This window comes from Ursus arctos, unplaced genomic scaffold (genome assembly GCF_023065955.2).
Source record: "Ursus arctos isolate Adak ecotype North America unplaced genomic scaffold, UrsArc2.0 scaffold_1, whole genome shotgun sequence".
NCBI classification, from domain to species: domain Eukaryota; kingdom Metazoa; phylum Chordata; class Mammalia; order Carnivora; family Ursidae; genus Ursus; species Ursus arctos.
This window is the reverse complement of record NW_026622763.1, coordinates 28,586,139-28,658,227: the sequence shown is the minus strand read 5'-3', so window position 1 is coordinate 28,658,227 and position 72,089 is coordinate 28,586,139. Positions and strand designations below refer to the sequence as shown.

The 72,089-nt window shown below is 36.5% G+C and overlaps 1 long non-coding RNA gene across 4 annotated transcripts; it reads right to left on the bottom strand.

The window, feature by feature from the left end:
* Window positions 1–35,417: 35,417 nt before the first annotated feature.
* On the bottom strand, window positions 35,418–51,847 carry LOC113263384 (uncharacterized). 4 transcript variants are annotated; one of them, XR_008961124.1, is made up of 6 exons: window positions 51,139–51,800; window positions 49,620–49,723; window positions 44,628–44,714; window positions 42,720–42,849; window positions 42,184–42,311; window positions 35,418–40,181 (listed from the first exon to the last, which is right to left on the bottom strand). It is a non-coding gene; the product is annotated as an uncharacterized LOC113263384 (long non-coding RNA). The 4 variants fall into 4 exon arrangements; XR_008961123.1 differs by lacking the exon at window positions 42,184–42,311 and having other exon boundaries at window positions 51,139–51,368; window positions 51,621–51,800; XR_003319156.4 differs by lacking the exon at window positions 42,184–42,311 and having other exon boundaries at window positions 51,139–51,847.
* Window positions 51,848–72,089: the final 20,242 nt, after the last annotated feature.

Genomic DNA, 72,089 nt, shown 5'->3' with positions numbered 1-72,089 from the left:
CATAGAAGAACACAGTAAAGGAGCCCGCGAAGGTGAAATGTGGAAGTGAGGGCAAGTGACAAAGCAAGTGGCGGCAGTTTCCATCCCGTGGCTCCTGCATTTGCTGTGGATCGGGGAGCTAAGTTTGTCTGCTGAAAGTGAGATTAGGCTTCTTGGTCAAAGGATTGAGAAAAGGGGAGTAGGCTTAAAACATTTGTAGAAAATAAGAGAGGGTAGGTACAGAAATACTGGATTTCTGAGCAGAATGCAAGACTAGCTGAGGTGAGAAATTATGGGGTTATAGCTGTGATCAGAAACATGAGGGTAGGCAGGGTATAGGCAGACATATGAGTTGGTCCATGGTAAACATTTTGTCCAGAGCAGTGAGAAAAAGATCAACAATTCTTGCAGATGAGACTATTAGCAAGGATGAGATTAATGGGATATGCCCCTTGAAGCTAGGTGTGTAAGCAAGAGATTTGATTTTATTAGTTGCCATGTAACAAACCATCCCCAAAATTAGTGGCATTAAGACAACAACAATCATTTATTTTGTTGAAAAATCAGCAGTTTGGAAGATTTCCTCACCTTTTCATAGGTCATTATCTGGGGGGCTCAACTAGAGGTAAAGAATCCACTTGCGAGATGCTTTACATACAAGTTATTGCTGGGGAGTTAGTGCTGGCTGTTATCCGGAGCTTAGTGGCCTCATTACTCTCTGAGTGGACCTCTTCAAGAAATTGCTTTGGCTTCCTCACAAAATGTCAGCTGGGTTCTAAGAGCAACTATTCCAAAAGAAAAGAAGTGGAAGCTAATGGTCTCTTGAGGCTTGGGCCTAGAAACCTGCATAATAGCACGTTTCCCTCATTTTCTTGGTCACTTTTCAAGAGTTCACTCAGGCTTGCAGGAAGTCAGCTGAGTCTCGCTGGATTGTCTAGATTTCTAGGGGGTGTCTGTTGACATCCAATGCTGATATTCAATGACACTCATTTGTACACTCAAGTGTGTGTGTGTGTGTGCGTGTGTGCATATGCACGCTTGCACTCTTGTGCTGGGCTGGCTGAGAGGTCTAGGGTGGTGGAAGTTTCTGCTCTCTGAAATGTTGGCAACATCCTGTCCAGTGCAGGTCCTGCTGAGTACACTTATCCACAAATCATGAGCACCTCCTTGCCAGCTACCCTGGGCAGAGATATCTGGAAAATGTGTGGTATAGCAAAGCACACTTCAAGAGCAAAGATATAAGCCATGATTCTGACAATTATTGCAGCTGAAAAGCACAATGAATGAGTTAATCTTTTATTGAAAACTGAACTTGGGCAATTTTAGGCTCCTATCTTCTTTTTTTTTAAATTGAAGCATAGTTGAAATTTAATGTTATATTAGTTTCTGGTCTACATCATAGTGATTCAACAATTTTATACAGTATACAATGCTCACCACAAAATTCCCTATGCTATACTTTTCATCTCCATGATTATTTATAACTGGAAGTTTATGCCTCCTAATCCCCTTCACCTCTTTCACCCATCCCCCCACCTCCCTTCCCCCTGGCAACCACCTATTTGTTCTCTGTATTTATGAGTCTGTTTCTGGTTTTTTTATGTGTTCATTCATTTGTTTTGTTTTTGTGGTGTACACACACACACAAATACACACATGCAAAGGAAGATTATTCAGCCATTAAAAAGAATGAGATCTTGCCACTTGCAGCAACATGGATGGAGCTAAAAGGTATTATGCTAAGTGAAATAAGTCAGACAGTGAGAGACAAAGCCAAATACCCATATGATTTCACTTACCCGGGGAATTCAGACTCCCATCTTTAACTCACAGAGGAACACTTGTTAATTAATTCTATGTTCCAGGTAAGTTTCTGCCCTCCTCAGGGTTCTAAAGTGTCCCAAACTGAAAGCTCATATTCCCTTTACCTCTCCTCTCTTTGTCCTCTGTTCTCTCACTTGTTCTCACCAACAGATGTCAGATTATTTCTATTATTGGAAAGTTGATAATTTCTAGGAAGGGAGTTCTTCCTTAACCCAGCAGTTCAAGAAGAGGTAAGAGTACCCTTCAGGTCATGAAAAGATTTTTGAGTGGTACACAAGCATAGATGGTTTTGAGGATTCAACTTCTAGTTATTCAAATTCCGTATAAAGTTTCTTCCAGGAAATTAATTTGCCTAAGAATGATCCTCCCTTGAAAATAGTCCTTTTAGCCATTTTACAGAAGAAATACACATCTCCCATCCCATGCTAACTCTTAAACTGATTCATTGCCCTGAGGTATAAAATCTAATGCTAGTCAAAGGGAAAATAAAAACATTGGGTTTGCAATGGCTTCCTTTATAGATTAATCAAAGCTTTCTTGTCTTATACATATTTCTATTAAAAATGAAGAGTGGCATTAAAAACAGGTTGTTTGGTCAGTGTTGGAATGTCTCATAAACTGCCCAAGTAATATAAGTTACTGACACTGATTATTTTAAATGTAACTGGAATGTTTTCCAAAACAATTAAATTTTTCCAGATAACATTGAATAAAGCCAAAGATATAAAATTTTATGTGATTTCTTTCAGATTTAGTCTACTTTATTCAATAAGGTATTTAAAACCTGTCTTATCAATATATAGAATTTTTATCCCATTTATAGTCAAACCTCATCATATTTCATTTTCTCAAAGTGTACAATATTTTAGCTTTCTATTATCAAAAATTAATCTTATGTAAACCTATCACAAAAACTTTTACATGTCAACTTACAAATACGCAAAGAGGAGCACATAAATTTCAAATTTATTTTATAAGTGACCTAACTACAAAAGTTGGAAGATAGCAGTTTTTATGTGGCATAAATTTATTTCTTGGAGGCTTAGACCCAAGGCTCCTGGGAGAGTCCCAAAGCTTCTTTGTTTTCCATCTAAATGAGTGTGTTCTGTTGAGTAAAGGCACACATTGAGGGTGGTCTTATTCTGTTCTGGGTTTATTCTTGGTGTGTTTCTCTTAGCAGTGGAAAGCAGATTTCTACTACTCCTTGGTGCAGAGTTATCTAGAAGGCATAGTTTTGCAAGGTCCTGTTCTAAGCCATTGAAGTTTACTCTAGGGAAGAAATTGTGGGAGCATTAATGTTCCTTTTGCTCCTATTGACAATGAAGGGAGGACGGGTGCAGGCCAACAGACAGCACACTGGCTCAACCTGACCATTCTGAACCCCCCTAAATGCCCACATACTGAGGGAGAGAGGCAATTAACCGTTGGAGCTGTACCCTCAATTCTGTTAATATTTCTACATTCCAAGAGGCAGAGTTCATGATATCGTACAATCAGTCTTTCAGAGAAGACTTTGACTCACTAATTCTTTGTCACAAATAGGAAACATTCATTTGCACTAGCTTTCTGGTCCAGATCATGTAGAAGGAATTTCTAAATACTACTTTTTTTTTTATATACCAAGACCTATTCAATTAGGGTATGCTTTAATGCAAAATTAATTATAAATAGACAAGGGCTAGACTGAAGCTAAACTTTTTAGAAAATTGTGTAAGGGCAATGCAGTAGATAGATTGCATTAGAATCCTTTTAAGAACATTTTCCCATATGGATTTTAACATGCATACAGTGGTAATAAGAAATGGTTTGTTTCTATTTGTTTTTTAAAGACCCTGGAGAACCTCCTTTTATAAACACTTAGATTTTATCTTATGCACTGAATATAATTGTCTGATATGCATTCTTGTGGCCCTAGTTCCTAATAAGAATAAAATAAAATGAATTAAATATTTTTAAATATTCTAAAATTAAGAATTTTTATAACTTCCTCCTACTTAAATATAAAATAAAATTGAAATATTAATGAGTGAGGACACATGCAACCAATAATATTTAATAGCTTGCCTATTGCTTTTATGAGAGGCAGAATCACATAATGATTAAAGGCAAGGCCTTGGAAATATTACTTTTTAGGTGCAAATTCTGGTCCTACTGCTTATCAGCTGAAAAGTACATAAAAATAGCAATACATTTTAGAAAACATATTGATATATACTACAAGATATACCTACTTTTTCTTCATATTCAGATGGTCTTTCTTTCCTTTGAGCACACAAATGTCTCTCGTGTGGTTGACTTTGTGCTGTTCTAGTAATGGCCACATCTTACCTGGAAACATTTTTCTCCTCCCCTCACGCCCTATTGCTTTCTTCCTCTAATTTCAGGATGGATTTTTCTCCTACTGATGCCATAATCCTTTCAGACATTCATCTTGGTTTCCACAATTTCATCACAGATGCAGGTATACATCTGAGCCTCAAAAATTGAAAATGTCTTTATTATTTTCCTAGGAGACTTTGCAACAAGCCAATATCAATAGATTAAGGGAAAAGAAGAGCTGAACGGTAGAAGAGCAGGAGGAGTAGTTTCTAGGCTCACAACCATAATCCTAGTACATATACAGAGAAGTAACTGGTCAAATAGTCCAAGGAGAAAACAGAAGTTGTTTCTATATTATGCGATTATTAGAGATCAGGCATTTTATATTTTCCAAGCTTTCTAAAATGGTCAGACATTTTCCCAGCAACTTACTTTTCCTTAATAAGCTATTAAATAATTACTACTTCCATTCTATCCTCTAACTTTTGGCTGCTTCCTGGGTCCCTCTTCTCCCTTTTATTCCTCTTAGTCATTTCTGATAAGAAGTGAGCAGGTCAACACTGCATCTGAGATGACTCTCTCTCTCTCTCTCTCTCTATATATATATATACACACACACACACACAGACACACACACACACACACACATCTTAGCAGGACATTCCAAGGCTACACATTTAGAGTCTGATAAAACTTCATTTTGGTGAAAACCTTTTTCCCAAATGACTGATAAAACTTCAGTTTTTTCTGAGGCCACAATATTGGAATTTTAATAGAAGAAAAGTTTGTATTTAACTGGTTTTGAACTGAGCGACATGATGAGAAGAAAGAGTTAATAAGAACAAAACCCCAAAGATAATATTATAAAGGCTTTCCACAGTTATCAGACAAATGGAGAACAAGAGAAAAAGAGGACAAGCATGGAGAAAAATGCTCCCTTTCCCAAAAGCTCTTTTTGAAAATTACTTGGAGACTTAGAGACTCTGTTGACTTTAATTAAGTGCTTATTAGATTGACAAACTTTTTAAAAAAGTGATCCTGCTTGCCATGTGGGTTTTCATATGCTCTCCTGGCTTTCCCTCTAAATTACTTTAGAACCCTTTCAGAATAACTTGTTTATGCAAGGGAAATTACTCATAACCCTTTAAAGAATTCAGATAGATTTTTACATCCTGTGGTTACTGCTTTATTATTTTTACACAGTTTTATAATTTTCACTGAAATCTCTTAACTCCTCCATGCAAAGTCAAAGTCTTCCTAAATAGGACTTAATTCCTGTGGTACCAGTAGGGAAATAACTTATAATCTTTGCAATCTCCAGAGTCAGATGTCAACTCAGACATAATTGAATAGGTAAAGTCCTGGAGGCTGGGGCTATACCCAAATAAACAACTGAACAATTCTTCCAACCATTCATTTCAACAGGAGCAAAGTAAGTTCAATTGGTTATTTGTTACTGTGTAGACACATTACTACTAGCTTCTGATTGAATGTTTTACTTTTGAAATAATTTCTATAGATTTGTCTTGGCCTCAGTTTACCAAAGTGCTAGAAAACCTAACATTAAAGAAACCTTGGAAGGATCACCTCTAGAATACAATTCCTGGTCAGTTATAAATATGACTACTTGTAGACAATATTACTCTAAAAATGCTAGCATCCATTAACTATCATAGTGATTGTTTACTTGTTCTACTTTTCTTGTTTTATACTTCTTTTCCCTCATTATACTATTAAAATATGGCATAATCGTTAATATTAAGAGTATTACCTAAAAGCATAGGATTTAGAAACCAGTAAGTGTATTGGCAATTATCTACTTTGCACCCAATTGCTTTTAGATCTTTTGACTATTATCAACATCAATGTATTACTGAAGTGTTTCAACAGACTGAAAGTGATTACCGACTTCATATTGCTTGTTGTAGTTACCACTAGTGGCATAATGGTTTTGCCTGGATTATAATTGTTATAATTGATTTTATTATTGATAATTTATTGTTAAGTTCAGAACTATGAGACTCCAATAAAGGTAGGAAGTGTTAGATTGAAATTAAAAAATGAGGAGAATAAATATCGACTAATTCTTAAAACATGCTCAAAATGTTCTATGCTATAGCCTACTTATATTAATTAATCTGAATGAAATTCCTCTAGCTTACGTGAAACTATGTTTAACACTTCAGCAAAACAATGCTAATAAAGCTAGAATGAGATACCATTTCACACCAGCTAGAATGGCTAAAATATAAAACACTGACAAAAACAAAGGTTGGCAAGGAACAAATCAAGCTTTCGTATATTATTGATAGGAGTGTAAAACAGTACAACTACTTAGAAAAACTGAATGTAGTTTCTCATAGATATGTGTGCATCTGTTCTATGAGCCAGCAGTTCCACTCATAGGTATTTACTAAGAGAAATGAAAGCCTATATCCTCAAATATATTGGTAAAAGATTGGTTTATAGCAGCTTTATTCATCATAGCTCCAAACTGAAAATGACAGAAATGTCTATCAAGGAAATAGATAAACAAATTGAGGTCAATTCACATAATTAGACACTATCCGGCAATAAAAAAATATGGATGCCCAAGATGAATAACATGGTTGGATTTCAAAGATATTATGTCAAGTGAAGAGACAAAGACAAGAGTACATCCTATATGACTTCATTTATATGAAGTTCAAGAGTAAGTACAGCTAATTTATGGTGCTAGAAACCAGAATCTTTGTTGCTTAGCGACCTGAGAATGAATTGGAAGGGGCATGAGGAAACACTCTGGGATGTCGGAAATGTTCTTGATCTTGATTGGGGTGGGGGACTATATGTGTATTTGCATTTATCCACTAACCCATTGAATTGTAGTGTTAGGTACGTTAACTAATTTTATTAACTCATCGAATTGTATGCTTACAATCTGTAAAATTATTCAAATTACATGTTAACCTTGATTTTTTTAAATATTAAAAAGAAAATAATTATTATATCCACTTTGGCTTTTTGCTTATTAGAAATAAAGATTCTCAATATCCACTGTGGATATATTCTTTTTTTATTAATACATTTAAAATATGTATAAATAGGTAATTTAAAAGAAGAAATATGTAAGAATTCTAAACATAAGATCATGGGAGCTTTTTTTGTTTTAAATGTTGTTATAACACAGAGTGAAATTCCAGTCTGTATTTTTCTCTACTACTCACTCTTAACACCGAACAAGACATAATATGTCATTTTAATACAGTTTTCAGCAATCATGCATCTTGTTATAGGATTAACTTAAAATTAATTTAATTGTATATGGCATGTATTAATTTGTTAAGTGATTTAAAATGCCTTTATAAAAAAATAAAATGTCTTTATATATTATAAATACAATTAAGACTGGTCTTTAAGTTATATTTAAAATACTTCTCCAGTCATAATCCAAAATATGCATAAATGCAAAATTGGTTATTCTATCCTATCCTGAATTGAACACATGATGTAAAAACTTTAACTCTTTGGATGTGTGATGCGACGAGACTGAAAAATTGGGTAACTGTGATTTAGTAGATGGAATTAATTCCTTTTTTGATTTTGTTCATTATCTCTGCTCAATCTGGTGCCTTGGATTTCCATTCCCTAAAAGGACCCTTGGTGATTTAGTGAATAATATTTGTAATATTCTATAGCTATGGCCAGAAAACTCAACATCAGCTGCCTAACTTTTTGGCCTCCCAATTTCTCATCAATGATACTGAATTTCATCGTCCTGAACTCATGTCTGTGAGGCAGAACTTCAGCCACAGGTCAGATTAGATATTCATGGTGAAGAATGGCTTTGTGTGTTGCCCCTCCCCAATAATATTTTCACCTTGACAGAGGCTGTCATTGCGTTGGCCCCTGGCACTAACATTTTGGAAATGTTTTTGGAGAGATTTTCCTTGTTGGAAATTCTCAAAACATAACACATAGATTGCAGTCTTCTATCTACTTCACAACGTAAGTAATACCACCTAAAGATTGCTTTAGCCAAACATATTCAGCCATGAGATTGTTTCTGTGATTCTCCAATGTCGCTTGTAGTTGGCACCACCTAGATAATCTCTCAAAGACCAGCAATCACCCACCCATGTTCCTGCTTGCTTGGTTTATCATTGTCAATTCAATTAGGGCATCTCAGCTGCCAATCGATTGGGTCCTTAATGCTTAAGTCCTTAAGCTTCCGCTGAGCCTGCACTTGGGTGCAATTAGGTATTCTCATGCAATACTGTAAGTGTATTAGAAACTAAAAAAAAATAAAATATGTACACAAAATGTGAAATTATCAAATATTGTGCTTTTCTATAGTGAACTCAAATTAGTTGAAGGCAGTTCATATTTAGTTCGTGTTTAGTGTTTGCTTACATTTGCTACCAAATAGTTGATTATTCCTGGGTGACCAGTTTACAGTTCAATGTCTTGAGTCAGCCATTAGAATTCCCCAAATAACCAGATCAACCATTTTGTGGCCCATTATGTTCAACATGTAGCCACAGTCTGAAGAAAATGCCAAGTGTGTGTTTCCTTGCTTTAGGTACACACTGACAAAAAGTTTAGATGAGATTTCCATACTGACAGCTACCACTGTAGGGAACGGGGTAGAAGGTGGGTAATAGCTTATACTAACATGCCTGGTAGACAAAAAAGGGCCCGTTTTCCATAATTCGCTCAAACTCCAAACAGCAACTTAATTTTCTTTCAGTTTTCAGTTTGAGATGCACGGCAGGGATCTCCTCCCCAAGCAAAAGGCAATATGAGGTGAGAAGAAGAGCATGCTGCCAGCACAGGTATAGGCCTGCATAATGGAGCTGTGGCACTCCGAAAGAGGCTTTTCATTTTAACAACTGTGATAGTGAGGAAGGAAGCATAATGAAGACGGTATAATTGAAGTGGGAGAAGGAAACATTAAACATGTAGCAGAAAGAAGACTTTGGGACTTATCTAATTTGGACTTCCTTGTTTGATCAAGCATTAAAATTGTTTGAGTGGTCAAGACACTCCGAGAGGTTAGCACCTGAACCATGGCAAACCCCTGGCTGGATTCTGCAGTTTGTTAGCTTTTTTTTTTTTTTTTTTTAAATTATGTGAAGCCAAATTGTTCTGTTCTGTACTGTTCTGTGTTTTCTCATTTTCATATGCATGTTGACTCTGGAATACAGACACCTGTAATGAAGATTTAAGTTATACATGGTCTGATAATGCCGAACATATCTCTTTTCTGATGCATGTGTCTCTTTTCTACCAAAAGATTCCATATCCTGCACAGAAAAAGAGAAGAATAAAAAACATTTGAAGATATAAAACAGAACACAAGGAAATTGAGGACATGAGAAAGGGTGAAAGAGAAAAGAAAATATACCAAGGTCTAAAGAAAGCAAGACAAACAGATGGTTCCAAAGGAGATTAAATTCAAAGAGATTAGAGAATCTTACTATCAGATTTACAAATGATACATGATGTTAAAATCCTGTACAGTTATATTTCATTGGTGAGGTCAAATAATTTCTCATTTGGACAAAAGTCACGTGGTCATGAATACTCTTATGATCAAAACTTGTAAAACAGAATTACATTTTAAGGATATCTGTTAAATCCTTAGTAAAGAGAAATGCACATAAAAATATGTTTGATATTTTTCTATCAAACAGTTTAGCTAATTTTTTAGATTCCTAACCAATAGGTTTTCTGAACCTGCCAAACCTTCCACGAGTCTTAGGAAAAACAACCAACACAATCAAATGCACTGTGGACTTTACCCATGTTAGAGAACTCCTGAGGCATGTTTAATAGGAATAAACAAAAAATCTCTAAAGGAAAATCATATTTGTGTTCTTACCTACAGGAAGCTCATGAAGAACCCATTGAGGATAAGAAAGTCACTGTTTATTTTAGTTAGATTTTTCTGTCTTTGACTCTATTGATCAATATCACCCCTGAATACGTTATTATGGGATTGAGGCTTTGCTTGATTCAATAAACCCCAAGTTTCTTAACCCCTCCCATTTTTTTAAAGAAAGGTGAGCAAAATACTTTTAAAAGAAGACTTTATCTTTTTTTAATGCCTTGAGAGATTCTTCAGCCATCACTTTAAAGGTATGTGGATGTTTTTGAAATGGATCTTATTCTGGTCTAGCCATAGGCTAGAAAGAACTTAAAATCATTTGTTTAGTTCTAAAAATCAATGTAGAAAAAAAATATGGCACTCATGTAGGTAAGCAAATAAACAAATATTATTTTATGCTGCAAGACATATTTAGAAACTAATATTTTAAGTAAAAAACAGAGCACCTGTATAATAACTGAAACCCTGCCTACCTGCAAATTTGCTATTATCCCTCTCTGCAGGCATTTGTCTATTTGTTAATTCATTCATCTTTCACACCTCTATTGTACCAGGGCCTGTGTTGAGTACCAGAAATATGTGCTCTTCATGAGATCAAGGCCTAACATTTCTGATACTTTATAATTCAACAGGTCTCATGAGACATAACACCTGAGGATTGAGGATGAGATGATTTTACTTAAAACTCGAAGTCATGAACATGTAATTTTTATTTTAAATTATAGAATTAATTAATCAAACTGTTAATTATACTGTTAAGCATATTTTTATTGTATTCTAGTCCTGGGAATTTGGTGAGCCACGTAGGTAATATAGAATAATAGGAATATTTAGTTGGAACATCTTTTTCTAAATTATTATGGACTATAACTGACTAACATTTTTTTCTATTTGTTGAGTATTTCCTATGTATCAAACAATATATCTTGTATACCTTTGTACAACATTTCCCATTAGCATCTTTAGGCTGGTAGATAGATCATGCTTGCTATTCTGAACATTCATAATATTATCATTTGTTATAATTTGTTTATTGCATTGATATCATTGATTGACTGTGAAGAATACCTATCCATAAAATAAGGCTGTTCTGTCATCCAAGTTGATGGAAATGACAGCACAGCACAGCAGACGTTGCACTTATCATGTAAGCTTTCTTTGAGTTCACAAAAAATAGTCAGAATTGGTTCATACATATGGAAGCCCTGATCAGAATCCTCCCCTTCAACACACCCCATCCATGCAAACTCTCTCAATGGATGTCTAACAGGTGCGGCTTATGTTCAAACTCTCAATAATTTCTAAGTAGTTGGAATGCTTCATGGATTTTTATTGCAAACAAATTTTTGCGCTGTAGCTGACACCAAAGACTGGTATAATTAAGTCAATTAGTTTTCTGTAAACAAATCACATGATGAAAATGACTCAGGTCTTACACAGTTAATGAGAAAAATAAAAGATGATCTAATACAAAAGTGACACAGGCCTTTTTTTTCTGGACTCAGTAAGAAGCATTGCAAAGAGCTCTGTCCCCAAGTCTTAGAATACTTATCCAGAAGCTAACTAGAGAATGCTCTTCAGTTTTCCTCTCAGAGTACTTCTTGTGTGTGTCTCTCTCTCTCTTTTTGTTGTTGTGTTGCTTTGTTTATTTCATAACTAAGATCGTAATTCCTCCAAGTGACTTTTGATTTTTTTGGCCCTCCTTTTCTGTCCTCTTGCCATGTTGCCAAATTTTTATTCATGAGATGTTCTGTCGCCCTTGTGCCCCACCCCGCCCACTCCCAGTCCCATGACATCGGCTGTGTCACATTACCTCTACCTGAAATACGGCACTAGCCTCTTGTGAGCCATTCCTGACCTCCCTTTTCCCATATTCAATGCATTGTAAGCACTGCCATTTGGTCAGTATTACAGAAGCCTACCTACTTGTGTGCATTTAACTTCCCTTCAGGTTTAAGCCTTATTTTGGCAATGAAGACCTTTATGCTTAATCTGCTTCTATCTTTCTAATCTAAAATTTTACACAGACTATTCATTTTTTCATTCAACAGTTATTGAACATATCTCATGCAAGGAGCTGATGAAGGCATGGTGGCTACAGCATCAAACACCTTCATGGGCAACTTACTCCAATAGAGAGAGTTGGTGCTGTGGTGCTCTGTCAAGATATCCCAGTCAGAGCAGACACCTCCCCCCACCACCTTAGCCAACTGACTCTTCCTACTTGTGCCCCTGGCTGGCAGTCGTGCTCTATGACAGGGAGCTCCCTTGAGCAAGGCCGCATTCCCTTTTAGGAAGATGCTTGAAGCCAGTGGCCATCAGATGTGGAAATGCAAAGGCCTGGCCCCCTAGCCTCAATTTGAGACAACCCCAAAGGGCCTCAAGCTCCAGAACTCCTTGTGGGGTGGACTGAGGATTCAGTTGCAACCATACTATAGGTATTTCCCTTTGTCCAGTCCCGCCTTCCTCACTTCTGGACAGGTCTATTTCCAAGGAACATTCACTTTCTTTTTTTTTTTTTTTAAGATTTTATTTATTTATTTGACAGAGATAGAGACAGCCAGAGAGAGAGGGAACACAAGCAGGGGGAGTGGGAGAGGAAGAAGCAGGCTCATAGCAGAGGAGCCCGATGTGGGGCTCGATCCCATAACACCGGGATCACGCCCTGAGCTGAAGGCAGACACCCAACCGCTGTGCCACCCAGGCGCCCCGGAACATTCACTTTCTAAACAGCCTCCACTTCAGACTACATTTCTAGGGAACCTTATCTAAGATATGAAGTGAAACCCCTAATAATCAAGCAAATAGCATAGATTATGTAAAATAATGAGGTGGCTTATAGAACTAGTTGCCAAATATTCCGATACCATGCCCCTCCCTTCAGCGCATGAGAATTATATTTCATCCCCTCGCTGATATCAGTTTCAACTGTTTTTCTTGCTTTGAACACTATGAAATGTATTTGAAAAAGAGATGCGTCACTTCCAGGAAAAAGCTTTAAGAGTCAGCTTATGGTTCACCAATTTTTTCGTTTTCCTCTGCCCAAACAACGAGCAGTCTTCCATATAGATGTTATTTATTATCCTGGGTCAAAGGAGGAAGACTGCAAACAGTGGAGCCCCAGGTGACCTGTATGGACTTGCAGCATGTTGTTGTAAGAGCCTGATGTTCGAGGGTCTCTAGTTCCCACAGCAGGGTCTAGTCTCACCTGTTTGAAATGGCTCATGGTAGGTACTCTCTAGCAAAGTAAGGCAGGCAGGAGGAGTGAGGGAGAAAGGAGTGAGGCCAGAGCCGCTGATGTAAATAGGGTTATCAGGGATGTCCTCACTGATAAGGTGAAATTTGGGCAGAGTCCTAAACCAGATAAGAGTGCAAGCCCTTCAACAGATGACTGGATTAAGAAGCTGTGATCCATATATACAATGGAATATTACTCAGCTATCAGAAAGAACGAGTTCTCAACATTTGCTGCAACGTGGACAGCACTGGAGGAGATAATGCTAAGTGAAATAAGTCAAGCAGAGAAAGACAATTATCATATGATTTCTCTCATCTATGGAACATAAGAACTAGGAAGATCAGTAGGGGAAGAAAGGGATAAAGAAAGGGGGGATAATCAGAAGGGGGAATGAAGCATGAGAGACTATGGACTCTGAGAAACAAACTGAGGGCCTCAGAGGGGAAGGGGGTGGGGGAATGGGATGGACTGGTGATGGGTAGTAAGGAGGGCACGTGCTGCATGGTGCACTGGGTGTTATACGCAACTAATGAAGCATTGAGCTTTACATCGGAAACCAGGGATGTACTGTATGGTGACTAACATAATGTAATTAAAAAAATTAAAAAAAAAATTCATCTAACTGTCAAAAAAAAAAAAAGTGCAAGCCATTGAAAATCCTGTGGGAGGAGTGTCCTAAACAGAGAAAGCTGCAATGTAAAGGTCCTGGGGCCACTGACTGGTTGACATAAAGAGACTAGCCTGGCTAGAATTTCAAGAGAAGGGGAGATTCAAAAGAGATGAAGTGGAGCAATAACAGAATCCAAATCATGTAGAGCCTTGCTGGTCATAAAAAATTTGTCATTTTTCTCTGACTAAGATGGGAAGACTTTGGGGTTGTAAGCCTGTAAAGAGACTGAGAAAGAGTTGGATTCTGGATATATTTTGAAGTTAGAATGGACATATTTACTGACAGGTTGGATGTGGGTTATATGAGAAAAAAATTCAAGGATGACTCCTTTTTTTTTTTTGACCTGAACAAATGGAAGGAAAGACACATTTCCTGAGAGACCAACACTGCTGAAGCAAATTTTACAAACTCAGTCCTGTCAAATTTCTTTGCTTGTTCTCCTTTTATTTCCTATATACTCTTTGTGTTTTTATCCTTATCATTCACCAATCTCTGTTATATCTAAATTCTACCTACTATTCCAAGTTCAACTCAGATACTACTCCCTCCATGAGGTTGTCTATGAATATCTCCATTTGAAGCAAGCTATCTTTTTCTATCACCGTAATCCTTCATTTATAACTCTTTAACTATATTAATTGTCATTTGTATTACTAATTAAAGATGATTTCAGAGACCTGCTCTGGTGAGATTATACTTCAGTTCTGTATTAAATTCAGCCCATCACATTCACAAGTGTGCCCCATCCCCACACACAGACACTCCTTCTCACAGTAGGTGCTTTCCCCTGCAAAATTCTTGAATCCCAAAGTAAATAAGGAGACAGTTGGACCTAGGGCATGTTTGTAGCTTCTTTTCAATTTCCAATTCATTATTTAGATAAATCAGCCTTCCTCACTTAAAGTGGTATCTTAGTCCGTTCAGAATTTCATAACAAAATACCAGACTGGATGGCTTTAACAACAAACGTTTATTTCTCACAGTTCCGGAGGCTGGAAAGGCCAAGGTCAAGGCATGAGCAGATTCTATATCTAGTGAGAGCTTGATTCACAGGCAGCTGGCTTTTCTTTGTGTCCTCACATGGCAGAAGGGGCCAGGGAACTCCCAGAAATCTTCTTTATAAAGGCACTAACCTCATTTATGAGGGTTCCACCCTCATGACCTAATCATCTCCCAAAGGTCCCACTTCCAAATACCATCACACTGGGAATTAGGTTTCTGCATGTGAATTTTGAGGGGACACAAACATTCAGTCTGTGGGAGGAGGAATGAGTAAAGACATGAGTCAAGAGGCCAAGTTTTTATTCTTTTGAAGAATATCTGTCCTCCATGCACACAACACATTCTGTCAGTCTTACTCTGGTCTTGAGTAAAATATATTTATGTTCCCTTTGCATCTCCTTATAACTCCCAGTATAATCCCTGAGCACATAAGTTATCCTAAATGTTTCTGAATGAATACATCTCTTGATGTCATCAAGAGTACATGGAATAAAGCAATGGTGAGGATGGGACCATGAAATACCATGTAATCAGATTTTTAAAACTTTAAATATAAACAAATTCAGTTCCTATTTTTACTATTATATATTTATATTGTAACATGAAACTTTAAATATCATTTGCCTACTTCTGCACATGACCTTGTGCTAATTACAAATTTCCTACTAAACATAAATCACCATACATATGTTATCAGTTTTTAAAGCCACAAGATGTTTATATGTTATTTTAAAACCTTGCTTGCATTTCCAACCATCTTTATCAAGCATTAGCCTTTGAACTAAAGAAATAAACTATGCCCTTAATATTTTTAGAAGTACCCTACATTTTCTTGCTATAGATCTGTCACTACACTATCATTGGAATTTAGCCAGTTTGTTTTATGAACATATACATGGAGAAGAGGGGAAAGACAGTGAAGAAATAGTAATATGAATGAGAAAAAAAGAGTGGACAGAGACAGACCTTCTGAATCAATTGATATAAGGGAGAACTAGGTAATTCACAGCTAAGTACCCACTGGTAGTACTAGGAATATGGTTTATAGTCTAAATACACAGACTCTATGCTTCATTTTAAAAGATCTCTCCTTCAAAACCCCCGTTTAAAAGATCTATCTTTTAAAACCCCTGTTTTTTATTCCTGCCTACTTTAAACTTTCAAGTTAATCATCTTCAAGAAACCCAGAAATTGTGTTAGTGCTTAAAAATTAAATAAAAATTTGACAAAAGGAAATAGTTCCTCACATAAAGAACACTTAGCTAAAGTTATCTATAATATTGAGATGCCAAAATCAGCAGTTAAAAATCAACATTAATTTTTAGGTTATTTACATGTACTAAATGGAAAGACACTTGACCAGGACTCTAGAGCCTTTCTTTACGCTGCCAGCATTATGTGAATTTAAAGTTACTTGATCTCCCTGAGTCTCAGTGTCCCCAAAACAACAAGAAGAGAGTTGCATTAAATAATCTATTTGGGTTTCTCAGTGGTCATTAAGTCAGAGTTCCTGATTTCATTCCCATAGATAGTCAAGTATGTTGCAAGTTTTATCATTAGATGTGTAATGCTTATCAACATGTAATCATTGATTATTTGAATGAATTTTTATGAAATTATTTGATTTAGAAGAAAGTGCCCCCTGCCAATTAAAGACTATGCTTAGTATATACCATATCCTATGCTATCTTTCTAAGTCTGCTTGATGCCATTAATAGTTCTGTCCCCACCTAAGAAAGGTAGACATGAGGCTCCCTTCCATTGCAAATCATCTTCTGTTCTTGAACTTGAATCCTCTTATTTTAAGTTGCCTGATGCAGGAATAAGCATGGTTCCCATTTTTTGTATCCAGTTATTTCTTTCCATTTGTTCCTTTTAGCTTGGAAGATTTAGAGTCCCTTTCTTTTCTAAGATTACTTCAAATGTGTACCATTTAAAATAAACTGAAGTCACCTCTGGTGTGTGTTTTCTTTATCCCCCTTTGTTCCATATGACACAGCTATGACTATCCTCAGTCCATGTCACTGTCCCTGACTGCTACCTTTCAAAAGCATTTGTCATCATGAAACTTATTTTATGTCAGATTGTTTATTAGAAAAATATTTTCCAGATAAAACTATTTCGTGTAATGCATACAGTACAAAATTTTATGCAGTCTTCTGTTTCATAAAATAGAATACTTCATACAGTCATAAAATAAGGTATGAGGATGTGGCTTAAGTTTTAAAGGGAAATGATTTTTCAAATAAAAAAAAGTTCTTATGATTGGTCAGATTTTTAAAAGTCAACAGACTTATTATAAAATGTATCTAATCCTACATTTCAAATTGTAGGCACTTTGGAATCTGAGCATCTTTGGAATCTGTAATGACTCATGCAGGGCACTTGTGTATGATTCAGTCTTGACTTGGTGCCAAAACAACTGGTCACATCAATCAAAAAAATTAGCTGAGCAATTCTTCCATGCCATGTAGACAATGGTCCAGTTGGTTGTATTTTTCATTCTTTTACTAATGTCTACATGATGGCAATTTGGCTGTGCTTCTGGTGAGTGTGATGCTGTGTTTGTGATATATACGACCTAAGGCTCAATTCTTTGATGAAACCTTTCCACAGAAGCTCAGAAGACTCCCAGGTATTCAAACTTCATGCCCCTTGGAACTCTAAGATTTTTGTATATTCCTCTAGAAAGCTATGGTTCAACAAATCATGAGATCATATAGCACAAAGAGGCCCTCGAGAGAGCCTTTGGTCCAGCAGTTGATTGTGTATATTTATTTCTTGGAGTCGCTTGTGTTTATATCCATGTATTTATGTTGGTGTTGTGTTCCCATTATATCAGAAGGTCTTTAAGGACTTGCCCTGTTTCTTTCTTTCTTTTCTTCTTTCCTTTTTTTTTCTTTTTCTGAAATCCCCACAGTCCAATAGAGTACTCTAAAATAGTGTTAGACTACCTTCTCAGAGCAGTCTGTGAAAAATTCCTATCATGCCAGATAACTGGGCAGAATTTACAAGGGTAGCAAAAACCTGGTCCTCTCTTCTCCAATAAATATATATCCAAAGCATAGGTCACTTCACAGGCCACTAGATATTTTTAAATGTCAAGATGTTCTACATTGCTTTCAACACAGGTTTCACAATTATTATTGGCCAATTCATATAGCCATAAAAATGTATGTATTCAAATAATAATAGTTAGAAGCACGGGTGGGAGCTCATAGTTTGACTACTTTAGGGCAAGAATTAAAGCTAGACCTTACGTGCCATAAGACAGGAACCAGGTCTGTCTTGCTGAATGGGGGAAATTGGGGAAATGTTTGACATGTGGTAAGTATTCAGGTGACACTGGTTAAATAATTTTACAAAAGTAAAAGAAAAAAATGAAAATAAATTTACTATTATTTCCTCTAGAATTAATTACTTCTTTGGTTAAAAAATGGAAGTATTGGCTCACTTTAAGAAAGAAAAGCTACTGATTTTTTCTTGTATTTTATGTGTTTATAGTTGACTTTCAAGTCTTCTCTAAATTCCTATTTTATTTCAAAATATCTTAAATAATTATCACTGCTCCTAAGAAAGTTTTATTTATTATACAGTAAGACACTGAGTAACTGACTATCCTTTCCTTCATTGAATGTTGTTTAATTTTTATGGATTCAAAAAACTATAATAACAGAGTTGCTCCAATTTTATAATGACATATACAGTATTGTATATGTGCTTTAGAAATATTCATTTTAATTTGAGATATTTAGAGTTTGCTAAAGTGTCAAAAGTCCACCAAAAAAAGAACAAGGAAATAATGCTGTTCAAGATACCAACCAAATTACATGCCTAATTTAAAACTAACATATTCTCGGGGTGCCTGGGTGGCACAGCGGTTAAGCGGCTGCCTTCGGCTCAGGGCGTGATCCCGGTGTTATGGGATCGAGCCCCACATCAGGCTCCTCCGCTGTGAGCCTGCTTCTTCCTCTCCCACTCCCCCTGCTTGTGTTCCCTCTCTCGCTGGCTGTCTCTATCCTGTCGAATAAATAAATAAAATCTTTAAAAAAAAAAAACAAAAAAAACTAACATATTCTCTTTTAATATAGTATTCTCCTTCTGATTAAATCTGATTGATGTTCAAACCAGCATTTCAGATAAAGGAATACCCTGATAAAGAATAAAGATAATGTATCTCTTAATATTTGTCAATAACATTTTTCTTTGGTCAATGCCTCCTTAAGGATAAAGAAAATTCTAACTTGTTAAAAAAGGATCTTTTATGATTGCCTAGAAATTGCCAGCTTGTTGAACTCACCTTTACTGGACAGATGGCAGGTGACAAACTGATCTCAGCCAATATAATCTGTCAAAACAATCTGCCACGAGCAGGTGTCAGATAATTATCTAAATGAACAGATATGTAAAGTAATAAACAAACTAGAAATAGGTACTGAACAGGGAACTTAAGCACCTACATTTCCAACCTAACCTTCAGTCATACAGACGATGCAAAAATTAGCTGGTGTTTATAGGGCAAAGTATAACTATGTACAGCAGCTTCTATTTTCTTTATCTAACTTTTGCTTCGTGAAAACAAATTTTAAGATTTCCATTCACACAGAACTCTCGTTACATCATTGTGATATGTCAAAAAAACAATTTTTTTTTGTCTGTCAAGTATTTCTGATGCCGTATCTGAAGTCAAAGCAATAACTTGTATTCAAAGTTATTGTTGTAAAATGTTATGTATATCTATATATAATGTAAAACATTAAATACATATAATTTACACAATCAAATAGTCAAAACATATATGACCAAATACACAAAAATCTTCAATTTCTTATTAAGTGGCTAGTTCTACATATTATGAGTGATATCCATATGTGTTGAATCATGGATATTTTTGTAAAAATGGAAACCACCTTGTTTACTTTAGTTAAAAGCTAACAATTGATCAACATGTACTTGGGAAATAATTATTTGCCTACATAATTAAACATTAACTTCTCTATTCTTAATTGAGAAAAATTCTTTGCTGACCTGGTCAGTCATTTTGATTTTGGTCACGTGTATCTTGGTAACTTATCTTGCCATTAGCAAGTGTGATGAGTAGCAGGAGGGGGGGGGCACGACTTCACGGAGAGAAGCTGCCATTTACAAATTTTCTCTATTTAGAACAGGATATTTTTTGTCTCTGCAAAGTCACTCGCTTGTGGCATCTTGCTTATGCAAATATAAACAACATTAGGCAGCCACTCCCAGGCAGGAAAGATGTGTTATAAAAAAGCCTATGACTGGGGCGCCTGGGTGGCACAGTGGTTAAGAGTAGGCCTTCGGCTCAGGGTGCGATCTTGACGTTCCGGGATCGAGCCCCACATCAGGCTCCTCCGCTGTGAGCCTGCTTATTCCTCTCCCACTCCCCCTGCTTGTGTTCCCTCTCTTGCTGGCTGTCTCTATCTCTGTTGAATAAATAAATAAAATCTTTAAAAAAAAAAAATAGCCTGTGACTGCATCCTGATACCTCTTCCAGGGCTGTTCCTTCGTTTGCACAGAAGCAAGGACTCCTGGGAGTAAGTGTTCTATGGAGTTCTGACCCATCCTCCTGATTATTTGCAGTGGCTCTGAATTCTGAATGTGCACTGTGAAGAGGCAGTGGTTCTCAAACATTTAGCCTCAGGATCCATTTACACTTTTAACTTTATTTATGCCCCTTAAAGAGCTTTTGATTATATGAATTATATCTCTCAACATTTATCATGTTAGTTGTAAAAATAGAGACATTTAAAGTATTTATTTACTGATCAATTAAAAATAATAATATTATACCTGTGAACATAAATTGCATATTTTATTAAAAACATTTTTTTCAAAATAAAGAAAATTGAGATGAGTGACATCTTTTACATTTAGCAGATATCTTTAATATCTGACAAAAGATAAATTCACATCTTGGCTCTGCATTCAATCTGAGATGTGCTATTTCAGTTGAAGTATATGAAGAAAACTACCTCTCACAGCTAGGTAGTTGGAAAACAGGTGTAATTTCAAAGTTTATAAATCAAGTTTGGATGTATTTTGAGATAACAAAGCCCAACAAGTAGTAGTTTCTTAAAAATGAGCTGCAATAGGGACTCTAAAACAATATCAGTGAACTTGTTGTACTCTCTTACATTAATACTGATTGATCGATCATGAATTTTGAATGAAAATTTTACCCATGATTTTGTAACATCGCACATCAGTCATCCGGATAATAGTGGTTCACTGAGTCATGTAGGTCTCTAAAATGCACAATAGAAAATTATGCAGTACTTTTGTGAGAGAATGAAAGTTAAAAAGTCAAGTAATGTCTTAGCATCATTACAAAAATAGTTTTTGCCCCAAAGACAATCCAAAAAGGATCTCAGGGCCCCCAGACTTCCCACACCACACTTTCAGAACCATTGTCATGAAGGAAAGGGTAAATATGACTTAGAGACCGGCCCTCGATATCAGACACCAAATCACTGGCAATCATAAGTATCTGGATAATAAAGACCTGTGAAGAGAGTGAGTGTGCGAAACCCCCAGTGAGAAGACAGCTGGTCCTCAGTTGCTTTGTAGGAATGGGCATCAAATGTTGTTAAAGATAAACCAGAAACCTGAACTTTTATGAGAAATCTGGTTTTTAAATGTTGTCTAATGTATGGGCAAATACTTAATGAGCCAAGTAGAATCCCCGTGTGGATTTAGATCCTAAGTTAGTCAGGGACATATACTAGACAGCACCTGCCTTTACACTGTATGTGTCTAAAGCCTGAAGTCATCTATAGACACTGTGAGCAGGAGAGAGCACCTGAGAGCTGCGAACCTTCATGAATGTGGCACCCCTAATCTGTATACTTCTTAGTAGAAGTGGGAATGTGCAGGAATCATGAAGTGATGGAACCAACCTCCTAAGTCTGAAAAGGCATCATGACAACAGTGGACAAGGTACCACAAATTATGTTGGACTGATTTCCAATGGGGATGTGTATGCTGTAGTCAAAATAGGCATAGCAGAAAACTGGGCCCATGGGTGGACTGGTCAGTTTCCCCAGTAGTCGTTCCCCTTGGCATTTGAAAATAAGACAGATTTCTTCAGACTGAGTAGCTCTGGGGGTTCATAGACTATTTGAAAGGAGAGGACTAAATTATAATGGTGCACTTCCAGTTAGATAGATGGGAACCTGTGAAACTCATTTCAACATCAAAAAGAGATGAGTCTAACTAGTGCTCAAGCTTGTGAAGCAGGTTATTGTGGTATAATACTTTCATATGTATATTTATTTACATATAAGTAAAAATGTTGCTTTTAATGAAATAATAAATATAATTATTTAATAATTATGCATTTAACAATTTATTTACATTTGTTATTTAAAATGTATTTAATACTTATTTCATAAAATATATGTTAATTATAACATATAAAAGTTATATACAGTATATATATTTATGTGGAATTTATTACATATTTTATTAAAATAATAAAGTTATATATAGATATATTTATATGTACTACAAATGCATTTATATTTATATTACCTGAAGACAGCAGAAAGGAGCATCATATATAATTTTATTGGTTCAATAGCTAGTCTCTAAAAATGACTCCGAATAATTCTTCCTGTCTATGTGTTATGTCGCTCTTCTCATCAAGAGGTGTCTCTTCTCACTGAAGCAGAGCTAAACCAGGGACTGTGGCAGAAATGATGCTGAGACTAGGTCCTAAGCAGCAACTTGTACCTTGGCTTCTTGGAATGTTCACTCTGGAGTGAGTCAGCTGCTGTAGGAAGCCTGAATACCCTGAGAATAGCATGCTCTGAGAGGTCCCTTGGAGAGAAAAGGATGGCTAGCCTGTTTAGAGCTGTTCTGGCTGTCCAGACCAGACATCAGATGTGTGAGTGAAAAGTAATGTAGGATATTTCAGCCCCAGTCAGCACCCTGTAGAGAACCACCAAAGAACTGTGCAAACAGCCAGAACCGAGGGCTCATATATGTGGTCTCAGTCAGGTCATCACACCCATCTCTGCTGTTTAAATCACCTACACTGAAGCCGTGGGCATCATGGAGCATAGACATTCTGTTCTGCCTGTGCTTACCTGAATGCCAGACCCACAGAATCATGAACATAATAAAAATAGTTGTTTTATTGACCTGGATTCTTGAGTGGTTTGGAACACATCAATAGGCAACTAAAACAACTATGTTTCAATTCGTACTTACCATATACTTCACATAAGCCATGACATTGGATTCATTCAGAACTATTATGATGTAAATATGATTATCCCCACTTTAGTTTGTGGAAGCAGAATCAGAAGTTACCTCCTATTTGGGAACAAATTACTTATAATTTACTCGAAGTCACAGAGCTAGAAAGTAGTGATTGGACCCTAGATTTCTTTGGGATCAACGGTCCTAGGCTTTATCATAACTCCCTCTCCCAATTTCACACCCTCAGGTTTAGTATAAAACATGGATAATATTCCATATGTGAAAGAATGGGAGGAAAGAATTATTTCAGAGTTGTACATTTTCCTCCCATAAAACTTACACTCACCTTAAAATTAAAAATGTCTTTGACATTGTAAAAGTACAAGCCAGCCATTAGGTAATGGGCAGAATTTAATTTTCATTATAATATACATATATATATATATACACATACAAAAGTATATGCATATATGTAAATATATGTGTATATATAAATATTATAAATACACAAATATTATATGCATATGTTCAAAAGTGTGGAGAAGTTTTCAGCAATTTTTTTTTTAAAGATTTTATTTATTTATTCGACAGAGATAGAGACAGCCAGCGAGAGAGGGAACACAAGCAGGGGGAGTGGGAGAGGAAGAAGCAGGCTCATAACAGAGGAGCCTGATGTGGGGCTCGATCCCACAACGCCGGGACCACACCCTGAGCCGAAGGCAGACGCTCAACCGCTGTGCCACCCAGGCACCCCTCAGCAATTTTTTTTAATTTTTGGTATTGACTGTACTAACATCACTTGCAAGTTATGTATAGATGAATGGATAATTCAGAATAGTTGCAATGTGTCTGTATGTTCTAATAATGAGCTTGCTTGTTTTTTTATTTTTCTACCCTTAGTTTCCCTCCTTAGGAATACTCACAAGAGTGCTCTAGTAAGACAAGGAATTTCTTTCAAAAAAGAAAAATTTTTAAATAAAAAAAAAGTCTCGTCTTTCCAATGCTGGTAACTATGTTTTCATTATATACCATAGAATGGCCTAGAAAATAGTCCTTTATCTATGTATCTTGTGGAGGAAAATTGCTGCATTTATTTGGAGCTGCTATTTAAATAATATTGATCTTCCTTAATTTACTCCTTTTGAGTCAGAGAGCTATTTGCTCACCGAAATATCTTGTCCTTTTCTTCATAGTAATAGAAACATGGCCCCTAGCTTCCCAGGGGTTTTTCATTGAATTTCTTTCGTTGTATTTTTATTTTTGCATTAATTTTTCCCACCTCCTTTGCAGCTATGTACAACTATAAGATTAACTTCTAGTAATGTGAACAAAAGTAATGTGTGCCATTTTCATGGCTGGGCCTATAAACGGTGGCCATGTATCCTCTACACTCTTTTTCTCTTTCCTATGAACACACTCATGCCAACTTGAGCCATGCAGATCAGGAACGATAGCCACGGGTAGGTGACTAGTAAGGTGCAAGAAGGCCTGGACCTTGAAAAGCAGTGTAGAACAGAGCTATGCCACCAAGCTGAACGGTTCGTATCGATGCTATTTCATAAAGGGAAACACAGTTCAATCTGTAAAACCATTGCAATTTTGAGTCCCTTTCTAACATCAGTGAATTCTTTAGTCTAATTAATACATTCCACTATTTTTTCTAATTGAGCTAAGAAAAACATGCTTGGGAAACATCATTGCATATTATTACATATACATCGTTGAGGGAATCCCCTTGGTGCATGAACTTGTTTATCCATATAACAAAGTTGGGGCAGATTGATCAACTCCAGTGTATTACTGATGAAAATGAATCGGTTCAAAACTACACTATTCTGTGTAGTTTTTTCCCCCCTTGGGGGTGGTCTGTACATCCAGATGATAACAAGCTGTACATGCTGATGTTAACTCTTTTCAACAAATTTTTATTGAGTATTAGGGGTATAAGTGAAGAAAGAATGACAAAAATCATTCTAGTAGTTTTGTCTATTTCCCACTCCTCTTCAAATAAGCTTATATTCAAAAGAACTGATCTCTGATAGATCTATGATCTGCATAACTTGGTGCAGAAAATTAAAACCTTAAAATATCAGGGGATGTGGGTGGCTCAGTTGGTTAAGCATCTGCCTTCAGCTCAGTTCATGATCCTGGGGTCCTGGGATGGAGCCCTGCATCAAGCCCCGCATTGGGCTCCTCACTCAGAGGGGAACCTGCCTCTCCCTCTCCTCTCCACTCCTGCTCTCTCTCGCTCTCTCTCTCACAAATAAATAAATAAAATCTTAGAAAAAATAAAACCTTAAGAAATCATGGTACCATGCAACGCTTTATTTTTCAAAAGCAAAGCTGACTAAAGACAGTCCGTTTACCCTTCTGAAAAGGGTTTGATACTGAGGGGTAAGGGTGTATATATACTACATCAGATTGTCAGCATCGAGGATTGGGGTTTTCCCACCCTCCCTTGGTTAGCAGTCAGTTTTTCTCAGCTTATTAACCGGCTCCACGGTCAGCTGGTTTGTCTAAGGGCACTTCAACCTGAATGAGTAAACTTAGAGTCTGTAAACACTTAGGAGAAGACTGGAGGTAAGAGTGCTCATTTCTACATCCAACAGAAAGAACTGGTTGTATCATGAAGGACTGTATTATGTTTGGTAATATAGTATTACAAATTAAAATAGATTTTCAAAATTGCTTTGCTCAACTACATGCTTGGTTTGTTTGTTTGTTTTTTTTTTTTTGTTTTTGTTTTTGTTTTTGTGTTTTTTTTTTGAGGGAGAGGGGAGGAGGGAGAGGAGAAGGAAGAAGAAGGCTCTCTGCTCAGCAGGGAGCCCAGCCAAACCCAGGGCTAGTTCCCAGGGTTCTGGGATCATGACCTGAACCAAAGGCAGATGCTTAACTGACTGAGCCACCCAGGCACCCCACGCTTGGGACTTTTTACCCTAACTCAAAATGATATATTTTTTCAATAAATAAGAAGGATCGTATCATGAATCAATGATCTGCCATATTCTAGGTTATTTATAGGCATGATTTCTATTGTCACCATCATTCTATGATGTCATTATAATTCCATTATATAGGTAAGCAGAATGAACATTGTGTTGTGTGACTTGCCAAAATCATGTTGGTAAGATGGGAGGCCAGAATATTGCCACCAGAAATGTATGGTAATTTCCACACTAACTTCAAGTTGTTAATTAAAAAAAAAAAATCTAACTTATTCATCAATATCTTTTTAAAGAATACATCATTCAGTCTGTATGGCACTTTACACTGTATCATACCTGATTCTCAGTTACTAAAATAATTTGTATTTAATGACTTTGCTGAGATGCCCTCAGTATAAGAATTTTGCCATTTCTATCAATCTGATCCATTCAATGCACCCATTTTCTGGCCCCTGCAGGACCACTTTACTTCTGGAACTCCTGCATTCCTCTGTTTGCCTATGAACTCTATCTACCATGTCTGCTGCACACCCCCAACACACCATGTTCATTTCTCCAATAAGTGCTCTTCTATCAAACAGAGCCCTAAAGTTTCTTGTTCTGTCATTTCATTGGTTGATCTTTCCTCTTTTCCACTGACTTCTTTCCTAGACTCCATGGTGCCAAACTGAAAGACCCTCTCACCAGTTCTCAATGGCTATTTATCCATTATTCTATATTTATTCTATAGTGCCCACAGAACAAATCCCAAACATGAATCCCTAAAGTCAGTATTTCTTCTTCCTATACTTGGATGATGAGTCCTGCTACAGGAAACCCCCACAACTCTATAAACTGGTTCTAAACAAATTCACTGGTCCGTATCATAGTTGATCTCTTAGCACTTTCAAGACTCTTTACTTGTTCTTGGTCTTAGTCAACTTCTATTTTCCTGACCAGATAGTCCAAATCTTTATATCTTTTTTTAGCCCTCTGGTCAACACATTCTCCATAAGTCTCAGAGGGGCATATCTGATAAATTTGAGGCCATCATATGTGAACTACCTCAAACTTATGCACCCCCCACCCATTTACAAATATGTTCATATTTCTGTTCTGTGAGAGGTTACTTCTGAAATGGTTCCTAATGATGCCTGCCCCATGGTATTCGGGCTCTTGTGTAACTTCCTCCCCTCATGTGTGGGGTGGGCCTAATAACTTGCCTCTGCCAATTAGAATATGATAAAAGTGATGGGATATCATTTCTTAGATTATAGAAAACAGAATTCTCATAAAATTCATGAAATATTATTAAAATTAATATATCAATGTCTAATTCATGTTATATTAGAATAATGTCATATGATTGTATATTAATATAGCACATAAGTGCATTCTTATATATTACTATACAATGTGCTGCTTTTAATATAAATAAAATTTAATAAAATAGATCAAGTTTAATATTTTAAGTACAAAAACTATAAAACTGGAACATTTTTAGAAAGTATAGTTTTTCTTTTCAACGTGCAAGATACTCACATGTGTGTGTCCAATATTCCCTTGGTCTAGTTTGTGGAATTGAGGTGGAAGGGTTTCAGAATCCAGAGAAGTTAGTGATAGGTCAATGAAAACGGCAGGCAGATTTGCAGATTTAAATAGAGTTTTGATTTTGCTACTAGAAATAAAGCAGACAAGTGTTCTCAGAGCACCTGGGAACAACAGAATATGTTCTTGCTGAAGCAGGTGGTCAGAACCAGGACCAGCCGTGGCATTCAAGGGCGGGAAGAAGGGACACCCAAATGTGCGGGCTGTATGCTGAAGGAAATGATTCAAACGGTCACGGCTCCGCTAACAGGCGGCCAGTGTTGTATCCGTTTCAATTCTTCCCAGGCCATTCTTCACGGGTGCCTTTTACCACATTAAAATAAATAATAAATAAATGCTGCTTCTTTTTCTAGGTGGCATTAAAACAAAAATAAAAACAATTCCCTGCTGCTTGGAGAAAAATCATTTGGAGGTAAGAGGAAGAATGCATTCAAGCTATTTGAGCTCCTGCTACACACCTCTTTCCTTATGATCCGAAGCAGAAAAACGGGCCCATTAAAGAAACATTTTCCATGACCTCCTTCACCTCTTTTTAAATAATTAGGACTCCATGTAAGATTTGTGTCCTCACTTACAATTTGTTCCTGTTTGTTTACTAGTTGTCTAAAGTGTGTGAGACGTTTAATAAATGACTGATGCTGACAGAACACATCGGGCACTTTTCCCTGGGGACATCAACAGCCAGAAAACATACCTGAAATAAGGCAGTTAATGCCTGCTGCCTGAGCATGCATGGTTCAGACAGAGGACCTTTCGGCTTAGAGATCAGAGATACTGTCCCTGGAAGCCGTAGAGCCCAGGAACCTGGTTGCAAATCCATAAAATGCAATAGTATAGGACGGTTTGTCATTTCTTTCTTGCTTCTCCTCTTGTCCTTAGCTATTAAGTAAAAACCCTGAAGGAAGGTCAGATAACAAAGGAAAGAATATTGGCTACAGCCCTAGACGAACTGAGTCCTTCCCTCTATGATTTTGAACGTTTCAAATGCCGAATCTGTAAAATGGGGGCAAAACACCTATTTTGCAAAGGATTTATGAGCATTATATAAAATACAGGCACGGTGGGCATTACGTGCTGTGTTCTCTTTAAATCAAAGCTATTTATTTCCTTGACAAAGATAGGCAAAGGAGAAACATTTCAAAGTGGAAATGGGTCCTTAACTCTAAAATAGAAAAGCTTTCGTTATCTAAGTATTCATAGTTTGTCACTCTAACTCATTAGGAAGTTCTTACAAATAGATGTATGAACTGAGTGCTAGATATATCATAGATACGTAATCATGGCTCACAGCTGACAAATAAAAACTGAAGAAGAATCTGTACTCTGCCTTTCCCCTTGGAGTCACTTCTGCATTATTTAGGGGTCAGAAGAGAGGCTACGGGGACACAGGATGCTCTGGGCCTTCTCTGATCTGGGTTTTGTCAGGACTAAAATTGTTATGGCATGAAAAGCACATTCCTCCTGAACTCACAGTCTTCTTTTATGAAAGAAAGAAAGAAAGAAAGAAAGAAAGAAAGAAAGAAAGAAAGAAAGAAAGAAAAGAAAGAGAGAAAGAAAGAAAAAGGATTACTATAGTTCCTTTGATGATTGTGAAAAAATGCATTTTGTTGCAGAAAATTTGAATATAAAATAGATATAAAGAATAAAATAAACATCACCAACAAGAGAAAATTATTTGTTAAAATCTTGTTTTAGTGTTTTCTTCCTCTGTGAGGAGATAAATATATTTGTATATATTTGTATCTATCTTCTATCTATCCACCCACACATATGCATAATTACATGTGTTATATATATGTATATATTCATTTGATAGAATTTGACAATTTTACATTTAAAAATAAACCATGAGAATTCCCCATAATGTTAAATACTTTTCAAAACTATCATTCAATATTTTTATTATATTTCATAGTCTAGATTTTTAGCTCATTCCTGATTGTTTAATTTGGATATTTTCTATTCTTTAATACTACTATAATTTTTGAAATTAATGTCTATATTAAAACATCTCTATGCATATTTCAACATTTCCTAAAATAAGTATCATTACTAAATCAAAGAATAGAAACTTTTCAAAATAAATCTTTACTAGGGATGTTATGTTTTGCAAATATATCCAATCTTATTATTTACCTTTTAATTAATTTAATATAAAAAATTTGCATGTACATTGTAAATATATCAATTTTTCCTCTTTGGAGTTTTCCCTCTGTTTTATACTTAAAATGAACTTCCCTATTCTGAGTTTATACTTATTTTATAGTTTTATAAGTTGACTTGTTTTATAGCATTGAATTTTACACAAAATTTCTCAAAACACCTGACTATGACTTTGGTATTGGTATGAGACAGTCATGCAATTTGCCTTGCATCAAAGACCTAATGAAATTCTTCAACAGTAATGATGGACTGGATCCTTTTTCCTTTATCATTTACTAAATCCTTCTTCAATTAGGACCTCTTTTTTCTCACTGTATTCTGTCCTATTGACCTGTTGCTCTATGGAGTTATCTTCCCAATTATTAATTTTTTGTTCACCTGTACATACCTGGCTACACAAAGAATGATCTGCTGACTAACTGCATCACCATCATGAGATCTTGTTAGAAATGCAGAATCCCAGACTTCCTCAGTCAGAGTCTCTACGTTATTCACATGTACATTAACGTTGGAGAGGAACTGGTATGCAACAGTTTCTTTTAGCCATTGAGCTGAGTCTCCTTTCGCTGGATGCATACGAGGAGAGTGTCCTGAGGTCAGGAGGACTTGCTAAGCTAACTGTTCTCATTGGTTTGCCGCATTTTGAAAAAAGACACTCACAAAAAACGAGAGTGACTTTGCACATCCCTGCTCTCTTTCCAGCAAGTTCTCTTGTACTGTAAAACCACTTTTTACAATAAAACTTTGACCTCCAGGAGGCTTCTGTTCTGTTTGCCTTACTTACTGCCAACTCAAACAGAAAAGAGTAAAAGGAAATCATAATTTAAGAAATCAAAAGGGTTCCAGCCCAGGTACTTAAATTCCTAAAATGTCAGCTTTTGATGAAATGAAATAAAATGATAAAATAAAATAAAAAGTAAAATGGAAATTCCAGTCCAGTCTATGAAATCAAAGTTGCTGAGACTCTGAAGAATTTAATAATGTCATGGTGAACCATTTTATCTGCTACTCTTGAGATGTAAGCATTAAAGCAATGTAAAACTAACTAAACCCTTACAAAAAGAAGAAGAAAAGAAAAAACCCAACTCCCTTCTTGTTTTACCAACACTGCTATTATCACATAGTGTGTTCCACATGATAAGCCATTCATTAAAGCATCACCTACTGTTTTTTTCCTCCTCGGAACCAGCTAGAACATGATCTGTCTCTGCATGAAGACATTGGACCTCTGACCTTTTCTGTAGCTAATCCAGGCAAGTATAATAAACAGAGTTCACTAGGTTTCTGTAAATCTCTGATTATGTTTACTATGAAATCCAAGTGTTCATCTCAGGCAGAAAAATTAAGGTTGATTTTCAAATATTATGTACAAACTCCAGCTACTAAGCATTCCATAATGAGCACTTTGGCAATTTAGAGCAAATTAGGGCTCCCACTAGGCAAGGATGACATGCACTGCAGTCAAAGTACGATAGTGTGTCGTTAATGGAGAATATTCACCAAGAATTTAAGATAAACCGGAGAGCTCTACTCATTGTGAATTTGGAGGAAGAAATAGTACTGGTCTTCATTACTGGGACACGTGACAGTCTTAAACTCTCCCCGTCTTCAAATCTCACCTATTGAAGAAGGCTACTGAAGCACAGCCCAGTGTTGATAGGTGGTTCTTTAAGGACTTGCCAGCTGTGGGAAACCAGTTACGTTCCACACGGTCATCCTGACAGAGCAGTCCAACATATGCAACTATTGCCAGAGATTAATGCGAGGGTTGATTAAAATGAGGAATGAACTTTTATTTTCACCCAAGCACAAAATCAAATCAGAATTGCACTGATTACAGAACCAAGATGTTAGTTACTAGCTCATGATAGGCAAATTATTTGCATTATACATTTAATTACATAGCGATATGCGTATTATAGGAAAGTTTAACATAAAGAAAATATAAAAATCATTATTCCTATCACACTTACATAATCATGTTTAACTATGATCTATATCACCAGAGAATATATGCACACATATATACAGATAAATGAATAGATATGATGTCAATATATATGCCAAATAAAAGGCTATATACAGCTATAGTATTTGTGTATGTAAATACACTCTGTATGTGTGTGTGTGTGTGTGTGTGTGTGTGTGTTAATTTATTTGTGTGGGGTTAAAACATGTCTTATATCTGGAAATATGTATATGTGTATGTAAGTGCATATATATGTACATGTATATATATTCTTTGTGTCTGTGTGTGTGTATATAATTTTGGTAAGTTGTTTTTAAAGTAATACAACAGACACAAATTTCTGAGCCAAAAGATCAATATCACTCTTAGTGATATTCCATTTTATAAATTTTACTATCATTTGTTTCACTACTGTTGGATATTTAGGTTGTTTCTAAGTTTTTTTGTTATCATAAACAACATTGTAATGAAAATCATTTATATAACTGTCTGAGTATTTCCTTAAAAATAATGGAATTACTGGGTCACTAACTATGTTCTTTTCTGCCTTATGAAATATATTACTACATTATCCTCCAGAAAGTTTGTATTAATTTACTTTGCTCCTGGCAATGTATTAAAATAAACTTTCTTATCCTAAAACCAAAATGGATGTTATCATTAAAAATTGTTAATTTGATAAACCAAACCAATATATTCCTTAATAAGAAAGTTGAACTTTTTTCATGTGTTTTCTCTTACTTTTCTATTATTGTATTCATTTTGTCATTATTTGATTATAGGACTTCTTTACACCTTAAAAGGATTACCCAAGATATATTAAATGTATAATTAATATTCCATTTTGTCATTTGCCTTTCACTTTGTGGTGAGATTTTTGTTTTGTGTTGTGTTTTGGCAATTGGAAAAAATTAAATTTTATATGGTCAAATATATCAATCTATTAATTTGTGATATCATACCAACAAACAATCTTTTTACCTTATGATTCTGAAATCACCAACCTGTTTTTGTTGCTTCTTCTAAGCAGTATTTTTTGACATTTAACTCTCATGTCTATCTCAAAATAACTGTGATGCCAAGAGTAAAGTAGGGATCCCATTTTCTTTTCCCGATAGTTAATCATTATCTGACAACGACCTGTTAAATCTCCTTTTATACCACCAACGTGAAATGATTTGTCATCTCTGATACATACATATCACACACACCACGAGTTTGTTTCCCAGCTTTCTTTATTACATGGGCATCCCCTTTTTTATTCTGGAACCCGTTCTTCACCATGATAACTATTTTCATTTATGTATTTCAATTGTTTGCAGTGAGATTCCTCCACTCATCTTTTATTTTCAAAATTGAATCGCTTTTATTACATGATTATTTTTTCAAATTTAGATCTGAAATTTTTCAAGTATTTAGAACATTTTACCAGATGGACACAAATTATTTCTAACTTGAAAGGAATTGCATTAAATTAGGAAGGTTTGATATTGTGGTCTTTCTATACAAAAGAAAAGACTTGTCTTCCATTTATTTCACTTGCAGTCTCTCAATGAAAGTGCATAGTTTTCTCCATATGGGCCCTGCATCCTTGTTTAGTTTTTTCTCTAGGTACATTATATATTTATGCTAACTAAAATTATAGGGTTTCTGGCTTTGTTTTTTTTTTTTTACTTAGTATATAGGAACAATAATTTTTTGCATGTATATTTTATAATAGGTCATGCACAAAACTCTCATCTTAAGACATAACTGTTTCATAATTTATTTACTCAGATTTTCTAGTGACACTATGACAGGTGTAATTTTCAAGGGATTTATAATCAGACAGGTCAAGAATATAAGTTTTAAGATCTCATGCAACCTGAGGAGAGATCATCCAAACTAATCCGTTTCAGGTAAATTCAATCATGCCATGTTTTCTCTTCATTTAGGTTTAAACTCATCCAGCTTACGTTTTGCCCATTCCTCCATGGTAGCGCCAACATATTGAGAGAGTCGCATATGGTATCAAGTAGAGGGGCGGTCACTGGTCTGAGACATCTGTCCTCTGCTGCCTCTTTTTGCAACTCCCAGGCCCATTCATAGTTTTCACTCAAGTATTTGTGTTTTCACTTTGTCCTTAGTCATATGGTACACCTGGCAAAGCTGTGTGTGTATTCCATTATGATAAATTTGGGATGTCTTTCAGCTATAGCTCTTTCGCTCTCTTCCCCTTCTCAACCTCTCCTCCCTCAATATCTCTCTCTTTGTCTCTTCTGTCTGTCACTCTCTTTCTCTCACTTTCCACCCTTCCCTCAATTTCTGTACCTACACAGAGACATGGGGAAGTTTGCCCTATTCTCTGTGGCTTTCTGTCATCAGTTTTGCCCCCAATACCCTGTCCAGCCATTGACATTCTGCTGCCTCGTACTTTTGTGGCGTGGGACAAATCTGTAAGGCCACTGCCATCATTTATAATCGGGCATGTTTTATTTCATAATTAATGTCTTTTAATTTGTATTTAGGGAAATTTAATTTAATTGCATTGTTTTACAATTGTGAAAATGACTATAAAATAATTATTCAAATAAAATGTGAGTTTTTAAAAAGTAGTGTCTTACTACAGAGAATTAAAGGACTATGTTCTGAAAGACTAGTAGCCATATTTTGTTCAACTACCAAAAATCCATTTGCCAGTATTTTATGTAGACTATAATAGCGTTATAAACTGTTTTTTTTTTCTTTTGGCAGTAAAAACAAGATCTTATGGGTAAGAAGAGCACTACCATCTCGTTACTTTTTTTGTAAAAGTGAATGATCTTTTCATTTGTAAATCCAATTACTATGGTTATTAATAACCATGTGAACATTTTAATAAACTATAATAGTGACAATAGATGAATCCCTATTCTGAAGTACCTGGGTCCATAAACACTGCTCCATGCCTTCTATACATTAACTTAATATTTATTGCAATTGCTTTCATTGCTTCATAGTAAGTCATTGTCCCCTGTCTTGAGATTTTCCCTCTAATCGAGCACAGGCTATAGAGCCAGACCGGGCAGGTTCAAATCCCAACTCTGTCACTCTGCCACTCTGTGATCTCAAAGAAGTTATTTCACCTCTCTTCGTCTCAGTTTCCCCTTTTTTAAAATGCAAATAATAGTTTCAAATTCTTATGCTTGAATGAGGGTTAAATTAGTTAATACATGTGAAGTACTTACTGGTACTCAAGAAATGTTAGCTATTAGCAATACAATTCTATAACTGAAAGTATAACTACAATAATTATGCAAATTGCTGTTATGAGCATATCATTATATGTATTAATATTGCTGCTAATTCAAAAATTTTGTCATACTATAGGTTCAATTATTTCTCCCATGTGATGAAATACGTACTGATCCTTTCTCTTGTAATTCACTTTAATTCTGTGAGATAGATGTTAATCACGGCACACAGAAGTCACAACAGGACCCAGCTGTGTGCCAGGAACGTGAAGAATTTTTAAATAGAGCTTTACAGTTTACAACGCACTTTCAGATCCTTGCAGCCATTTACCTATATATTCCCACTAGAAAATGTTGCAATAAAATGCTTCATGAGTGTGTTCATTTAAAGTGAAAATGTACTTGAGACTTTGGGGCTTGAGAATTGCCTTTTATTTATTGGTCCAATAAAAAATATCATATTATCTACTTCATCTACTTTTTCCGCAAGGTGCAATATTGTTATGAATATATTCTGCATGCATTTATGGATTTTATCTTTATCAAATTCAACTTAAATAGCAATTTAATCCAAGAAATCTGGTTCAAATGGGGAAAAAATAACGTGATCATTTTATATTTCTAAAAATCTGCTTTATTTTATTTAGAGATGGTATAGTGGCAGTTTTTAAATCTATGCTATGTGTTTGAGACTCTTCTGTCTAGATTTTGATACAGGTGCTTTAAAAAATTTATTTTCCTAAGATGTTCTCTTTGTTTATATCTCACCATTTCTAATAGGTCCTCATTTCTCAAGTCAGAATGATCCTTTCCCTTACTGCCGAGTGCTGATCTAATTTCAACTTTGTGTTTTAGTCCTTTTAGTCAATACAAATAGTCTTACATTAAATAATCTGGATTAACATCCTGCTTTCTGCTTCAGGAATAACTCTACTGATATGATTAAAATACTGAGTCAATCTTTTGAGGGGGATGCCGATTACAATTGATACATGAAAATTTTGCTCTTATCTCTCTCCAGCTGAAGAAGTTTTAATGTGGCAACATGAGATGTAAAGTCAAGTTTTGTCAAAGGCAATCAGGACTCCATGAAGGGTGGAGTTTCAAATTTATGCCAATAGGTGCCAGTCAGAGAACTTAAATGAGTGGCGTCAACACAGTATAGGACCAACCCGGAAGGAGGAAGAGTTCAGGAATCGAAAGAATGGATACCTCATTGAAAGCACAGCTGCTATGAAACCCACTTACTTGCTGTCAAGTAAAAATGTGTGTTCACTGTTGCCAGCTCTTAAGACTTTTTTTTCCCTGGAAACTTAGATTTTTTTTAATAATGTGAAATCTTTCCATTTTTAAATGTTTGTAATCATTTCAATATTTTTTGAAACACTACAGTTAACAAATGCCCCATTGCTGTGGTCATATCTGGCACACAGGCATCTAGTCAATAAATTTGTTTGGAGACAATCTCATTTATAAGATCGAGTCACAGCATAGGGTCTAGCAAAAGTTCCACGTGTTTGTAATTGAAAAGCTCTCTGCTTACAGGTTCTCCACCCCTTACATCAAATAACGTCAAATTCTCTGAGGATATCACACAGGAAAATAAACGTATTTTAAAAACTGCTTGTGTCTATGATTTCAAACTTAAATATTTTCTTCTATTGACTCCCTCTTCGCATAATTTCCTAATGAGAACTGGCCCCTTTAAAGATTTCACTTGTTATATTTGTCTCTTCTTTTCCATATTAAATGCTTCACTGAGTTGCAAAAAGAAAGCATTTTTCCTTCCTTCCTGCTTTACCTCTTACTATTTTCAAGATGTATGCCACATCAAAGATGAATTAAAAGACTTTAGGTTGAAAATGCGACATGCCAGACCCATAATCAAGGACTACACTCAGATATATGTCAGCCATAGTGAGAAGTGCCCAAACAACCAGACTATAGGTTCAAAATTACAGTTGGTCACCTCTCTTTCAACCGGCACACAAAAGTTTAGCCTGCAATTACCACACATAACGTCCTATTGATGAGTCTGGTAACAGAAGCCATACAGGCAGACTGGATGCTTTTCAGATTATATTTTTTTTCAACCTTGCAGTCCTAGAGCCCTGAATGAATTTGTTTGGGCAATTTAGCTCATTTGTCCCCTCCTCTTTTCCTATCAATTCTCCAGCTTTGGAAAACATCCTTTTACTTTCTCTGTACCTCCCTTCTCTGGCTTTCTTTCATGTTTAGATTTTACTTAGGATATTTCTTTGTCTGGAGTAACATAATTTCTTTCAAAGCTTAAATTCTGCCTTCTTTGAGAAAAGTTCAGTATGTTGTTGGCTCACTGCTTCGTTTACCATTAAAAAAAAAAAAGACTGTTATCGTGGGAACATTCCAATCATTAGTACTCTTACCAGATTTTCCATAGTTATTCAATATCTTAAGCTTAAAATTATTCATTTCCCTTCTGAGTGCATTTTTTGGACTAAAGTAAAAGATTTGATATAAATATTTACTTTCCCATTAAATTAGCAATCATTTATAAACAAAGTAAAGCCAATGCATACCTACATTTCCATTTCTTACAACGCAACTAGTATTTCAGATTTTTTTCTCCTTTCAGACAATTAATAATGCTTCACATTTGTCTGGTACTTTCAAAGACAGCCATACCCATGTCCTTACTTATAGTCCCCAACTATTGTTGGTAGAACAAGAAATCCTCACCACCACTTTTCTGAAGGGAAGCTGAGGAGCAGTGGATGGACGCTGTAGTAACAGAGACTGTGAATGTTCCAGGTGAACAATCAGCCACACACATACTCAAGGACAAGATACTTGGATGTTAAAACAACCTCAGAAAATTTCACACGTCCGGCTGAATGAGGGCATTTACACGGCAACTTACAGTGGTAACAGCTGCAAGAATGCTGGGTTCCCAAGCCAGAGACATGGTTCTCCACTAACTTTTCAGGTCTGCTTTAGTTTCTTCTAGAATTGACGTGCTCCCCCTTTAGCCTCTGCGACACCATGGCACAATCCTCCCAAAACAGAACTGCCATATGTTTACCTTATATCTCATACTTCTTTTTTTGGATTAAGACCTGTATCTACCATATTAAATTCGAACTCTTCCATTGTCTACCAAAGATACAGGACATTTGCACCACCATATGTTCCCATTTCAGATTGTTTATTCATGTACTCATTCATAAAACTTCCTACTGATAACTGTAAGCCAGAAATTATTTGAGTAACAGGAATGGAAAATATAAATAATAACCATCCCATAACTGTCAAAATTACCACTTCTAGGGATTTAGACATGTCAATAATATGTTACGATACAAAGTGAGTCTCCTAAAAAATATTAACTGGTTGCAAAGGGAATAAAAGAAGGAGAATTATCTGTGTCTTGAAATAAAATGAGAAAAGTTTTACAAAGCAGTGAATTTTCTTTGGGTTTCCCAGGATGAAAAGGGACTAAAAGCATGAGAAAAAGACATTTCTAGGAAAGAGAACAATGGGGCAAAAGACTCTGTTCGAAAGAACAGGCCATAACCAGGTATTAATGAGAATGGCCTAAGGTATAGGAAAATGAAGTGTAAGCTGAAGTTGGAGTTTAATGCTGAGACATTTATGTTTTCTCCTAAGGACAATGGGTAGCCTGTGAAGGCTACCAAGAAAAGGGGGGAATGAACCATTCTGTACTAGGTCATACAGCAAAGAGGCAGCAAAGAAGATAGAGAAGAAGAGGAAAAAGCATCCAAGGACACCAGTTCGGGAAGATGTTGCAAGAAATTACCCCAGTCCTTACCAGCTTGATTTCCAAGGTCTGTCAGTGGAATAATTCCCTTGTTTCCAATCCCAATTCCCTTGCCCCACTTGCTGCTTTTTGTACTCTCTGGCAAAAACCACAATGGTGGGTCAATTTAACTCACTTCCTGCTCTATTCCTGCCCATGGTTGGATAAAAAACACAAACCACTCCTGCAACTTGTTCTTGCTTTAAATTCATAAACAAAAACCTTAATATTGTCAGACAAACATGCTATGTTTTTCTCATCTCACTTTGCTAGATTACTGCATCCATTTCTCCACCCCATCTCAATCCTACATTCAACTACATTACCAGGCTTCCCACTCCACTGAGAAACATGAAGTGGTAAAAAGAAAATTTTCTCAAACTCCAAAATACTACATCTACCCACCTACCAGCAACGGAACCACATAGTTCCATTATTAATAATATGTGTGTGATGGATGTCACGTGTGGATACATAGAGCAACATAGATAGAGACATAGGCTTAGCTATAGATATAACAGTGTTTCTATCTGAAGTCAACCCCTCCATCCATACACCAGACCCAATCTTCTCTCACCCAATATACCACACCATCAATTCTCTCTTACAGGCATCAGTTTTGCCTCTCTACATACTTCCACCATTACACAAACCGGCTGTATTTATTCCGTCTTAATCTCTTTCTAAACCCTACTTCCCTTTCCAGTTACTACTCCAGTTACTACCTCGCTACCCTTTACGGGAAATTTTCTCTTAAGTGTTGTTGAAATTTGCTTCCACCAGTTGTCCTACTCCCATTCTCTCTGAAGCCCACTTGAATAAGGTATTTTATTAGAAACACCATACACACTGTTTTGTCAAGTTCATAGATCATCTCCACATTGCTGTGTCCAATGCCTAGTACTCAGTTTCTGTCATGCTTCATCTAGAAGTTCTTTCTTCACTTGGTGGCTTCCAAGATGCCACACTCCCTTGATTTTCCTCCTCCTTCACTGTTTCCTTCTTCTCGGACTCTCATGATTTTCTCTTCTCCTCGACTTCAGAATGCGGGATGCTGTAGGACTTGTTCATAGTTATCTGTTCTCCTTGTGACCTATACTCACTCCCTTGAAGGTCTCCTTCAGGTTCATGGCTTTAACTATCATCTATAGGCCAATGACTCTCAAGTGTTCCTCCTGAAATTGAGATTCTATGTTTCAGAGACTTAATTTCAGCCTTTTACACCTACAGATGTCCATGTAAATAAAAGTTGGGGGTAGTTTGAAATGACTATAAACTCAAATGCCTACTAAATATTCTCAATACATAACAAGTAATTCCTAGTACACCAAATTTTCACACCAAAGTCGTTATCCTATGTTTTTCTCTCCTCCAGATTCCAGCTACAAAGGAGAGAAGAGGTAGGAAAAAGAAAGGGTTAAATTTCCAAGGGGAGAAAACAACTTCTTTCATATGATGCACTATTTTCCCCATTCCTGAAAGACTTGCACAGGAAATGGAGTTCGAGCTCTGCACAAACCAACTTAGAAAAAAAGAACTATTCTCACAAGATACTTAGCTGCTGACAATCAAAAAGGAAAAAAAAAAAAGAATTAATTGAATGGTCGAGAATTCTTTGGTGCAACATACATAAAGCATGATAAATTTGCATACTTGCTATTTGAAAAGGCTAGATAATAACATTTTCTAAGAAAATAAATGAAGAAGAAAAAGCCTTTTTAACCCTACGGCTGCATATACTTATATAATCTTCAAACTGCAAATCAACTATGAATTACTCATTATTTCAGTATCTATATATTCCAGCAGATTTTTTCTATGGCCCAAATTTCTTTTTCATACAGTTGAAGTTCAACTGTATTTGTATTTCATACAGTTTTGCTGTCCACATGGATACCCATTGAAAAGTGATGACTATTTAGAAATTAAAAGGAAAATTTTTTCCTAATTTGGCTGACCAAGTTAACAGATGTCTCATATAAGACTTTTTATACTAATTTGTCCTGATGTTAGCAACATTTCAAGTTAAAGACAAAATTATGTTCTGCCACCTCTCAGCATGACAAAGCTGCTAATCCCTTTTTACTCACTTTCTGCATTTGAAATTATTTAGATCTCCATCACCTTCTCTGTTTCCTTATTAAGAAATGTCTGATCTGTTGTCAATTTTAACTAATTCAATATTGTTGACTTGATCTACACTTTAATAGATAAGAGTCAAACAATACATAACTTAAGCTGTTGATCTTAGTATTGTGTAATTTCTAATAAATTAACTGTGGGTATGTATATGAAGAGAGATGGAGGCTTCTAGATTATTTAAGTGTTGTCTTCTGAGTTTGTAGATAATAAAACCTAATAAGGTCTTTTTGTCCCTCCTTTTATCCTCATTTTCTGTCACCTTTTGTTAATTTCAGTTATACAACTAATCAAAGAAAACAATGTATGTAATAAAGTTACCATTTCCATGGGGCTATTTACTAGCGGCTGATAAAAAAGCTTCACAATAGGAAAGAGGTGAGAGTTCCTAAATGAAATGTTTGGACTGGAAGACATTTTAAGTACATACACTTAAAAATTTCTGTTCAGAATTATCCGTTAAAATTTCTGTTCAGAAGTCTTCTGCCTCTCTTGAATTTAGGTCTGCTCTGTGCTTTCATAGAATTCCCTCATTCCCTTAAGGTCTCATTTCAACAATAACGAACCAAGAGATAAAGTGTTAAATACTTGATCAACCAAGTGTTTTAATTTAGGCACAGTGCCAGGTTACCAATTTCTTACTCTTATCCCCACTTAATTGACAGATGGAGCCGCAATGGACTAGTTGATCCAATCTCAATTAAATATTATTTGAGGTAGGACAGGCACCATCATTTCCATGTTCTCAATAAAGCAAGCCAATAATGTAAGAAATTATTGTGGCCTAATCCTACCAAAAAATCACTGCAGCCTTCAACTCTGGAACTCAAAGAGCACCTATTCATCTGTACTATAAAATAGTTCATTAGCCTTTTGGAAGGCTACCTACGATTTTCAGAAGTTCTGAACAAGAAAAAGACAAAACAAAGAACAGAACAAACACTAGATGATTAGTAAATGAAAACAAACCCATAAAGCAATATCCTCAGTGTCAGGAAGGAAAGATGCAAGCAAATCCTAGGAGATGCTGCTGCAAATCTGTCCATATCAAGCCCCTATGTTGAGATGTTCTTAGTACAGACGCCAATGGGGTTCCATGCTGGCTAGCATAAGGCTTACCACAGAATCAAGCTTTGACCTCAAGAATTTTTATCAGAACCTCCTTATGGAAGAGAAAATTAAACTTACTAAGATTATGAAAGATTAAGGGGCTGACCAAGATGATAGGGAATGAGGCATAGTTACCAGGAGGGCCTCTGGAATTGGACTGCTGGGTTAAGATCCTGGGTCCTCATTCAATAGCTGTGTAACTTCAGGAAGTTTCCACATACACAAAATTGGAATGACAATAGTAAAATATATATCAAGTTTTCCTGAGGATTAAATGAGATCTAGTTTATAAAGCATGTATCACAGTGCCTGGCATACACTACGCTATCAATAAATATTGCTGATATCATTATTATTGAGTCAAGACTAAACAAATATTTGAGTTTCAACTCTATGTCAATCAGCTCTACCCTTTAATCATGGGTACAGAATGTTAAATAAGACTCTGTTCTGACCTCAAAAAAAGACAAGTAAACAGACAATTATAAGGCAACAAGTTAATTGCTATGTTAGAGGTTAGCACAGACTCTTCTGGGAACAGAAGGGTATAGGGAATTTTTTCTGGATAAAATGAAAACGATGCCCCAAACACAGTATTAGATTTTGTGGATAGACATCAAAAATATGGCTCTGCCCCTTGAGGACATGGTGGAGCCTAGGTCAGCTCAAACCTCAACTCAGGCCTTCTGGTTCCAAGGTCACTGGTGTTTGGTGAAAATATGCTTAAATCACACTCAATTGTCTTCAATTCTCTCGTCCATTCCTTTTGTCTAAATTCTTTAATAGCCATAAAACAGTATCCTATGGAGAAAAAAAAATCAAAATAAGTAATTAAAGTAAAAGTAGTTATTCGAACTCCTCATTTTTCAATAGGATCTCCTTTATGTACACGTAAATAATAGTTAAAATGTGGACCCAATAACGTCTGGAAGGAAATTCCAGGCATATACTTTACTCTCTGGCTCTAAAATTATTCTCTCTATATTTCTGATATCATTAATATATTAACCATAATTAAATTCTTACGGGTGTAAAGTAGGTTTTTACACCTTAGTCCCTTTCAAAACTATATTTGATGAGTAATGTGAAAAATATATCCCCCCAACACCTGCTGAGTTCCAAATATAAAATAAGACCGGTAGTAGCAATTTTAGATTAGCATTCAACAATTACCTTACATTTATTAGTTCTTTTAAATGTTTTATTGGAATTGAAACAACCAATATTTGCTCATGTTTCATTAAATCCCATTTTCAATGTTCGGCTCAAACCTAGTGATAAAAGAGGGTCCTTTGAGCTTAGTGGTAATATCATCTAAGCCTGAAAATAACAGAAAAGACTTCAGAGTCAACATCTCTTTGGTCTAAGGTAACAAGAATACCTGAATAATTACTCAAAATTATAATACTAATAAAACATGAATAAAGAACCACTTACAGTTCATCCAGTATGAATTATTTTAAGCATGTCTAATAAAAGAAAGCTTTAAAAGAGCATTAGCAGAATTTATTTAATTGCAATGTGTGCAGGGCAGTGTTATATTATGTACCTGTGGCTTTTCAGAATCACACACGGTCTTGTACTTAATGTGTATAATCAAACAAGAAAATAATAAAACGGGAAACTATTCTTCAATGGGAAATTTTTGCCCACTGAGCTGTCAATTGTGGATGGATTCATGATTGATCAGAATAATACACAATGGCACGGTGTAATTCTTTAGTGTGATGTTGTAAAATGGAGTATTGCTTCTGTTATTTTATCCAGTTTGCTTTTATATGACAGGGTTTATTGTGCGTTATGTTGTAGCTCATTCCTCTGTTCACAATGCCTACTGATGTGTAATTATGACTTGTCTGAACTGTAAGAAGGAGCAGTAAGTGAAAGGAAATCTGCAAGCACGCTTGATTTATGAGTCCTGATACTATATTACAGTCCTAATCTGCCAGCTTAACTTCGCTTCAGGCTAACTTACTGTATAACATGCTTACGATTAGCACTGTAGCAAGTTGTGGAAGATTTACTCTGAAAAAGCTACTAGACTTTTTTTTTTTTTTAATGATTTAGTCATTATTACAGTTACAGGTAAGGCAATAAATTATTTCTTTTATAAAGACTTCATGTCAAGGAATGACCATTATAAAGGCATTTTTATGTGGTAACAAAAAGCAGCGTGTGGAATGTTTTCTCCATGCTAAATATCATAATGTTTTTGGTTATGTTTTATGATGAAACCAGCCATAATCCTCTTCCTCTTCTTCTTCTTCCTTTTTTTTTCCCCCCCGTATACTATAGCTTTTGCCTGGTGTTACAAATGCACTAGGAGAATATCTATTTTGATCCAGGACATCTGATTTTTTGCAAGAGTAGCCAAAAATAGAAATTACTATGGATGAGCAAATGAAAGCAAACCCATAAAGCAATGACCTCAGTGTCAGCAAGGAAAGATGTAAGCAAATTTGCCTTTTTAATCACCATTCACAAAGACAGATACAGCTGGAGTTAAGCATCACAGTAGCATTATTGAATCCTAGCATATTCAATTCACATGCTTTTAGAAAATTAAAGTTATAAATTACCCTTTGTTTCCTCAGATCCAATCTAAATCACCAATAAGAAAAATCGTCTGCTCCAAAGCTTACTTGTGACCAGGTTTTGCTAAATGTCTAGGAGGAAAAAAAAAACTTGAAAAATCATCTGTAGCTCATAATTTGGTATGAAATAAACAGCTTTGTGCATAAGGACATGCAAGCGTCTCTGAGTCACTACAGAAATATCCTTAAACAATATCAATGAGATGGAGATTCCAGATTTTTTAAAAAATCCTATCGTTTATAGCATCTTAGTTTTTCAAGTGGCTGTTTGTTCAGATTGAATTCTATTTCCCTATCTGCTATTTCTCCTGAATATTGCTTCTATAATCAGCCAAACATTGGTTTTGGGATCCAATGAACTGAAATATAAATTATTAACTGATTACTTCATGATAAAAAACAAAGTTCCAGAACAGTAACATAGAACTAAGCTCATGGTGGACAACAGAAGCTGTGACTGTGAACACAAGTAGCCTCACGCTTATACAACTTTGGAAAAGTTCGTCAGAACAATGATCTTTTATAATGAACAATACACCCCATTACATTCTGGAATTGCAAGAAATGCTTTTGCAATATTTTTGGTCATTCCATGCTGAATAATTAGTTCATTTTCTATTTCTCGGCACAAAAAGTCAGTCTAATTTTAGGCTTCTTGAGGTGAATTCATGCTAAGAACCCTTTAACTTCTCTAGTATCATTTAGTAAATGTATAACTGACGAGGGGGATTTTTCTCATTGGGGCATCATTGCACATAGTGTCTGCCAGAATGTGCAGATGATATTTACCGAACTAAAGGTCTACATTGTGGGAGATAGCCTCAGATATGCACTTCCTTTACCAATCATCAAATTAAACCTGATTCTTAGCCTTCTGAACGGATTATAGTTAGAAATCAGAATGGTTTATATGCGCCATGGATTCAAGTCGACTTCTTTTAATTTGGTACTTGTGAACTGTTTCTTTAATGGTTTAACTATCAATGGAAAATGAGGGATGGAACTGCATACCATTAGAGTGAGCCCATAAACCATGTACTGTTCTCGCTACACCAAATATTTCAAGGCTGGCACAGCTCACACTCAGAATAGACAACAACAAATCTCCTCTATGCAACCATCCTAATCAGTAAGAACATCATTCTCTTGAATGGATGGGTCCAAAAGCACAGTTATCAGTTATTCTGATGATAAAATCATGAACTAAAAATAGAAGTAAAAGTGTTCTGGGTAGGAACCGTTGGTTAGCATATTTTTAATGACAATTTCTCCTCTCTTACACCCAGAGTGGCTACATAGAGATAGTCTCAAGTGACCATATATTTGACTACAACTCAAGGCATACCTTATTAATTGACTTGAAATGGTGATATATTTAGGACTCTGAAACCATCGATATTTCCCTGCCTTTCATGCACTAAAATGTCCAATTGTAGTCTCTGTACAAGCTTGGGTCTGATTCTCTAGTCTTCACTCAGGCAAACTTGCCATTGGAATCAATGCTTAACACAATTAGGTTGTCGTTATACTGTTCAGGAGGCTTTCCTTGGTGAAAATTCATACAATGTGCACATTTGCAATAATCCTTATACCAATAGGCAAAACAACAACCACCACCACAACAACAACTTCATGAGGTAAAAACTTTAATATTTGCCCTGAGTTTTTCTTCCAGAAGATAATTAAAATATTCCTTGGTTTTCTTTTGGCCAGATTTCTAAATAGACAAATTTGAAGTATCAAGAAGCCTAACAGGCAGCAACACATTCTCTGGTTGATAATGACATTATACAGGAATAAATGAATCGCCAACCTTAGCAAAGTCATCTTACCCAGCTGCTAGATTAGCAAGCATTGCTATTTTCTCTCCAAAAGAGCCTTGAATCAGATGTTAGAAAATCTGGGTTCAGTTCCCTTCTCTATTACATATTTCTGAATTTTTGACATAAGCCGTTCCATATGTATCTATCTTTTAAAAGGTCTTAATAATTGCCTTAAATAGTGGATTTTCTGAAAATTAAAAAGAAAAAAAGAAGTGGGAGAATTTTATAAACCGAGACCCATATAATGTGTGTGTCTGTGTCACCGTCACCAACACGATCATTGCCGCAACACTGACTCATTTTATCATCTCGTTGGGTTTTCCATTACAAATTGCTCCCCTTATATAATTGCCATCACAGCAGCCACCCGGTTGCCCAAACCCTAACCAAATCCATCGTTGGTCACAGCTCGTACATAGTAATCTTGCTTACAGGCTTCAGGGCCTCCCACTACACTCCCAAAGTGCATTTCCTCTCCAAAATGCCTCATTTTTGTTTCTTGTTCCTTTATGGAAACAAGCTAACACCTGGAAAAGTCTCTTCCCCAATATTCTTACTCAACTCCTTCAGAGAGGAATTTAAAATCAACATCCTTTGAGAAATCTTTCCCAATTAATAGAGATTTGTTAGGCCATTTGCATCATCCCGTGCCGCCTAATCAAGTCTAAGCCCTGTGTATAAACAACGATAGCAGAGCAGCTTATAAATCCAATATTATTTATGTTTCTTCTTACTCAATTTGTTATTTGATGTGTATTATAGTCACGCCTGCATTTTTGCTAAGTCTCGAAGACTAAATAAAGAACTAAGACTAACCACGCTCAGGGAGCTGGTCATATTACACTGGAGCTCTGCGTTTCCAGTAGATGCTGGTTTTCCTTTTCCTGGTAATTACTTGATGAAAAGACACACTTACTAGAAAATAATGAGATAACCAACATGTATTGACCATTTACTTGAATGACCTCTACAAATAAAAAAAAAGTTCTTGATATCAGAAACCTACAATTTAAGCAACAAGTTGTACAGGTGAAAATCTTTATAAAATTATATGCCGTAGACTTTCAAATTTTATTTTTCAATAACCATTGAAAGTAACATATTACAAACTGAAGACGTAAGTTTTGGCAACACAAAGTAAAAGTCAAGCTACTCTAGGATGATGAATACAATAAAATAAATCTAGTCACATTCAAAGCAAACACTCTGCCATAATGGTATACGTGTACCGTTCTATACAGAAGTAAGAGAATCATGGCTTTACACTAAGGAAACATATAGTATTTACGGTGAAACATGTATTTGTCATATTGTCTTTATTAAGGATGGTGATCTTTAGCATCTGTGTCTATTTGAGAATAATACTGTGCTAAGTACTGACCTTAGTGGCTTGCAACACAATAGGCATTCATTATCTGTCATTCAGGTTCTCTGTACCTGCTCCTGGGAAAGGCTCTCTGCACCTATATCTATGCATCTGAACATCTCACCTGTGTCCTCAGCTCCCCTGCTGTTAAGAAAAAAAAAGGATATGCCCCCTCTTATTTGACGGGGGTATGTTCCAAGACCCCCAGGAGATGCCTGAAACCTCATATAGTGCCAAATCCCTAGATATACTATGTTTTTCACATACATACATATAAATGATAAAGTGCAACTTATAAATTAGGCACAGAAGAGGTTAATGTCCATAACTAATAATAAAATATAACCATCATAACAATATACTGAATAAAAGTTGTGTGAATGTGGTTTCTGTCTCTCAAAATATCTTATTGTATTATATTCACTCTTCTTATGATGATGATGTAAGATAATAAAATACCCACATGATGGGGTGAAGTGAGGTGAGTGACACAAGCATTGTGACATAGCATTAGGCTACTATTGACTTGTGACAACATATCAGAAGGAGGATCATCTGCTTCCGGGCCACAGTCAACCATGACAACTGAGACAGTGGAAAGCAAAACAGCGACTAGAGGGACTACAGTATAGTCCTAAAAGGAAAGGGGAAAAAAAAAAAAGAGAGAGACTTTTGCAGTATCATTTTTTTTCTTTTTTTTTTTACTTTTTACTCCCCAAATAACTATGTCCTTCTTCTGGTCATCACTTTATGACCAAAGTGGGAGAAAAATCTTTGCTAGATGGTGTGTATGTCTGCACACATGCATGTGTGTGTGTGTTTGCGTGTAACAAAAATTCTTTGAAGATAGGAACTGAGTCTTACTCAGTTATAAATCCACAAGGCCAGGGGTGCCCGGGTGGCTCAGTAGTTAAGCAATAAACTCTTCATAATTTTCTTTCTATTCTATATTACGTGAAATCTGTTCCACACTAACAGTGTAAGAAATCAATGATTGACAGAACTTTTACCAGTTCCGTGCTAGTGGTGTTAAATGCTTCCTGGCTTTTCTGTATACAGGAAAACTTCAACATGAAAATTCCTACAAAATATCTTCCATTTTCTCATTTTAATTTCTTTATGGAAACTTATGAATCAAAAAACTCTTCCAAAAAGATTTAGAGTGAACTAAAAATCCGTATGTCTTAAAAAATAATATGCCTATCCACTTATAGATATATGGATATGGATTTATGTGCGATGGTTATGTGAAAACTGTAATTTAATTACACATCTTTTATCATATGTCTCAGCATTATCTTTAACCAAGAAGGGCATGTTTTTCAATAGCATCTCTTTGGTCTATTGGTTTCAATAATAAGCATGCTGAAAGAATCTTTATATGTTATGCCATCCAAAATCTTCCCAAAGTCTCCCTTGATCAAAATATAATGCTGCTTAAATATGTTAGGCAACATGTATTCTACCTATTTGCATTTTGTCAAATGAACTGGATCATTCCAATATGGTATCACATGTGCATGGAAGCCTGTAGCATTTTATAACAGGTGTTGAGGAAATGTACTTGACAGAGATATTGACAGTAAGGTCATCTGTAAGCATAAACACTGAAAATATCAAGAAAAGTATATATTCATTAGTGACACAAGAGGGGAAAAAAAGTAATATATAGTAGGAATCAGCTATGGTTTCTCCCAAAACAAAAACAACAACAAAACACACACACATACACAAATATATATACGTGTATATATTTGTTTGTTTTTAAAAACATTTATTTTGACTCACAATGCCATCTCTCTGTCTCTGTCTCTGTATCTCTCTTCTTCTTTTCAAATACCGAGAGAGAAGTCTGGGACAGAAGGAGGTCATTATATGGCAAAAAGTAAAGCCTACGAAGACAAAGGAAATACATGAAGCAATATAAAAAATTGTTTTCTTAACATTGTCATCACCCACTCACCTCCATGAGAACATTTAGAACATTCTGCGGAACATTTTGGTTATTGATAAATCTCTCCCTCACTGGATAATATACTCCCTCTAATTTATTTCTGAATTCTTCAAAGACCTAAAATAATGCCATTGAACATAGTATGTGTTCAATAAATATATTTTCCAGCTGAATCCTAAATTGTAATTCTGTTTAGTTTCTCAAGAACACTGATTGCCTAATGTTTTATTGATAACTAACTAAAGATAGGTTAGGAGGAAAGATTTTAATTGTGACAATTGCATGACAGTTAACCTACAAATCAGTATGACAGTTGTATTCCAGCATTTACAATCTAAAACTTTCGCCTTTCTATAAGATTTCAATTATATAGTCATAAAATGCAAACGAAAAGTTCGTGAGATTAAAAAAAAAAAACCTTAGCTCTATTGTGTACACATAAATTTTAAAATATAGTTGCAAAGTATAACAGCACACTGTCATAAAATAATTATACATATGTATCTATAAAAGTCTTTTCCATTGTTCTAAATAAACTTTAGAAATGTTTCCAATTCTCAGTGAGGCAAGCATTCCAATTTTCTGCAATATTAGCAGGGGTAACTAATGATGGCTAATTTTCGCCTGTAGTATTTCCTTCAATCTGCTTGTACATTTCCAGCTTCTCTGGCAGCAGCAGCATTTGTAAATTTTCTGGTCACTAAGCACTCAAGTACAATTGTAAGTGATCAGTTTGCAACTGGCCAACAAGGAGAAAATATAGAAAAAAGAATGTTTGTATATATTTATAAATAAATGTCCATAAAAATCTTGGAAGCTCTACGTGCACAACATTTTTCTGTCTACCACATTATTTTATTTTAAAAGCTAAATAAGAGAGAATATATTTCTTTAGGTTGGGAGGATAAAACCATACATTTTGAATGAGCTTTATTATATTCTGTGTTTGAGAAATGTTGTGCTTTCAATGATTACCCTATTTCCATTTATATTTATTTATTTTTAATACAAAGTGCTACTTATATTACAGTAATATACAGAATGGCATCTTCTCATTACCTGCTTTACAAGTCAAATATTTCACATAATACACATCAGAGATTAAAATAATCTTTCCAAAACCTGATATTTTTATAATACATTTATCCAACAGCAGAGATGATAGTAAAGTGCAATTTTAATGAGAATATGTCCAACATTTAGAAATTCAAGAAATTAAATGTTTACACAGAGAGTATTTAGAAAAAGTAAAACTGTGCCATATTTTTAACTCAAGGAAAGCTGATACCGAACCAGTTTAATCATCACAGAGTCAGACCTAATTAAATCATTGCCCAGTAACTTTCACAGTACCTTCTGGTTAGGCCACATGGGAAAAGCTCAGCTCCACCGAGAGACCCATGTCACAGGACGCCCGCAGGCACCCTTTCACAGAAACGAGCCTCTGCTGCCCTGAGAACGGCCATCCTCGTTCCACGCCCTGCAGACCCGGCGCTGAAGGAAGTCGATTCATCGTTGCAGAAAGCATGGGGACTCTGGTACCTCAAAGTCCAGTGTACCCTAGGACAGTCGCGGAGACCATGCTGTGAGTGAAGGAGTGAAGGAGAGGTGTTCAGTTTCCAGATAATTCACAGATAAGCTTCTCTTCAAACTCCTTAACGCTTTTCAAATATGACATTTTGTATATATACTTAAACTGTCCGTCTTTGTCACCGGCCTTTGAATTTTGTGCAACGGATAAGTCCTCGAGGGTCCATTATTTGTCTGAGAGGAACTCTAAACGCATTGGGCTTTGGTGCAACCGAGATGCCAAATTAGCTTTAAAAATATCTTACGTTATGGCTTAATTTCGTGTTTTCATCGAAGCCCAATCATGTTGGCGGCCATTCAACAGGCTACAGAAATCTGATAGCTGATGAACACAGGGATATTACAAGTGAAGGAAAACTTGCCAACCAAAGGGAAGCACAGCGGTTATTTTTACCGAAGCAGAATGCGAACGTCCCCTTTAGCCTCCTATCCATAAAAAGCGCATATCCTGATCCAAAAACTCTTTCCGTTTGTTTGAAGGAATTCTGTCCTAGTGCATATTTTTGGGATATTATAAATGATCATCCTAGTGTAACAGAGCCAAAAGCAGAGCCGCAGAGAGCATAGAATGCCCTTGGCGCTCTCTAGAAAGAGGATCGCCTCCGGGCAGCACAGGGAGCGCTCCGGGAGCACAAGCTGGCCAGCAGAAGGTGTCTTAAGAAGAACCTACGCCTTCTCGACTCAAGGGCTGCCCTGCTCCAGCGCCTGGCAGGTGGAGAGCAGTTTAACCCTCAGTTGCGCCTTCTTTCTGGAGATCTTTCTGCCACACAAACTCTGCACCCCCTTAAAAGGTGGCCCTAGATGAAAATAAGAATAGCTTTGCAACTGCTTGCTCATTGCTGCCTTCTAAGTAAGACTCCTTGCCGTGCTCAATTCTGGGACCTGAATCAAAATCCTAGAGGAGAACATAGACAGCAACCTCTACGACATCGGCCAAAGCAACCTTTTTCATGACACATCTCCAAAGGCAAGAGAAACAAAAGTAAAATGAACTTATGGGACTTCATCAAGATAAAAAGCTTCTGCACAGCCAAGGAAACAGTCAAAAAAACTAAGAGGCAGCCCACGGAATGGGAGAATATATTTGCAAAGGACACTACAGATAAAGGACTGGTATCCAAGATCTACAAAGAACTTCTCAAACTCAATACACGAGAAACAAATAAATCAAAAAATGGGCAGAAGATATGAACAGACACTTTTCCAATGAAGACATACAAATGGCTAACAGACACATGAAAAAATGCTCAAAATCACTAGCCATCAAGGAAATTCAAATCAAAACCACACTGAGATACCACCTTATGCCAGTTAGAACGGCAAAAATAGACAAGGCAAGAAACAACAATTGTTGGAGAGGATGTGGAGAAAGGGGATCCCTCCTACATTGTTGGTGGGAATGCAAGTTGGTACAGCCACTCTGGAAAACAGTGTGGAGGTCCCTTAAAAAGTTAAAAATTGAGCTACCATATGATCCAGCCATTGCAATACTGGGTATTTACCCCAAAGATACAGACGTAGTGAAGAGAAGGGCCATATGCAACCCAATGTTCATAGCTGCATTGTCCACAATAGCTAAATCGTGGAAGGAGCCGAGATGCTTTTCAACAGATGAATGGATTAAGAAGCTGTGGTCCATATATACAATGGAATATTACTCAGCTATCAGAAAGAACGAATTTTCAACATTTGCTGCAACATGGACGGCACTGGAGGAGATAATGCTAAGTGAAATAAGTCAAGCAGAGAAAGACAATTATCATATGATTTCTCTCATCTATGGAACATAAGAACTAGGATGATCAGTAGGGGAAGAAAGGGATAAAGAAGGGGGGTAATCAGAAGGGGGAATGAAACATGAGAGACTATGGACTATGAGAAACAAACTGAGGGCCTCAGAGGGGAGGGGGGTGGGGGATTGGGATAGACCGGTGATGGGTACTAAGGAGGGCACGTATTGCATGGTGCACTGGCTGTTATACGCAACTAATGAAGCATCGAACTTTACGTCGGAATCCGGGGATGTACTGTATGGTGACTAACACAATATAATAAAAAATCATTAAAAAAAAAAAAAAGAAAATTGGGGAAACCAAATCGATTAACATTAGAACACCACGGTAAAGCCAGGGAAAAGCAAAGGTGAAACAGGTCTTTTGGTGGAAGGGAAGGGGCCAAAGGTAGAAAAAGGGGAGTCAGATGGAAACACCAATGAGTCTCACTAAAGAGCAGACGGCATTACGAAGGTGGGATGCTTGGCCAGTGACTTGACAGAGGTGTGGGCTCGGAGCGGAGTGCAAGCACAGGGCTAGTGCAAGAACTCAGCCCTGACAGCGCCAGAGATATGACTCGCCCCTGGCCCTGAGCGGAGCAGAACAGAAGAGGGAGAGTCCGGAGTCCAGGCCCCCAGGCTGCTCCATCCATATGGCCTGTTCGAGGTGACCTTTCAGGAAGGGAGCCAAAAAATAGGACCCTAACTTCACTCTCCCCCTTCCCTCCAATCTCCTGAGACTGTTTCCCACGGAACCAACCCCCAAAAACCAAGGAGCAGGGGAGCCCCACCTGTCAGCCTTGCGGGCTAAAAGCAGGATGGAGTAGGGTTGGAGCAGACAGAGTACACTCCCATGGGGCTGCTGCTTGCTTGTTTGTGTTTACAGGTGCGGCTGAAGAGAAGAGGGAGAATGGGGGCCCTGCCATCCTGTCAGACACTGTGAAAACCTAATGAAGACAACTTCTAGGATCTGTCACTCTCAGTTGTGTGATTCTTCCCTTTGTTATCCTCTACTGCCTAACAGATTACCCCAAAACTCAGCCGCTTTAAACAACAATTGTTCAGTGTCTCACAGTTCCTGCGGCCATGAACCCTGACTCGGCTTATCCGGGTCCCTCAGCTCAGGGTCACTCATAAGGCCGCGTTCAGGAAATGGCCATGGGCTGCAGTCACCCCGAAGTTTGACGGAGGGAGCTTCTTCGGTCAAGCTCATTCCCATGGCTGTTGGCAGACCTCTGAAGATCTATTTCTAAAATGACTTATGGAGCTGTTCGTGGGACACTGGCTCTTGCTGGCTGTTGGCTGGAGACGTACATTTTTGATGTATGTGCTTTCACATAGGACTACTCACAACACAGCAGCTGGTGTCCCCCAGAACGAGGGCTAAGAGAGACAGACAGAGACAGAGATAAAGAGAGACAGCAAGAAACAGAGAGAAGTAACAGGTCTTTTTGTAAGCTGATCTTAAAGGTGACATCCCATCAGTTTTTTAATTGAAATTTGTATTGTAGAATGACATGCAGTTTGTAAGCGATTCCGCAGAGAGATCTCGTGTACCCTTTATCCAGTTTCCCCAGTGCAAAACTACAATGAAATGTCACATCCAGATTATGGACATTGACATAATCTGTTAATCTAATTCAGAGTTCTCCAGTTTCACTTATACTTTATTGCCTGTGTGTGGAATTCATCACAATTTTATCATCCGGGTAAATTTTTGTATCCACCACCACATTCAAGATAACAAATGGTTTTATCAACACAATTATCTCTTATGTTGTCCTTTTATAATCAGACCCACTTTTTTCTCCCCATCTTACTGTCCCCCTTATCCCTAGCATCCACTACTCTGTTTACTTCTGTAATTTTGTCATTTCAAAATTTTGTCATATCATACAGTATGCAGCCTTTTGTGGTTGACTTTTTTACTCATCATAATTTTCTGGATATTCTTCCAAATTGTTTATGTCAACAGTTTGTTTCTGATTATTGCTGACTTATATTCCATAGTACCTCTGTGACACTGCTCGTGTCACCATCCACCTGTGGGAGGACATCTGGATTGATGCCAGTTTTTTAGTATTATGATTAAAGTTGTTCTGCACATTTGCGTACAGGTTTTTGATCAGAAGTTGCAATTTCTCTGTAATAAATGCCCAGTGGTGCAATTGCTGGCTAATTGCATGTTTGATCTTATGAGAAACATCCCAACATCTTTGCAATATTCTTTTTCTTAGAAGTGAGTCACTAGGTCTACCCACACTCAGAGGGAGTTCATTACGAAAGGGCACACACAACATGAGACGAGGATCACTGGGGGTCATTTTGAAGGCTGGAGGCTGCCTAACCCCTCTTTTTTTTTTTTTTTTTTTTTCTTTAACCTAACCCTTCTTGCTACCCCTTCAAGGAGAGGTTTGGAGTGGTGTCTTTGTTTCTCTCCGATACGAAAGCTTATATAAAATAACCTTTTTATTAGGTTATATAAATTAGTTATATAAATAACCTAAAATAACCAAAGAGGCCCAGATTGATTCAAATTTGTGGAAATGTTTTGATGAATTCTCCACTATTCCTAAATTTGGTATTTGAGCTCACTCATCCGCCTTCTGATTAGAAAAAGACTTAAGTTGAGTCTATTCAAATATGGAACAGGTCTGTGCAGGCTAAAATGATCACACATAGCAAATAACCATGAAGTCTTCAAGATGAGAGCTGAGCTTTGATCAGAGACAAACTTATTCTCCCTCCTTAATATGCCTCTTATTCTAGCCTCCAACTCTTTCTGTCCACGTTAATGATTTGAATCACACTGTTGTTCTGCAACTCCCATCCGCTCCAGGAGGCATCCTCTGTCTCGCCCCGGAAATCCTGGAGAAGACCTGAAAGAGTAACTCCACCCTTGCTTCCCACACCTACTTCTCTGCTGGTTTGAAGAACTTAAGGGCGTAAGCACCGAGTGACATTGTGCACTTACTAGCTCCCGCTTCCGACCAAGGAAAATGAGTGACAAGGAGTCCCATTGCTTATGTACAACATAAGTATTCATCTAAATATCACAATCAGAAAGGCCCAGGCAACACTACATGATTGAGCTCCACATTTTAATGACATTCTTAACTTTTAAAGAAACGTGAAAAAATATGTTAAGAATAAATTTAGAAACACATATTAAACTTAAATGTGAACATTCTGTTTCAAACAAAGATATGACTGGAAACAGTTATTTTTGTCTATTCATTCCTCTGATTGCTTCAGCTTGACAAGGTCTAACCTCACTAATGGTGAGTTCTCTTAAGTCCTCAGCATTGCCCACTCTATCCCTCACAGTGAGGGTCTCCGGCTATTCTTTTTTATAGAACATTTCCCACTGCAAACCTAATCCACTGACGTACTGCTAACTCAGAACACCTAATTTAGCTTCTCACCACACTCTGCTTTTGATTCCTGTTTCTTTGCTGATTACCCTCAAAGGTACCTTATATTCATACCATGGCCTCAGATAACAATGTAATAGGAACAGTGGAATGGACATAAGTGGAAATAAAGCAGGGCAGGTAATCATGGCAAGTTCCTGGGCAATAAAAAAAAAAAAAATCAAACAGGTACAGCCCCATTTACAGTTCAGCCATCATGATTTTTATTTTTCTCTAATCCACCGTATTTTTGATCTTTATATACGTGTCTGTTTCTGCTTAAATGTTCTTCTGCACATTTCACTTAGCAAATTCCTATTTCTGGTCTCTGCTTAAACATTGTTTCACCAGAAGCCATTCCTGAATCTTCCAGATTAGGGTAGGTATCTGGACATACACATCCATAACCCTATGTCATGGCCCTTTGCAGCATCCAACGCTATACTCATCACATGTCTAACGCCAGCCTTGCGCACTAGCTTGTAAGCCCCAGGGAGGTAGATAGCACATTCTGTTTTATCACTACTATATCCCTACATTTTAGCACAGATCCTGGAACCCACTGAGGATTCAAATAATAAATTTTAGGTAATCATATCTGAGTGATTCAATGATAAAAACCAATGAATTTCTCATGAAATTGGCAAAATTCCAAGCAGAGATCTTGTCAGGAACAGTAGATCCAAGAATGAGTAGCAGGAATCCAGCCACAAGCACTAAGGTTCAAAACCATATCTCTAAACACTAAGAGAATTGCATCAAGGGGAGAACGATTTCTGTCACAGAGGGAATGGCAGTGGGTATTCTTGTGTGACAAGTACTGAGCTCCTAAAATGTGGAATATAAGCCACAGATTTAATTTCAAGGAACTCTTAAGCATAGTTATGGGAGGCATATATTCCAAATAAAAATATTTGTTTGATGCTGAGACACTGTATTTTTCCAAAGGCCAGGACGGTTTTGTTTCAAAGACCAGGACAGTTTTGTGACTGAAGTTGAGAGCTTAGTGAGCCAACCCTGGGGATTGAAAGATTGTGTGTGAAGACATCTAAGCTCACCAGGATCTTTTCTATTAATCAGTCATTCTTCAAGTCCCTCACTGCACAGAGGGATAGCTAGGGATAACCTCTTAGGGAAATCTCAAAACTCATCCTCCCTTTGCTTTCAACTTCTACAGTTCCTTTTTTACGATATCTCCAAAATTTTCCAGTGATATATGCATCATACATAACCTTTAATTGGTGCATTTTTTTTTCCATTTTGGAGTATAAATATTCATCAGAGTTACCTATTTTTAGCTGGTCAATCTCTCAAATAGGTGTGTACAGCTATTCTTGTGTGAGACAGTGGTGCCAGATGAATTATGCTATTGTGTGTAGAAGGAGAGCTTTCTGGAGATGCCAAAGACAATACAAAACAAACACTATTTCCCTAACCTTGGGAGAAGAGTGCCCCCATTATAATTGGCATGAAACATTTAAGCTCTCCAGGGAAGCCTCATTGACATTCTCCCACTAATCTACTTTAACTTCAAAATTTTCTTGTTGTTACAATCAACTACAATATTATTTTGATAACTTAAAGTTTAATTTCCATTTCCAAAACATCTTAAGTTAAGAGAACAAGAAGGGGACGTAATTTTCCATCTACAAGACTAGACCAATAGAGACTAGATAGGAGTTCAATAAAACCATTATAGTTTTGTAATAAGATTAAATCAGCTCTTGATTGAAGTACACAAGGCACTTTTTGCCAAATTATATTAGGCCCTTGGCAATTGCCACCATTTTAAAGGAAGGATTATTTTTGAAGGCTATTTTCCCATATTACAAATGCTACAATTTGATGAATCTTAAGTGCCTGCAAAGTATCTCAATGGGCATCTTCGAGAAATGAGTCACTTTTCTTGTGGTAGGATAGTTGGTTGTCAATTTTCCTGTAAGTTTTATATAGGGTTGTTAAGTTTTTAAACTGAAACACTAATAAACTAACCCTGTGCTAGTTCCAGTAATTTCCTAAATATCAGGCAGTCCCTTCTCCCTCAGGGTCCCCCATTAGTCAGGCATTACTCTTTTTTCCAAGCTATCTATATTGTATGGAAACTAGATTTTTCCCCAAACCAAGAGAACTGTAATATGTCATTAATATTTATTAAATCACATAACATAAATCTCCTTGCATATAGAACATATACATTTTATCTGTTAGTGTCTATTCTTATTTCTATAGATGAATCAATGTCTTTTAAAATTGTTAACCCTTACATTCAGATCACCTGCTATATGATAAATAAAAAATAAAATCCAGGTTTATTGAAAACTCCATATATGCCCATAGTATTATGACTTTAACTAGCCAGTATTGTATTTTAAAAAATCACTTTTATTTCTGGGAAAAAATGATCCTAATTGACTTTTGAATTAGTACCCCTTTATTGAATAGTTACTTTACAAACAATACTCCTTCATTACCTGTAATTACAATTTGCATAGGGAACCACATTTGTCAGTGGCAAAAATGTTATCTCATTTTAAGAGAAAAGATTTTGAAAAACTGGTTATAATAAAAATTTTATTTTTGTTTAAATGTAAGCTTACTCTGTGTACCAAAAAATCTTCAGATAAAAGAATTGAACTGAAAACAAATGCTGGTATAAATGGTTTTTAAAGCCGTACTGTATTTTTAATGTTTCAGTTATTTTAATTGTTTGTTAGAAATAGCACCAATTTATGAAGATCATCTCTATTTGGGAGAGAGAACTTGGAACACAGATAGCTGTGGAGCTTGAGGGGCAGTTTTGATTTTTGACGTAAGTTGAGAGTCCAGAGCTTTCTAATAGACCTCGCACTCCTCTGTAACCTGGTATTTCTCTTTTTCTGTGTTAAAGATCTCGTCTTTTTGGTGGCTGGGCTTATTGCAGCTTCTTTTGAAGGAGGCATCAATGAGATCTTCAGGGATTTTTACATCAGTTTGGCGGAGGTGACAATGACAAATTTCTTTTGGATTCAACACAAAGAAACTAACCTGAGGACCAGACACCATTCACATGTAGCAAGCCCATTCAGCTGCTTCAGGAAAACCATCTTTTTGCCTCTGTGGTGATAAGTGGGAATGAACAGCATGGTCCTGGCGGGAGCACTATCTTTTAGGTTTCTCACCTGCTGACGAAGAAAGTGTTGTTTTTTTGTTTGTTTGTTTGTTTGTTTGTTTGCAGTGGTTCAACAACTTTTGAGGCGCATTTTCAATCGGATAATAACTAGGCATATTGCCAAATTTGAACATCTGGGTGCCACCATTCTTGTCACTAACCAATTGGCTTGTGACCATAGAATAAACATCTCCTTTCTTTCTTCAATCCTAGATTTAACTGCTGAACATTTCCTCATGGACATGGCTTTCCTTGGATTGGGAATACCTGCTGATTCCCCCCACAAACACAGGGTTTCGTCTGTAATGGGACTTCCCTTTCTTGGGCATTTTTGGCCCTGATTTTTATTCTGATTTTTATTCTTAACCTTTCCTCTGGCATCAGCCTTTCTTTGTTTCTGGTCTCTCCTCCTTAACATCTGGTTTGGGGACTTATTAACCACTATATTTCAAGACAGGGAAGCACAATACACTTTTTGACAGTCTTCTTAAAATTTTTCATAATTAGAATTTTAAGTAGTATAATATTAGTAAAACGGTTTCCATTTAGTTTTCTTTTTCTTAGTAAAAACTATGTCAAGCACATTTTATTTAGTTAAATCTTGACTCAGATCCATTCTCTTTATTTGATGTTGCTGCTACCCAATCAACCTCATTATTTCCCCATACGACTATACCTATCCATGTGACAAAATCCAATATAAAGACAGGAGATGGGAGATGCCAGGGTGGTTCAGTTGGTTAAGCATCTGCCTTCAGCGCAGGTCATGATTCCAGAGTCCTGGGATCGAGTCCCACATTGGGCTCCTTCCTCAGTGGGGAGCCTGCTTCTCCCTTTGCCTCCCACTCTAGCTGCTTATGCTCTCTCTCGACAAATATAAAAATAAAATCTTAAAAAAAAAAAAAAAGGTAGGAGAGGATTTACAAATTAGAACCAGAGATTTTCACCACCTTTAGTGGTGCTAAATGCTAAATGCATTTCTTACAATTCATATCATTATAATTCTTCACAGTGTTTTTTGGAACAAACAGTTGTGACTATACTGTCAGCATTGTAAGAACCTTTCAAAGTGAGTTTCTATTTTAATAAAATCTTGATATGCTCAGGGCACCTGGGTGGCTCAGTCAGTTGTGTCTGCCTTCAGCTTAGGTCATGATCCCAGGATCCTTGGGATCAAGTCCTACATCAGGCTCCCTGATCTGCGGGGAGCCTGCTTCTCCCTCTCCCTCTGCCTGCCACTGCCCCTGCTTATGCTCTCTCTCTCTCTCTCTCACTCTCTGTCAAATAAATAAATGCATTCTATAAAAACAAAAATCTTGATTTGCTCTCCATCATATACATGCTACATAAAATAAATGGGCTCTACTAGGTTTCTTTTTTTCTTTGTATTTATAAGGAGTAGGATTACCAATAAACGATGGAGTTCAATTTACTGTTATTTATTTCACATGGGAGTTTGCAGAAAGCATAGAAAGAACATCAAAAATAACTGATGTTTATAGTACTTGGAAAGTTTGTGATGAAATTACAGATTGTCCAATCAGTTAATTGACAAAGTTGTTATAACACCAAGTTTGAATTTTATTTTTTAAGTACACATATGCAAAAGAAACTCCATATATGAGGTAGTCATGAGATTGATATTTGCACCTGCTATTTAATGTAACTGTGAGATTTTATCTCCGTATGTGTTATTTTCAATGCTCTATACTACTGTGTATCCAAAAGGTATACAGAACTATATAATTAATATTTTTGTTGGCTGAGAAATATCACACAGGTACTTTATGAATCATTATAAGCAAATTGAGGAGAAGACGTGTCATTCTGTTGTTGTATGTATACTATTCCTTTACACACTTTGTTGAATGAATTTCAAATAATTAAACTTAATGCTAAAAGTACTCTTTACACTAAAGATATAAAAAATAAGGCTGGATTTATCTCATGATTCAGAAGATTCTACTAAATTTCAACTTCGGACAATTGCAGGCAATCCGAATGGATTCCTTGATACCATGGAAAAGGTACTTCAAAAAATCTCTGCTATCAAAGTTGTTTTTTTTTAATATGGTATTTGCTTTTTTCCTGAGAACCTAGAATTCAAAAATGATTCCAGTTTTAATTTTGTTTCAGAATCATGAGGGAAATGGCAACCATTTTTATTTTGAATTCCCAGTTCTATAAACCCTGCCTCCAATACAAGTTAAAAAATCCTCAAAAGTATCAATGTGGGTTATTTATTAATAAGGCTTTTAAATCACAGAGGCCTATCACCCATAGAGCCTAGAGAAAAAACAGCATGGCACAATAGAAAGAGCTGGGGCACTTTTAAGCATAAGTGCAAATTGTTGCCCTGACACTTAACAGGCATGTGAATGCGTGTGTTAGTCAACCACAGGATTACAAAGTCAGCCTCATCCCTGACCCATTTTGTTCCAGATGGCTCTACATAATGATAGAGGGTATGCAAATCATGTTTCCGTTTAGAGCTAATCCATTGTTGCCAAGTTCAACTCTTATTTATGTTTCTATAAACCATATTTCTTCCTCAAGGGATGTGTCAATATTACAAAAAAAAAAAAAACATGATGTGGAATTCACCAATTGTAAAAGGAGATCAATGTAGAAAAACAACAATAAAGAAAGGAGTGTAGATAATATCTAGACAACTTCACGAAGAGCAAACTACCCAGAAAACGGGCTAGTGGTACTGGTGTTATAGTCCCCCTGGGGCAAGTGAATCACACCCTTATGAGATAGATTTCTCCCTGGGATACGTTTTCTATGACACACTGTGCTCCACCTAAAATTTATTCTGTTAAAAAAAAAAAATCCCACATCTAACATGGTTTAACTACTTACTTAGTTAACTTGGTTTAATGTTTGAGTTCCGTGGTGAATATTTCAAACAGAGGAAGTTGAAGTCCTTGCACAGTTTTCATTATTAAAAAAGACATCTTCTGGAAAGTTATAATAATGGTAGCAGTAGCCCTAGCTGTTCTCTGCCAAGTAAATACCGATAATATTTTAAAAGCAGTCTCCTGAAGATAGTTCTAATCCATGATGATTTACATGGCAAAAATTTCTTTGAGTAAAATTTCAGTTTTGGGTATAGAGGCAGAACTAAGAAAAGAACAAAGCACTACAATATGAAGTTATATAGACCTGACATCTCAGAAAGAGTGGCTGACGGTGGCATAAGCTTGACTTAAGGGTATTGCTGTGTGCCTTCTTCTTTCCAAATGCTTCAAACAAGGCAAACAGTTTTTATCAGTAAAATACAGCAGAAACCAAAAGTTTATACAAAGTTTTTCATTTCATTAGCTGGGAAGCTGAAGGAATAGTCAGATATGATGATTAAAACAACAAAAAATAACCTTCTAGGATTTGTTCATCTTCTTATATGTGAGCTCAAGCCAAGTTAGGTCTAATCACAATTAAATCAGCATACACTTCCTATCTTGAAAATACTCTAGCAAGTTGAAACCAATAAAAATGTACATTGGGTTTGTATTCGGATTCTGCCCATGATGGAGTTATAAGACAGAGTTATATACTTAAGCCATTAATAAATGGGCTATCAATAAGGAAATCACTACATCGAAAGCACAGTCATATTTGGCAGAAATGTGTTCTTAAATCTTAAATGCATTGTTTTTCAGGTCACTTGGTCCCTTTTTGGGAAACTGCAATTTATTGCCAGCATGTTTAACAATCAAGTGAATTGTCACATTTCTAAATAATGTACATATTTGAGAAAGTCATTTCACTTGGGAAGAGAGTTACTATTTTTCATTCCTCACAGTTTGCATCTAAGGGTCATTTCAATTTCTTTTAATTGTACTTAAGTGTTTCTCCCTCCACCCCCCTCAGTGTTTGTTACTTGCTTTTAATGTGATTTCAGAATTATAAATGGCTCAGCATATTGGTAAGTGAATTTTTGAGGTTTTTCCATATAGATAAGTGAAGGAAACAGGGTGAAGTGGTGAGTGGCATTTCTTCCTAACAGGTTTTCATGAAAGGGGGTACTGAGTTAATGCAAATTTTTCCTGAGAGCATAGTTTACAGAATATGCATTTCATCAATACTATTAACTTGTTTGTGCTTTAACTAATATTTTCTTAAGATCCATGAAGCTTTATCAGCATGATGCTTTTACTACTATTATTTGCACTGCTATTAGGAGTAAGGAACGCTGGCTCAAGATTTTCATAACCATTTTATGGGAGGCAAACTCAAATGTTAACAGGGGCTAGGCAGATAATGTAAGGGGTGAAATGGCTCATTGTAAAAGAATAAGAAATAATGGGGACTGAGAGAGGAATTCTCTTCCAAGGGGATCAGCTGTCACTCAGTCTTGACCCATAATAGTCACCCATCAGGTTGAACAAAATACGTCTCTGGGCCGACTTCAGCCTGCAGGCTCTCAGCCTGCAATCTTGGTTTTGGAGATCGATTTGTCGAGGGTTGGTTAAGTAACATAAACCAAACTAGACTAGTGTTTGTGGTGAGGTTGAAGTGTAGGAAGATAAACTATCCCATCAAGGGTGTACAAGGCTGAGTAGTCGCGAGAGTCCCCACACTAAGAAGGGCCCCTCACTTGGTTTAATGGTCTGCTGTTGTTGTCTTGAAATTCTTAATTATTTTTGAACAAGAGGCACCACAGATTCGTTTAACACAGTGTGCAGTAAATTACATAGCTGGTCCTGATTCCATTCAAAGTAACATTTGAAGTATTTTTCTCCTGAGTGAGTTAATATACCTCTCGGCAAACTTAATTAACTACTGGGAAGCGTTAAAAATGGAGGGATTCCTGTGTTGTCAATTCGCTCAACTTGTTTCCTTTGCAGATTTTGAATATACTCCTTCCCTCTCCCTTCCACTCCCCGCATTACCTCTCTGTATTACCTGCCCTCAAAAGAAAAGGCGAATGGCCTGATTCATCAAACAGAGACTAAGGTAAAAAGTCAGTAGTTTTGGCTTCAAAATTACCTGCTTGGTTTGATGAAAAGATTTACAGGTTTCCCAAAGATAGACCAGAGACTTCCATTCTTCCTTTGAATTAAATATAAAAATAAGATTTCATTAAGAAAAATAGTTCAATGATCAATGATATTGACAAACACGGCTGTTTCCCTTCTTGGTTGTTACTTATTTGTATGAGAAATAAATTATCATTTAAATTTGTCATTAGAATTGGCCATAGCAAGTGATTTACACTCAATAACCTGGTTTCAGAGTCATCTCTCTGCAGTGTTGGCATAAAGTACAGCACAGACTTCTCTGGTGTTCACTAAAAAGCCATCTAACCTTTTTGTAGATCCCTCGACACCTGTAATCCACCAATTTCCAGCTCATAGAAAAAAGTATGAGCATTTAACTTTGAATCTTGGGAGCAGAACTCTTAGCTGGATTAATTTATTTTTCTTACCTATCAGTGGTTTAGATTTATATGCACTTTCCTGTTACAGTTGATGCCAGCCCGCATTCCGTCGCTGTTGTGCAGGTATGACTAAGTACTGTCTCATTCCATTGAATAGGGCATCGTTTGTCTTGGGTTCTACAGGCTGGCTGCATACATGACAGCACACAGTGACAGTAATTTGCACTGATCTGCCCCCACTGCTAGTCCTGCTGCTACAAATAGCAATTGATTATTATGCTGTAGTGTTATTGACTGTCACTATGAACACAAGCTTTATTTCATTTTTAAAGTAACATGCTGCAGATTTGTTTAGTATAAGAGCAAAACAGGGAAATATTCATTTCTAAGAATTATTTGCAGTCACAAATGTAACTTTAAATCCTGGTCATAAAACATTTACTTTACTTTAAATCATAGTAAACAAAAACTTTATTGTGGTATTTATTTTAGTGTAATGTAAATAAATAATTTCCAAAAGCCATAAGAAAATCAGTATAAAACTGAAATATTTTTCCTACTCCCAATTTCAGGAGAGATATGCGCAGAAAATGACTAGATACCTTTTCATCTTTGTTTCTTCCATCTGTAACTGCTTTCTCTGTTTAAAAAAAATTGGAATCCTATTTTGTGCATATGTGTTTATTGACTTGTCTGGTATTCTAAAAGTCTCAGTTCTTTTGGGATCCTATTGTATCTCATACTTTGTACTTATTTACCCCTACAAACTGACCAGAAGGGTTCTTGGGTTTAAAACTACAGTTATGCAAACTTGCAGTGTTAATATTTATTAATATTATGTTGGTGGAAGATAGATCTTAATTTATAAACCTGTGCTTTCTTAAACTGCAAGTTTAACTTTCTAAATCCTTTAAAGCATAACATTACTAGGTAGCAAAATTGATTTATTTTATTATGGTACGCCATCGTGAGTTTTAACGTGCTTGACTACTGCAGTAAGTATACTATTTCTGACACAAACTAAAAATTTGAACTATATATAAGATAGAGTTCGGAAAATAAAAATAAAAACAAAATTACACAGAACCTCAAAGACCTTATTTTGAACAACTCTGCCTTCTGATGGCCATGTTGGGACCAGCAGAATCCATGATGGAATGGTAGAACAAGCCACTGGACTCTTCAACATCATTCCTGAATGGCACAGCCAATGGGTGGGTTCTTGTAGTTTGGGAAAATAGAAGAGTCTTAGAGATCCCAGTTTGCTATTTATTTTGTATTCCTTTGGTACTTTTTTATTCAAGTATTTTATTTTATTAAAAAATGAATAGAAATTTTTTATGTAATCAGAGGTAACTAAAAAAACAAAATAAATTCCATATATATTTTTGAAAGGAAATCTATTCCCTGGTCTGAAGTATACTGTCAAAAGGATGGCTCAGCTATCTGTGGTTAGAAAGTGAATTTCATCTTCTCTCCCTTTCACTTTGAGACCTCCCAACATTTAAATATCTGCCAAATGCAAATTTCAAAGCATACTTGTGTTAAAATTACTATTATCTATAGAAGATTTAACTTTCTTCAGTATAACAGAGGAAAAACATGTAGAGGAATTACAGAACAGAAGCGGGGGTGGTCAGTCTTATGCTTTGTGTTAGATTTTAGCATTTGTCCCTGTTAGACGATACTCAAAATCTGTTAAGAAATAGGCAGGAGTAAACTATAAATGAATAATACAAATAGTCATGTATTTTGGATAAACCAAGGTTGTCAGATATTAGTAAAAGGGACTTCCACCAATATTGTAAGAATTGGAACTATCAGTGGTCTAAAGAAAATGGGTAGCATTTCCAAGACAGCCACTAAGACAATACGAAGTACAACGTCCAGGAAGTTATCTTTCAAAAGGTGTGTGTGTGTGTGTGTGTGTGTGTGTGTGTGTGTGTGTACGTATATCTATATATACACATGTGAAAAGAAAATAACAGGTATTATTCATTTCACAGCCATGACATAATTCACATTAATGCTAAACAGCTATGTATTTATCAATTAGCATTACTTTTCCATCTCTCTCTGACTCTCTGTATTGTTGTAATTCCATCAAATAGTCATTTGCTTTTTTTATGCTAATAATCCCTTCACATTCCTTCCTTTCATCTGTATCCTTGTGTGCTATTTGTTGTTCTGCTAAATCCCTATTATAGAGGCCCATGAGTTCCAAGAGCTTGATGAATAATTGGAAATGTTTTATCCCTGAGCTTCAAAAAAGTGCTAGAAATAATTATAAGCAAACATCTTCTGTAGTGTCCCATATCAATCCAATCCCTGCTTTATGCTGTTTGTACTTTAGATAGAGAAGGAGACAGTGAGATCTTGGCTACCAGCTCTTGCAGCATAAAGGGGACAGATGTTTCGGTTTCTATCGCTTTTTCTTCTGTCTTCTCTGTTCTTTCTGGCAGCTTGGGCTGTTCACTACAATACGTTCCACAGTTAGTCAAGCCTGTAATTTCACAAGGTACAGTTAATTATTGATCAATCAAAATGAACTTCGTAATCCTTTTGGCAACTTGTGTTGTACTTGAACTTCTCTCTTGCCCATAAAATAGCTTAATGGTCTACAGTATAATGAACATGAAGGATATGAACTGATGTTCAAAGAAGCAGGCAAATCCTACCTTTCTTGCTCATGCCAATTCAGGATTATTCTTCACATCATACTACAGACTCCTTATTTTTCTTCAGGAAATCACTTAAAGATTCAAGCCTCCCCCCTAACCCATCCTGACCCCAGATGCGGAGCTCTCACATCTTCTCCAAGAATTCGATTCAATTTAAGATAGTTATTTAATATTTGACAATATATATTTTTATCCTTTCATTTCTTCTCCATAAATCAATTCAGTCAAATCATTAAGTAGTTCTCATGAGCCATATGGCTGTGTTTTCAATACAGTTATGTGTTGTTGTTGTTGTTGTTGTTGTTGTTGTTGTTTGAACAGGCAGTATACCTATATAAGAAAGAAGAATGTCATGCATCAAAGAATACCGACCCCCCCCCTTCTCCTAGTGAAAAACAAACTAAAGGCGAAATAATTGCCCAGACCCTAGTAGCTTACATATAGTGTGTATAAAGATAGTACAGCTATCTTCTAGCCACCTATTCATTCAGTCCTTATTGAGAGCCTACTATGTGCCAAGAGTCTTGTTCTGAGGGAAACATAGAGACTGAGATGAAAATTGGAATATGAAAGTCTGGAAACTAAGCCTTGGCATAATACATAATGACAAAGTGTTCAGTGGAAAGATTGCAGTTCTGGAGAACAGAGGAACTATCAGAATGGCATCTTCCTCGAAGAGACACATTGACTCTACAACCCTGGAGACCTTTGATCCATCCGTGTACCACGTGGTTAATGCTCCCTGCCCACTGTGTTTGCAGTTCTAGCTCGCTACTGTATGATGAATGAGTCGTGGTTCCTTTCTGCAGGGTTTGTATGATATCAGGCTCAACCAGTTCATGAAGATGACTGCCAAACCCACAGCTGTATAAGTTCAGATACTTCTCAACTTCGTTTCCATCTGGGAAGCTCAGTTCTAAGGCTGCCCCTGCCTCCCATGAGATTTCAGTGTGCCCTTTTGCCTTTTACAAGTACTAATAAGCAAACAGAAACCCACAAGATTTGGGATAACCTGAGTGATTTCGTAATCCTTAAAGTGAAAGAAGCTAATCTCAATGTGCACAAAGTAGCCACACTGCTAAGTGACAGTGGCGGGTCATAAAAAGAGGTAAAGACAAAATGCTCCAGAAAAGAAAGACCATTTATGTATGATTGGGGGAATCAGTGAAGGTTTTCAGTTTATGGCCAGTTGAGCTGGATCTCATAGAACAGATCAATTTCATCAAATGCAGATAGATTACAGAAGAGCAGATGGTGAGCAAAAAGAAAGGAACTCAGGAGCAAAGCCTCAGTGATACGAAACGTAGTGATGTGTATTTAGTGTTTATTTGCTTTGACTGTATGTATACCAGGTATCAACAACCTGTTCCTAAAAATCTTGATGCATTTGATAAGTACACAAATTCGAGGGAGTGTGAGACCCAACAGAAACTTATTTCCCCTTCAAATGGTCCACAGTTATTTTCTGCAAAATGCCATCTCCTCTCCGCTCAGGATTAGGTTCCTCCTGTACTTTGACTCTGGCCAAAGCGTCTTATTCCTGCCTCTGTGGTCCATGGGCCTCTGAGGGTGCTGCTGCTCCAACGATTACCACTTCACAATGCCTCCCGTTACCACCCATCCTAAGTGCAAAGCAGGCTCTCCCCTGGATTCTTCACAGAAGAGCAGAAGTTAATCTGCCACTCATCTAAGCATTCCTCAAGTTTGAAGATAATGACAGAAAAGATCCCCCCGAGTCACCATTGTTTTCTTTGCAACAGCTCTCAGAGCTGGAGGTTTAGATTCAGCCTTGGGGTCTCTATGTGGCACTAGCCTGCTTAGATCCCAGTCTTTGTCCAAGTGACAAAACTCAGCCCAGCTCCATGGCCAGGTGGCTTCTAATGCATCTGAAGTTTGGCATCTGGACCAGCCTCCAGAGATCTGAGAGAGAAGGCAGATTTCCTCTCTCAAACAGCCTAGGATACAACTTCAGTTTTACCTCTTTCCAGGACGTCTGACAGTCAGGCTCCTGGAGATACTGTTCATTTACCTGCCAGGGCATTCGGTCGCAACAGGAAAATTAGGTTACAGTGTTCAGCCAGAAGCAGATTTCCTATGAAACTGAGGAAACCTAAGATTTAAGGCCTCATCCAAGACTCTGTCCCTAATTTTCTGTTTTTAGTTTTGTGTCTTTTTTTTTCTTAGAGGCCCCCCAAAGTGTGCGAGTTTCAGGTACCACTGAACCTGGATCTGACTCTCCTGTCAATACCAGGACATTTTAGGGTTTTTCATCTGAAATCAGACCATCCCAGTCCCAGGCTAGAGCAAGCTCCCAACTATAGCCAGCTCCCTTTTTACGTCCTACCTCTACCCTATAGTGAGGATCTTTTCTCATAACCTTTCTGCTATACTCTGTCTTCAGGTCCTCGTCACCTGCAGGATCTGATCAACAAGAACTTAGACAAACACACACACGCACATAGACCCCATATATGCATGACCTCTCTGATATATTATAAAGACTGCTTATATGCACAGAGAACATATTCTCCAGAAGAAGATAGAACCAGTGGAGAAGTAATTCTGCCTATCCACCTTTACTATTAATCATGCAGATATTTGGGAAGAGTGAGATTATTTTGATTCAGCCTGAAAAAAAAATGGCTCTGTCAGAAAGATTTAAAACTTAACCAACAAACTAAAAATGAAGACCAAACCATGATCCACACCGCTAGTAGTCTTTAGGTGACAACTTCTGCCATCCCACTTCAAACCTCTTGACTTTCAGGCAATGTCCCTCTCCCCTTCTAGAAGGAAGACAAGTTGGGAAGGATATAGCCAATGAGATGTTTGCCTGAGAGCACTAGGCATCATAACTTTATTCCTTGTTTTTGGAAAGTTGATAAGGAAGGAAGTGACCTGGTCAAAATCAAGTTTTAGCAAAATTAACCACAAGCATAACTTTCACCAGGAAGGCAGATGAAGAGTGAATGCCCCATTTTTTTTCAGTCCAGATTCCTTTGGGCCCCATAAGAACAAGCTTCCATGACTTGCATCCCCACTGATGATTTCAGCCCTTGGCCATGGAAGGGTAAGCACTCTGACCCTGGATTCTGGAAAATAAAAGCTTCACTTGGGGTCCTGCTTGTTTCTCATGAATTGCATAGGACACATATCCCAAGGTTCCAAACCCCAATGACCTATGGCAAAGCAAATGAAGATTTTTTTCCCCCAATTTGTACTAATTAAATTTTCAATGGAATAATCAAAGCTCCTAGGGCTCTTCTAAAAGAGTGTTGGTCTCTCTGTCCTTCAATCCCTAGCCCTAGTGAAACGGGTCTCTAAGAGTCATTTAAAATCTGCATGACACAGATATCTGCCCTCAGTTAGGACCACTTGGTTGTGTGGAAGGACCTTGAGCTACAGAATCAACAGACCTGCCTAGATTCTCTAGTAACTTCAATTCTGAGACTTTGCCTCCTTAAATCCAACCTCCTCACAGAATTGACAGGGAGAGTAACTGAAATGTTGTACCTAAAACCTTGATGCTTAATAAGTACTCAGTAAATAGTTTGGGAAAGGTCATGCCTGAGAATTATTGCTTTAGTTAAATTAAGTTATAATTTTCTTGCCTATTTTCATTGATTCTAAATGCGGAAAAGCTTAAATATATATTTATGTAAGAATTACTGTGTTACAAACTGACTTTTAGATGTTATCATATTTTGCTAAATGTAGAAAAGTCTATACTTGGTTTAATATATTGACCAGGATCTGGAATAAACGCTTTGGAAAAGATTAATTTTAGAATGTGTATTGCAAAATATGGATATATAACAATATACCTTCTCTCTTCAGAGGCAACCTCATACTTAAATATTTTATGGGGCTGGAGGTGTCAGGAGGAAATATTTTAAAAATTAATTTATTATGTCATCAGGGAACATGCAATAGTAAAATGTATAGATGTACATTTTCAGCAATTTAATATTTCCTGAAACTGAGAACATTATATGAAAATATAAGTAGAAATGAGAGTCCAATACTTAGAACTTTAGAAATGGGATACAGAAAATACAATTATTACCAGAGAACAGGATGGTATTTTGGGGTGGAATTGAATTTCCCTTCAACTTGTCCTACATAAATTTGTCCTTTTGCTCTGGAAACAGGTTGATCTAACAGAGGAGCTTATAAACTTTTTCTGCAAGGGCCCAGAAAGCAAATGTTTTAGACTTTACTGCCGGGATAGTCTCTGTGCAACTATTCATCTCTGCCATTGTAAAGAGAAAGCAGTCAGGCAGGATTTAAACAAATGGACGTGGCTGTGTTTCAA